The sequence below is a fragment of the Eleutherodactylus coqui genome, chromosome 6 (genome assembly GCF_035609145.1).
Source record: "Eleutherodactylus coqui strain aEleCoq1 chromosome 6, aEleCoq1.hap1, whole genome shotgun sequence".
NCBI lineage: Eukaryota > Metazoa > Chordata > Amphibia > Anura > Eleutherodactylidae > Eleutherodactylus > Eleutherodactylus coqui.
In genome coordinates, this window is record NC_089842.1 from 98,718,874 (window position 1) to 98,790,962 (window position 72,089).

Sequence of the window (72,089 nt, forward strand, 5' to 3'; positions counted from 1 at the left end):
ATATTATACACAGATTGATGAAGCAAAAAGGTCCCCGAACGATGCTTCCATCCGCGGGTGCAGCCTACGTATTGTTTAGGTATCGCTGCTGTCCGCTGGTGGAGAAGAGAAGTCTGGGGAAATCCAGGCTTTGTTCATCTTGATGAGTGTAAGCCTGTCGGCACTGTCGGTTGACAGGTGGGTACGCTTATCCGTGATGATTCCCCCAGCCACACTAAACACACTCTCTGACAAGACGCTAGCCGCAGGACAAGCAAGCACCTCCACGGCATACAGCGCGAGTTCAGGCCACGTGTCCAGCTTCGACACCCAGTAGTTGTAGGGGGCAGAGGCGTCACCGAGGACGGTCGTGCGATCGGCTACGTACTCCCTCACCATCCTTTTACAGTGCTCCCGCCAACTCAACCTTGACTGGGGACCGGTGACACAGTCTTGCTGGGGAGCCAGAAAGCTGGCAAAGGCCTTGGATAATGGTCCCCTGCCTGCGCTGTACATGCTGCCTGATCTCTGCGCCTCCCCTGCTACCTGGGCCGTGGAAATGCGCCTTCGGCAACTAGCGCTGTCGGATGGGAAGTTTACCATCAGTTTGTCCACCAGCGCCCTGTGGTATAGCATCATTCTCGAACCCCTTTCCTCTTCGGGAATGAGAGTGGAAAGGTTCTCCTTATACCGTGGGTCGAGCAGTGTGTACACCCAGTAATCCGTAGTAGCCAGAATGCGTGTAACGCGAGGGTCACGAGAAAGGCATCCTAACATGAAGCCAGCCATGTGTGCCAGGGTACCTGTACGCAACACATGGCTGTCCTCACTCGGAAGATCACTTTCAGGATCCTCCTCCTCCTCCTCTGGCTATACACGCTGAAAGGATGACAGGCAAGCAGCATGTGTACCCTCAGCAGTGGGCCAAGCTGTCTCTTCTCCCTCCTCCTCATGCTCCTCCCCCTCCTCCTCCTCCTCCTCCTCTGGCCATACACGCTGAAAGGATGACAGGCAAGCAGCATGTGTACCCTCAGCAGTGGGCCAAGCTGTCTCTTCCCCCTCCTCCTCATGCTCCTACCCCTCCTCCTCATGCTCCTCCCCCTCCTCCTCCTCCTCAACGCACTGAGATATAGACATGAGGGTGCTCTGACTATCCAGCGACATACTGTCTTCCCCCGCCTCCGTTTCCGAGTGCAAAGCATCTGCCTTTATGCTTTGCAGGGAACTTCTCAAGAGGCATAGCAGAGGAATGGTGACGCTAATGATTGCAGCATCCCCGCTCAGCATCTGGGTAGACTCCTCAAAGTTTCCAAGGACCTGGCAGATGGCTGCCAACCAGGCCCACTCTTCTGTAAATAATTGAGGAGGCTGACTCCCACTACGCCGCCCATGTTGGAGTTGGTATTCCGCAATAGCTCTACGCTGCTCATAGAGCCTGGCCAACATGTGGAGCGTAGAGTTCCACTGTGTGGGCACGTCACACAGCAATCGGTGCACTGGCAGATGAAACTGATGTTGCAGGGTCCGCAGGGTGGCAGCGTCCGTCTTGGAGTTGCGGAAATGTGTGCTGACCCGGCGCACCTTTCCGAGCAGGTTTGACAAGTGTGGGTAGCTTTTCAGAAAGCACTGAACCACCAAATTAAAGACATGGGCCAGGCATGGCACGTTCGTGAGGCTGCCGAGCTGCAGAGCCGCCACCAGGTTACGGCCGTTGTCACACACGACCATGCCCGGTTGGAGGCTCAGCGGCGCAAGCCAGCGGTCGGTCTGCTCTGTCAGACCCTGCAGCAGTTCGTGGGCCGTCTGACTCTTCTCTCCTAAGCTGAGTAGTTTCAGCACGGCCTGCTGACGCTTGCCCACCGCTGTGCTGCCATGCCGCGCGACACCGACTGCTGGCGATGTGCTGCTGACACATCTTGATTGCGAGACAGAGGTTGCGTAGGAGGAGGAGGAGGGTGGTTTAGTGGAGGAAGCATACACCGCCGCAGATACCACCACCGAGCTGGGGCACGCAATTCGGGGGGTGGGTAGGACGTGAGCGGTCCCAGGCTCTGACTCTGTCCCAGCCTGCACTAAATTCACCCAATGTGCCGTCAGGGAGATATAGTGGCCCTGCCCGCCTGTGCTTGTCCACTTGTCTGTTGTTAAGTGGACCTTGGCAGTAACCGCGTTGGTGAGGGCGCGTACAATGTTGCGGGAGACGTGGTCGTGCAGGCCTGGGACGGCACATCGGGAAAAGTAGTGGCGACTGGGAACCGAGTAGCGCGGGGCCGCCGCCGCCATCATGCTTTTGAAAGCCTCCGTTTCCACAAGCCTATACTGCAGCATCTCCAGGCTGATCACTTTGGCAATGTGCACGTTTAACGCTTGAGCGTGCGGGTGCGTGGCGGCGTACTTGCGCTCGCGCTCAAACAGTGGCGCTAGCGACGTCTGGACGCTGCGCTGAGAGACATTGCTGGATGGGGCCGAGGACAGCGGAGGTGAGGGTGTGGGTGCAGGCCAGGAGACGGTAGTGCCTGTGTCCTCAGAGGGGGGTTGGATCTCAGTGGCAGGTTGGGGCACAGGGGGAGAGGCAGTGGTGCAAACCGGAGGCGATGAACGGCCTTCGTCCCACCTTGTGGGGTGCTTGGCCATCATATGCCTGCGCATGCTGGTGGTGGTGCCTCCCCAGCTGATCTTGGCGCGACAAAGGTTGCACACCACTGTTCGTCGGTCGTCAGGCGTCTCTGTGAAAAACTGCCACACCGTAGAGCACCTTGACCTCTGCAGGGTGGCATGGCGCGAGGGGGCGCTTTGGGAAACAGTTGGTGGATTATTTGGTCTGGCCCTGCCTCTACCCCTGGCCACCGCACTGGCTCGGCCTGTGCCCACACCCTGACTTGGGCCTCCGCGTCCTCGTCCTCTAGGCCTACCCCTACCCCTCAGCATGGTGTATTACCAGTACTGCAGAAACAGAACGCTGTAATTAAATGTGCCGCTTATTGGCCTGTGGTTGGAGGCTGACTTCGCTTACGGAACACCAGGAAATAATTTTGCGCAAGCCTGCTGTAACACTTAGCTGGCTGCATATGAATTTGGAGAACTACTACACCCAGCAGAGACCCAGAACACTGAGGACAGTCACAGGCAGCCCAAATAGATTTTTTTCCCCAAATTTTTTTGCAAAGGCCCACTGCCTATATTCAATCAATATGTCTTCTGTCCCTGCCTAAGCGCTTCTGGCCCTGGAGTATGTCAAAGAACTGCAGAGTGTTGCACTGTGAACTGCAATACAGCGGTGATTTCACAGCCCAGACAGAGCCAGGAAATAATTTTGCGCAAGCCTGCTGTAACACTTAGCTGGCTGCGTATGAATTTGGAGAACTACTACACCCAGCAGAGACCCAGAACACTGAGGACAGTCACAGGCAGCCCAAATAGATTTTTTTCCCCAAATTTTTTTGCAAAGGCCCACTGTCTATATTCAATCAATATGTCTTCTGTCCCTGCCTAAGCGCTTCTGGCCCTGGAGTATTACTGCAGGGCGCAATGCTCTGCACGGCCGATATACAAAAAAAAAAAATGTGCAACACTGCAAAAAGCAGCCTCCACAGTACTGCACACGGTTAGATGTGGCCCTAAGAAGGACCGTTGGGGTTCTTGAAGCCTAAAATACTCCTAACACTCTCCCTATAGCAGCTCCACCAAGATACCACTTTCCCTCCTCTATGTCAGAACGCATCTGTGGTGAGCCGCGGGAGGGGCCGATTTTTATACTCGGGTGACACCTGATCTCGCCAGCCACTCACTGCAGGGGGGTGGTATAGGGCTTGAACGTCGCAGGGGGAAGTTGTAATGCCTTCCCTGTCTTTCTATTGGCCAGAAAAGCGCGCTAACGTCTCAGAGATGAAAGTGAAAGTAACCCGAACATCGCGTGGTACTCGTTACGAGTAACGAGCATCTCGAACACGCTAATACTCGAACGAGTATCAAGCTCGGACGAGTACGTTCGCTCATCTCTACTGCCCACCTTTTCTTCATAACAATAGTTTCTGAAAACATTTCCAAATCCCTTGCAAAGATGTAGAATTTAATAGTAGGGAGATTATCAACTTATAGCTCACATGTTATACATTGAAATCAGTTATGAAAATTCCAGTTTCCAATTTTATCCATTCAGTCGTGTCCGACTCTTGGATACTCTGTAGGCCATTCCTCTCCATGCTTCTCTATTCTCTACATCTTCTTTCACTTGCCTGATGTCCATTCCCGTTTCCTTCTTGATGGTGTCCAGCCAACGTGTCTTTTGCCTTCCGTGTTTCCTTTTACCACTGACCATTCCAAGTAGCATCTCTTTTTCCAGCAAATTGGCCTTCCTCACGTAAGCCTTCCAGGGAAACCTCTGGGTTGATACGGTCCTGGACAGCTTTGTTGGTGACCCTAGCTATCCTAGGGATTTGTAGAAGTTTTCTCAAACACCACAGCTCGAAAGCATCAATTATTCTTGTGTCTGCTATCCTCAATTTCCACATCTCACAGTCATAGGTTGCAACCGGAAAGACTATAACTGCAACTAAAACCTTTGTTTGATGGTGACTGAGACATCCTTGCACTTCTATATTGGATCTATGCTCACCATGGCCATACACCCCAGAGCTAATCGACGTTTCATCTCACCAGTTGAGCTGCAACTATGATCAATGAGGGACCCAAGGAATACGAAACTATTAACTAATTTGATTTCCTCGTTGTAGACCTTTATGTGGACTTCCTTGTTAGCATTGGTCATGATCTTTGTCTTTTTGATGTTCAGGTGAAATCCCATCTTCTCACTTTCTTCTTTTAGATTCAGTCTCAGCGTCTTCAGATGCTTTGCTGCCTCAGCTGCCATTGTCATGTCTTAGATTACTGGTTGTTTTTTTTACCTATTTTCAACCCAATATCCTGATCCTTTAATGAAAAAGTTTGAAGTAAGCTCCCTGTAGTGGTGGCTGCAGGCAGCAAGAGGTTTATCACCTACTTCTATGTCTCTCCAGGGGAATTGGAGCTCCGTATCAAAAAAATGAAACTCCCAACTGTAATAAAGGGAAGAGTGGAAGAGTCTAGTGCTGGAGTTTTACTTAACTCTGGCTTATGGACAGGAAGTGACAACTAATACTTTTGCACTAAGTGAAAACTAATTCATAGTCAGGCATCGGCAAGTAATTCATAGGAAAAGTAACAACTGATATATAGGCTGTTAGTGACAACTAGTTCATAGGCAAGTCGTCACAAGTGGCTGCTTGGCATATAGATGATAACTGATGCATCTGCAGATAAGTACAACGGACACATGGGAAGGTAAGTGTCAGGTGGCATCCGTTTCAAGATTCTTATTTTTTACTTCTGGTTCAAACACAAAGGATGTTATTCTAGCATTAAAATGAATAGTTTCAATGCCGATATCCCATAAGCCAAGCGACCATGACTCCAATATCAGAGTAGCTTGATAAAAGACTCCAAGTAAAAGACGCAGAAGTGTCGAGTCTACTGAGAATCTGCAGTGAATGGAGACACATTTCCAATAATCAGCACTGTCGGAGCGATCAGGCCTTTATACCATTGAATAAAGGCTTCCTTTGAGAATGCCAACTTAGTTCAGGTTCCAGGCATATTTCACTGCGGCATTATGAGCCGAACACACAGATTCTGTTCTCTGTATTACATGGTGACATAAAAAAGATTGTGTCCAGAACAATAGAGGATTCAGGACAGTCTGTTAGTCGTCCGGGACACGTCTTATTGCAGAATGCCAGAGCTTTGCAGGATCATTAGAAGTTCGGGCTCAGGCTTGAGAACCCCTCACCCTTGAGTGAGGTTTGGTGACAAGAGGGTTCCCCTGTGATCGTGAACAGGCAGCGGAATGAAGCAGCAGGAGAGAAGACAGCGGGGACAATAAAGGAGACTACAGCAAGGCATAATGAGACTTCTGCCGGGTCAGATGGGAAGAGCAGGTTTTCGTTTCCAATAAAGCTAAGACAGGTTTTGCTGAGCATATTACTAGGCTGAGGTGTGTATTTCGGGAAACAGTGCTGACTCCGGCGTTATAATATCGAGTCAGGTTTATTTGGGAACATTTTATATCTGAAGCAGGTTTTGCCAGAGGATATTTGAAGGCATAGACTAGAAGTGATGGGACACGGGCGCAGTGAGGGGGAGAGATCCAGGAGGCTCCTTAATGAAGCGGATCGTCCCATACTATACGGGTAATAAATTTAATGGAGGGAGAAGGAAAAAATAGAATCCCAAGGCAAATACTAAGCAGCTTCATTGCATTCTTCCCGCTTGTGTCATACAGCAAAGTCATTGGAGCTGAAGGTACAAGACTGATGGAAGTCGCGTGCTTTACGGGTGACTACGAGGGGAGCAGAAAGCAGTGCAGTTCACAGCAGAATGTTCTCTAGTGTACATTTGTGATTTAGGAAGTTCTCCGCCCCTATGTACAGTACATTACTGGAGCGGGAAGCAGATCGTGTCCTGGGACACACAATATAACATCCAGGGTTTCTGTGATAAATAAACGTGGCGGATATTAATGGTGCTCGTCCTACTTCTATATACAGTGCAGACATTTACTAGCTGCAAGAGGCATGGTAACACTAAAGGAGACCGTGTTTCTCATGTCAATTCTCACCAGACAGCATACATTATGAAGCCTGTGTTGCTTCCTTTCTGCATAGTAAGATTTTTGCTGGAAGTAGTCTGTGTTGTTGCATTCTAAGGGCCCGATTTATCGTTTGAACATCATTACCAGTATGTTCACTCGTGCAGTCTGTCTATATAGGCAGATACATCGTTGGCTTGTTTAAACAAGAAATTGTTCAGAATCATTTATTTTTTACATTTGCTGTATGTGGCCTCCTTCAAGCAGGTGTTGCGTTTTAATGCTGCCCGGATCGCTGCTGAAAATCGCGTGAATGAAGAATAGCCGGCTATTATTCATGATTTTTTTGTCCATTCACACGGCTGCAGGGAAAATATGCCGCAGCCCAGAAATCCCTCAATCGGCAGAACTACTAGCAATCACTTTCAACTGGCTCAACTAGAGCACGCTGCTCAACTCCCTCTCCCTCCTTTTTCTGACGGCTCCTGTAGGAGTCTATGGAGCCGCCAGCATATTTTGGTCAAAAGATAGGGCAAAGCCTATATTTTTCAGCAGCATGAAATTTTGGTTGCTGATTTCAGGCGCTTCTGTGCAATTTTTTGGGATATTTTTCCACGCCAAAAAAATTGTTCATCCAAATGAATACATTGGAATCCAGTGCTTCAGATGGTCGTGTTTTTTTGTGCGGCTCAAATGCTTGTGTGAATAAGGCCTCAGTGAATGAGAACGACTGAACAAGTGCTGTTTAAACCGAACGAGGAAGTGAAGGAGCCAACGATGAGTTTTATGCCTGTATGACATGAACGATGAACGAAAAATGAATGATTATCGTTCGTTGTTTGGTCATTTGCTGCGTTTAGACTGAACAATTATAAATTGTTACAATTCTTAGCAATTACAATTATAATTGTTCACTTTTGCTCATTTGAATAATAATCATTCCGTGTAAAAGCTCCGTAAGGGGAGTCCAGATGGGTGGGTGAAAACTGGAGGTCCGACTGCTGGACCCTCCACTGATCCTAAGAATGGGGGATTCATGTCTCCACTATTTCACAATTCAAGATACATTAGCCCATTTCCATAGTGTAGTGAAGAATGGAGCTACACATGCACACAAGCGACTCTATTCCTCTCCATGGCGCAGGCAGATAGCTGAGCGCTGGGCTATCTCTGTCTGCTCCATTCATTTCAATGCCCTCAGAGACCGGGATCATTTCTAAAGCATTATGGCAGCAGGACAATGGATTAGAATAATAAATCAAACAGATTAGGTTTCTTTTAGGAAAGGGAGAGGGGCTGCATTTTGATGTGGAATAAATTAAGGGATGGATGGTAAACTTTAATTGCTCTGCCGAGTTTGTCTCGTTCTATGCAAATAAAGCTTAAAGGGAACCTGTCATCACATTTAAGCCACATGAACTACATAATGGTAAGGTGACCAGATGTCCTGATTTAGGCTTGACAGTCCTGCTTTGTGAACCCGTGTCTCACTTTCTCCAGGGTTCCAGGTGGAATAGGCATTCATCCCACTTTTGGGACGTCTGTCCTGCTTTTGTCCCACTTTCGGGACGCAGGGTCACCATGAAGGTGATTATTAGCCGGGGGGCCGCAGCTCCCCGGCCAGAAATCACTCTGCTGCGCTGCAGCCGAATGCACATACTGACGGCAGTGTGTGCATATAGAATCTTCCTCACCTGACCTCTCCTCCTAAGTTCTGCAAGAGGAGAAGGCGCTGCTGCAGGCACAATCACTTCCACGCAAAGCAGTGGCTCTTGAAGATCAGGAGAAGGGTAAGTATATGGGTTTCAGGGGGGCTCTATTGCTACTGGGGCTACGATGGGGGTCACTGCTACTACTGAGGTCAATATAGGGGACACCATTAGTAATAGTGTCACCTATATCAGCTCCAGTAGTAATAGTATTACTACTGAGATTACTGTGGGGGGTCACTATTACTACTTGGGTTACTGTGGGGGTCACTAATACTACTAAGTCCACTGTGGGGATCACTATTACTTCTGGGGCTACTGAGGAGGTTACTATTACTACTGAGTCCACTGTGGGGGTCACTATTACTACTGAGTCCACTGTGGGGGTCACTATTACTACTGAGGCCACTGTGGGGATCACTATTACTAACAAGTCCATTGTCCACTGTGGGGGTAACTATTACTACTGAGGCCACTGTGGGGGACACCATTACTACTACATCCACTGTGGGGGTCACTATTACTACTGCGGCCACAGTTTTGGTCACTATAACTACTGAGGCTACTGTGGGGGATCACTATTACTACTGGGGCTACTGTGGGGGACCCTATTACTACTGAGGGCACTCTGCATGTGGCAGCATATGTCTAGCTGACTTAGGGTAAGTCTACATGTGGTGAAAATGCTGCAGAATGTCCTCAACTAAGATTTCCACATCCAAAAACAATGGTACAGATTTGGACTGGAAATCAGCCGCATATCTGCAGCTAATTTCATACTATTCGGCACTCCCCCTCACCTCCTCCAAAGGCCTCCTGCTGTCAGCGCTCCTCAGCTTCTGGTCCCCAGTGGCCTGCAGTGGCCTAACCTAACCAGCGGCGCCGCAGCTGACCAGGCCTCTGGGATCCAGAAGCCGTGGAGCGCTGACAGTGGGAAGCCTTACAGAGAAGGTTAGGGAAATGCCACATAGTATGAAAGCAACTACAGATGCGTGGCCAATTTCCAGTCAAAATCTGCACCAATGATACAGATTTTGAGTGTTTTTGGATGTGCAAATGCTGAGTAATTTACTCCCTGCCTTTTTTTAAACGGCCCTGTACATTTTATAACGTTGGAAGTAAACTCATATGTTGTGATAAACCCCACCCCTAATCACCCCCCCACCCCCCACCCGTTCCAGCACTGCATCTCCGTGAACTTGGCACATACAACTTGAGTTTTTCTGATTGCGCATTTGCCATTCATCTGTACAGGAGATGCATGCGCTGAAAGAGTCATGCTGACAACTTTGTGGGTACACAGCGCTGGAACAGGGTGCCTGGTGAGTATGAAACACCGTTCACCAGACTCCCTGTTCCCTCACCTTTGAGCCCCAAATGTGATGACAGGTTCCCTTTAATCATGTAAACTGAAAAGTTCAGCAACTTTCTAATATCATTTAATTTTCTAAATTTCTGCTTGCTGAAAGTAATGGGATCAGTCTTGTTTACATCAGAATATGCTAATATTGCAATCAACAGAGTGAAATTACAGGGTACATTCTGAATCCAGCACCAGCAATTAAAAGACATACAGATGTAGCGCATGATGATAACTCAATTAACAGTATTTTACATTATTGTAATACATCGCAATTGAGTTATATATGTAAAATTTCAAGTTAACATTTGCTGCAAATATCCCAAAATTGCCTGAGAACACTTAAAGGGCACCTTAACGAACGATGACGTATCCTCAGGATAGAAAATTCATAGCAATTATGACAAATAATTGCAATGAAAAATGCTTTTATTTATCCAACGTGTGATTCATTCTACATATGAAAAACTCATATCGAAGGCTTCAATTTATGGATAGACACGCAGATGTTTTAGTCTAATTGACCTTTATCAAAGAGAAATATTAATGTGGACTGACCAAAAACATTGCCTTGACCCAGTGGCAGATTGACCATTAACCTCACCCGAAAAGTTCTCAGTGGGCCATACGGGTCCTAGAGAAGGGCTGCAACCTCCAGTCTGGGATAAGTTTGAATAAAAAGGGGTGTTACCTTTAATTGTAAAAAGTGAGGAGAATAAGAGGGGTGTCAAATTTCATGTTTGTACAACATCAATACATGCAGCCTGAGGAGAATCTAACGCTCCTCTATATGTATGCATATTTTATTCCTCAGTTCGTCTGAAGTAATCGTGACTTCATGAAAATTTTCTGTGCTAACAACAGGTAAACACCTACACCAAATTAACTCAGGCGTACCTAGTATATCAGCTAGTATATATGTGTATCTACCTATATAAAATGTAAAGGTATTATTAGAGACCGGGCTCTAGGAGGGGCATTATCATCGAATGGGGACCTATGAGAGGCATCATAACCACATGGTTGTCTATAAGGGGTATTCTAACAAGATAGGGGGCTATGAGGAGCAGTATTATAAAATGGGAGCCTATAGAGAGAAATATTATAAAATGGAGACCTATGTGTAGTACTATTATAAATGGGGGCCTATTTGGAGCATTATTACTGAGTAGGGATCATGAGGAGTATTATTACCGAGTGAAGGGAATAAAGAAGGCATTGTTATTGAATGAAGGCACTTTCACTATTGGGGGGCACTAAAAGTGGCACTTATTTTGTGGGAGCACAAAAAGGGGAATACTGTTACTATGTGGGTCAGCATGGGTGGCATTATTAGTATCTGGAACACCATGGATGGGGGGGTTATGTTAAGGTTTGGAAAACAAAGCCAGTTGGCTGGAACATTTAGGAGTCAAAGATGTCCGTGTCAAATTCTGCAGAAACAAATTGTGAAGAGGAGAAGTGATCAAAGCTGTATGGAGAAGAAAAGGGAAAGTGAATGACTGCAGTCATAGACAATGTCACCTGTGATGACTGAATATGATGGTACTGTAATTGTTGCGGTAGGTTTTCGTTCACGGATGTCGGGTTTATGCTAGCACCACTTTGGATTTTCCTCTTAGCTTTCTCCAGCACTGGTGGGAGTGTCTATGGGAGTGTTCTGCTACCTGTTGCAACTGCTGAGCAATTAGGGAGGGCTTTTATTGCTGAGGACCTATGCTGATTATTCTCAGTCTTTATCTGATGGTTGTTGGAATCAGAACTGGATCTTGGTCTCCTGTTTTTTCCTACTCATCTCAAGCTAAGTACTGTGGTTACTCGTGGTAGATGTATTCCTACTTAGGTGTTTACTGCTGTCACTGGGTGACTCAAGGATCGTGGGTCGAATGCGTTCTTATCAGGACAGGACATTTATTATAGGCTAATGCTGTCTCTTATTCTGCATCATATTGGGGAAGTTACCCTCTCCATCTGTTATTCCACATATCACCTGTGGAGGTTTATGTTCTTTGCTCCACAGTATAAACATAGTCTAGGAACTGTTCAGGGGACTGGTTTCAGTGCATCCGGGGATCAGATGTGACAGTAATAACTTATCTGCAGAGTGCCTGTGTAGAGTTGTAAATACCGCTATGTGGTCACTGTATGAGAGTGATAATAGTCTTTTTATACAGGCTTTTTTTAGCTACACTATGATGGAATTATATGGTAATGATCTGGGGGTATAATTTGACCCTCACATAGTGTTATTATTGGTAATGCAAATCTTTGTAGTGGTTTATATTCAGTACCAGTATGGTGGTATTATTCAGTCACTATGTGATCATGGTATGGTGATACTATTTGCCCAATTATATAGTGTCATTATTGGTAACATTTATTTTTGTAGTGGTCTTTATTCAGTGTCAGTATGTTATTTTTAATCTCTATGTGGTGGTAATATGTGATCATGGTCTGATGGTATTATTTGGCCCTTATATAATGTTATTTTTGACAATGCTATTGTTAGTGTAGTGGCTTTTGTACGGTGACAGTATTTACATAATTATACAAGTCATAATGGTTGCAGTGATTCGTGTGTAATTTGTTTTTCATTTTTACAAAATAAAAAAAAAGGGGTTTTATTTTTTTTCACCTGTGTAAATTTTTGAATGAACTTTACTACCCTTTGGTCCCCAAAGGGTAATAAAGAGGTGTTATTCAGGCACTGTTTGAAATATCATGGTATGGCAATATTATTTAGTAGAAGTATGGTGCTATTATTTAGTCATGGTATTGTTTTATTATCCAGTCATGGCATGGCAGTAATAGAGCTAATCCATATCTACAGATTTCAGATTCTGGTACTTTTAGAATACTCATTTTTATATGCTATCTTTTCTCCTTAGGGAGAGCACCTAGACGGTGAGTGAGGAGCCTCAAAATGCCATTCATGCTCCTCTGGGTAATATGCAAATAAGGGTGTAGGTATTATTCCATCTCATTTTTAAATAGCACATTCATATTCTACAGTGCTGTACACAGATTGTTAGGATTCACACTAGGCACTGAATCTACTGTATAGTCACTTATCTTTGGATTGTGGAAAGAAACCTACACAAACACTGGAAGAGCATACAGACACCAAGAAGATGTTGCCGTTGGCCAGATTTGAACCCAGAACCCCAGAGCTACAAGGCAACAGTGTTAACCACTGAATCACCATACAGTGTAATGTGCCCTGGCTTTGCCATTGTGATCCTCCTGTTTAACACATCTGGTGTTTCCTCATTGGTGTTGTTCTCAAGTATCCTATATGGAGGTTTTGACAGTTTTGTTAATGCTGACCAAATATCAATACAATTGCTCATAAACAAGTGAATGATGACAGTAATTGACCAGCATAAATGTGGCATACTCAGACTTTATGCCTAAGGTAGTGTGAGCTGTAAGTACGGATAGTCTGAATTCCATGCTGTTTAGCTCACAAAGTATTGCATGGACTGGATTCAACTCTATCCATTTGACAGCTGAAAGCAGGACTGTTAGCCTGCAAATAAAGAGTAAATTAGAGTGTTCCCATGAATGACTGCAAGCAGAGAGTTTGAAAATGGAGAGCAAATGAAGCACCAGGACCTTATTTCTGAATACTGGTCTATGTTGCGCCAATTCATTTTAGAACTTGACAGTCTTAAATTGCACCAAATTTACAAAAGTGGAGCACAGACTTGTAAATTTGGCAATATGGAAAGATACATCAAAATGCGCCAGTTTTTACATAGCAGTGCTGCGTGTGTCAAAAATGGGCCAAAATAAGCATTCAACAAAATTTTGTGCCAAATGTCTCCACTTATACCAACTTTCATTAGGTTTTATTTGCGCCACCTTTTATCGACACATTCTTGTATAAAATAGAAAAATAGACAGAAACTTGCCATGTCTACTTTCGGGGGGAAAAAAGTTGACAAGCTTGTTGGATCCTTTTCTTCTTTTAAGGCGTAAACTATTTGTACATTTCTCTAAAACTCCCTGGGCCTTAATTCTAGTGCAGTTATGGACACAACTGTGTTCTAGACACATTCATATAAAAGGGCCAATTTATAATAGAAAGTTGCAGGACTTTTCCGTCTACAATGATAAAATGTTGTTAAAATAATACCATAAACCCTGAAAGCTTTACAAGGCTGCTTTAAACACAATCTAGCACTATTGTTTTAAGGGCACTACAGAGTCATGGCTGAAAGAAGTCATCATGGCGGACTGAACCAAGCAGAGTTGAAAAAGGATAGTTAAAGGGGTTGCCTGAGTTATTTATTGTACATATTTTTGGGCCCCCTGTGCCTAAAAGCATCTAAAATAATTATACATGCCATAGCATCTGAGCATCTGACAGGTAACATCACTGGCAAGAAGACCCAGTGATATCTTAGAAATCTGGTGTGTGGCCTTCCAATGTAGAAGCCCCCAGCAGATCTTTGGGATGTGATCAGTGCCGTCCCTGTAGGGTCTTCCATTGGCTGCAGTGATCATGTGATAAACAGCCCCTGTGACCGCTGCAGTTCTTGTAAAAAGCAAATCGGAGCTCGAGCAGTGGAGGGAGGGGAGCATCACAGTAGCAGTTTTTTTTTAGATATATACTTCATTCCTTCAGCTGCCATCAATAAATCAGAAAAACCACTTTTTAACTCCCAATCGGATTAGATGTCACCTCTTTAAATTTTTGCCATTAGTGTTTCTAAAAATTGCTTCTACATATAGTAGACAGAATTGTTCTTACGCTATTATTTGAATGTTTAGATATCCTAAGACAACTGGCTTACAATACCTAGACATTGCAGCATCATAACATGCTCAGAAGTGGGGGCCCACTCATGAAACTTTTTACACTGGGCCAACCAATGTGTTAAAACAGCCCTGAACCTCTGCACACATATACGTATACAGCGTCTTTTGCTCCATTTCCTGGGGATCAGGAGTAAATGGTTTATTTATTTCTATAATTTTAGAGAGGAAATTTCTTTTTAATCTTTAATGTGATATTTGCCGAAGTTCTGATCGATGAGATTTTATCCTTTGTTTTCAATTAAAGGAAGATAAAGTATTCGGCGGATTTGATGGAGTGACTGAAATGATTATTCAATGAGCGTCGATGAACCACAGGAAGTCTCTTCAGAGTGTAAAAAAGGAAATCAAAAGTAATTATTTAGTCTATAGCATGATAAGTAAGCAGAAAGCAAACCTGGGACCCCTGCTTCATTCTACCATATCCATAAGAAAGGCTGAGCAGTACTCCAAAACCTATGAAAGGCATGAATGCACACCTCCTCTGCGGGAATAATCCTGATTACCCAACTATGTCGATCAGCGGAAGAATTAGAAGGCAGCTTCCAAAGTACGGTGTTAAAAAGGATCTTCCTATTCCATAAAATCAGGTTGGACATTTCGGCTGAGCATAGCCATTTTTAGGCATGGTTGAAAACATCATCGCACCTGCCTTTATGGAATAAAAAGGTCCTATTTTGACACCGCCTTTTACCTCTTCTGGTCATTCTACCATGTGTAGGTAGGTGGCAGACGGTAGAGGTAGAGGGGGCTACACCATCATCACAGCCCAGTTATAGTCACCTATAGAGCTGTTCATTACATTATGGCAAGAGAGAACGGACTGGGATTTGAGCAGCATCCACTTTTTGTCTTGGGAAGATTTCCATTGCTAACAATTCTGCAGAAATTTGTGAATTAAATTACATTTGGCTCATAGTATCCAGACTTGGAAAGACTCATTGTGTGACTACAGGCGGCCGGCAGCCACACAGAATAACATTCTATTTCAGACATTTCATTTATTCATCTATTTTTTTCATTTTAATCCACAGAACTGAGCGGCTTGTGGGTGGGAAATGTGTAGAAAATGAATGATCATTTTGCCCATTTTTTGCAGCATGCAATAAAAAAATTTGGTTTTAACCCTTTAGAGAAGTATGCTACTTGAACTTAAGTCAGGAAAGGTATCATCTCTCCTTAAGAAGAGCACCTAGAAGGTGTGTGAGGAGACACATAGGAGGCTTATAAGGCCATGCATGCTCCTCTGGGAAATATATGCAAATAAGGAAGATGGAACAATACCTCTGCCACTTATTATCTGCAAATTAATGTCAGACCCCGAAACAGCTGTCTGTGTATGGTTTTCTGGCTTGGTTTTTAATTCCCAATCATTGGTATAAAGACTTGTTTAAAGGGTCTGACGCTGATTTGCAGGAATGCTGCCATCCAATAGCTGGCGCTGCAGAGGTATTGTTCCATCCTCCTTATTTGCATCTCCGATGTTAAGTACACTTTTGCAGCCTTGCTCCAGTGTACCTTTCTAAATACTGTAGTCTTGATTAAAAATCGCCTACCATTTGTTGTGCACAGCATTTATGTATTCCCTTGTGTCTCTATGATTAGAGTCCAAACCCTACCAACTGCCCTTTATTTTACTATCTGTAGGTTATAAAGAAGGAAAAGGTTAAAACATGACTGTAGAATCAATTTATAGCCTGCAGGCACATAGCTTTGCATAGGAGCTGTATAGTAAATGTTTAATCAACACTACTTAATAAGGACTTCTTCACATGGGAGTATCCACAACTACGCTTGCCACTATGGAGCATAGTTGTGCATGAACAAGGTAACCTTTACCTTTCAAACTCTGCACTATTCCACTCAAATTTGAAATATGGAGCACGTAGTATTAATGGCCAAGAATCCCGATAGTAGAAACGAAACCAATGAACTCAATGGTTTCGTTTTGCACCCATCTGTTTAAGCCCTAATAATCTGTAGCAGCAAGCGTATTAGCGCATGCTCCCATGTATTTTTGCCCTTATTTATATGGCACCACCATATAGGCAGCACTTTGCAAGTTAGAGGGTACAGGTATAGACATCAGGCGAGACCTAGTAACAAACCATGGTGTGAAGACCCTTCTTACAAGAGCTTACAATCTATGAAGAAGTTTACAGGACAAAAGGTGAAAAGTGCTTGCTCTGTATAATGTGAGTAGCAAAGATGCAAAAGGAGGTTGGAGCAAAACCAGTGAGAGCGGTGAAACGATTCTGGAGTGAAAAAAGTTTGGAATGATGGAGGTGCTGCCAACCAGATGACGCTCCACCAAGGCAGGCGTGAGTATAGCGAAACAGAATGTGATAAAATACTGAAGCACCTCTTTCCTCCCTGTTACATATAGGACCTCTGGCACATCCAAAAACCTTTGAAGTTGTGTCACCCCCAGAAATCCTGTTGTGTTTAATCCAGCCGAACTGACGAAGGGGCTCGACCCCGAAACGCGTTTATACTTGTTGGTCCTCTATATTGTTAAAAAAAAAGAAGTGCTTTCACTATCGCATCTTGGACCTTAACTCTCAATTAGCTTAGAGTGTTGTGCCTTCACCACCAGTATTTTACCACATACTCTTTCGCTATGTTCTGTATAATGGTCCTTCCAACTTCCATAGAAAATACAATAGTATACATAAAACTGCATGAGCCAATCAGCAGTCAGACTCAGTATCTGTGTATTCACAGATATAAAGTACAATTGAGCACAAATGTGGGGGAAACTGGTTGGTGGCCATTCCAGTCTAAAAGGTGGGCGATCCAGTAGCAAATGTACCCCAGCTTGCTTACAGTACTCTTAGGGCTTATTTACACGGGAGAGGCAATCACACGAGTTTTGTATGTTTTTGCATTGCACAGAACTCGTGCAATGCATTAATTAATGCATTGTTTTCAATGGTTAATTTGCCAGACCTTTTTTCTCTTGGGCTGATAGTGTGAGACAGTATAACTGAAGTATCTTCCATTTTCGGTCAATTCTGTGCAGAGAATCGCCCATTCATCTCTATGGGAGTCAAAAATCACATTGCACTCGCATATAGGTGCGATTTCCATGGAGTGCAATGCGATTTTTTATTTTTTCCTATTGAAACAACATGCAGTTTTCACGTGCCTCGAAAACGTGCACGAAAATCACATGTAGAAGGAGATGCGTAATACACTGTGTAATTCTGATGGAAAAGAAACACATCTATAACTCATTAGACTAAATCAGCCGTTTCAAGCGGTGCGTCTTATTCGCAGTGAAGATGCCCTGCGGGCGGAAAAAGTGCAGCAAAATATGCCAATACAAGTGCAAAAAAGCATAGTTTGTTCCACACATGCCAATGTGCGTATGAAGGAGCCCTAAATCTGACACGCTGCTACTAATTTCCCTCATAGTCTACTTGAAATTAGCAGTATATTTAAATATGTAGCATATATACTGGAGTATTAGCCGACCCGAGTATAAGCCGAGTCAATACGTTTTACCACAAAAAACTGGGAAAACGTATTGACTCGAGTTATAAGCCGAGCTATACTCGAGTATATACTGGGTAGAAAAAACCCTCCATATACACCTCCCAGCTGGCGCCTGTGTCTGTGCGACAAGCTGCTTGAATTCTCCCCACTGTCATTCCCCGCCATCCTCTCTGCTTGGCTCTGTCAGTGCTGTGTAAGTAAGCACTGTGATTGGATCGAGCGCAAGCCAATCACAGCCAGTGCTCGATCCAATCACAGCACTTACTTACAAAGCGCTGACGGCAGGGAATTTGAAAGCTGAGAAGGGAGATGACAGCGGGGAAAATTCTCGCCGCACACAAGCTGCTTTAGAATTCTCCCAGCTGTCATCTCACTGCTCAGCTTTTAAATCCCCCCCATCAGCACTATGTAAGTAAGCACTGTGATTGGATTGAGTGCCAGCCAATCACAGCCAGAGCTCGATCATTCACAGCCAATCACAGCCTGACGGTGGGGGATGACAGAGCCGAGCAGAGAGGACGGCAGGAAGCGACCATGGGGACAATTCAAGCAGCTTGCAGTACCACTGCCAGGGACACAGACGCCGGCTTGGAGGTGAATAAGAAGGTTTTTTTTTTACCCTTCCATGACTCAAGTAAAAGCTGAGGGGGGCTTTTTCAGCACAAAAAAATGTGCTGAGAAAGTCGGCTTATATTCGAGTATATATGGTAATTATTAAAGTGACCCTCCGATCCTGGACAAACATAGTTGGGCACACCTCTTTTCTGACTACCTGATGCCCACTGTGCATAGTATGCATTGGTAGTCTACCCTAAGACACTACATGCAGCTCCTACTAGCCAGTATTGCTCACATGGCCAGCACTGGTCAATCATAGCCGGTGTAGTGTCTTACACTAATGATATATACTAGCACACAGAGTGCATCAGGTAGTCGGAGAAGGTATGTGGTCATTTTCGTTACAGGTATGGGCGGTCGCTTTAAGCCTTATGTGCATAAAGCCTGGAACCCCCTGTAACGCTGATGTAAACCCAGGAGCTGCACTTTGTTCTCCGTCAGTAGATCATTGCAGGGATAAGACTAGACATCCTCGCAGGGCCGCTTCCCGCAATGTTTGCAGGTGAAGTCATCTCTGCTCTGCTTTGCAAAGTAAATGGCAGAAGTGTTTGAAACATGGAATACATTAGATGCTTCTGCGGCACATAAATGCTGCTCTCAGAGCTTTTGTGGGAAGACAAATGATTAACTGCAGAACTGTTACACTCTATATATGGAGGAGCGGGTCACTGGGAGAAGGATTTATGGAATAGAATACCGGTGTCAGTACACAAAACCTGCTAACTGAGCTTTACAGACCAAGCCCATGTGCAGCAATATATCACCCAAGTGTCTCCATTCGTCTCTGTGAGTATATAAAGGGACAGATGGTGTTTGGGAATGGTGTAATATTATTTCAGTATAGGATATAAGTTATATGGTAACATAAGCTCCTGAGCCTTATAGTGTCACATCGCCATTTTCCGTAATGCTGTTGAGAGGCTCTCGGTATTAAGGAAGACAGATTTTCTTGCTGACAGATGACTCCGAGATATCCAGTGTTGGTCTCGACATTCGCAGTTCCTATGGTTCTAGTAATGGAGTCTAGACCACCATCTACTTATTCTGCGTTACTCTCAGCTGGTGTAGCGGTAATAGCACTAGAATAAAGAGTTCTCTGGAGTTTTTTTAAAATAAGCTGTTACATAAACCAATCATTTGTGGCATCCACATGGCAGTATATGTGGCAGAAGAGGGACAAAGACCCCCAGCACTATGAAGCGTGCAATAAGGGAGGCGCATAAAACCTCCTCAGCTTCAGGGCTCAGTCAGACAGCGCTGTCACAGTGTTCAGTGATGAGGGGACTCCCTGCGGGAGTTAAAGAATCCCCTGTCACAGCTGTCACCAGCTGTGGCAGAGGACCGCAATGCTACCGCATTGCTTTCAATGGGACCAGCGCTGCAACTGGCCCCTTAAAAGCAATGAGCTGCGGGCAACCCCCACAATGATTTTCAGGGAAGGGCTTGAAATATAAGCCCTTCCCTGAAAATAAGCCCAAGCTGATAGAAAAGAATAATAATAGTATATCACCCAGCGCTCCGGTGCAGCTTCTTTCTGCAGCTTCTCACCAGTTCTTCTTCTGTATTCTGGTGGCCAGGGGTTTAAAAACCCCCGCCTCCAGAAAGCACTGCTTGTAATTGGCTGAGCACTGAGGCCAGTCAGAGGCAGCACTCAACTATTGACTTTGGATGTGTAAATGCACAAAAAATAGAGCATGATATTTTTGTTTAGCGCAACCGAAATGCGCACAGAAAATACGTTCATGGGAACAAACCCATTGCAATGAGTTCTATTCTTTATACATTGCGTGCACAAATATGCCAGTGTGACGCTGGCCTAAATCATGATTCCGGAATACAGCCATACTGCGTTTATCTGCGCGCAAACAGAGGGTAGGAGAACAATTAAATAATCTCTATATGAATTGATGTTAACACATTCAGCTGAGATTTAATGAATTTCCAAACAAAAGGCAGGATAAGAATAAATGTAAAAAGTAATATTTCCCAATAAAAGTGAATATTTTCGATGTTCGAGCCCAAATACCAGGCTGGTTGTTTCTATGTTCCGCTATGGAGCAGCTGACCCCAGATTCTCCTGCCTCCAAGGATGGAAATCATCTGCACATTATCAGCAGGCTGTAGATTAAATCCAAAGTCACATGACAGTTCATATATAGAATTAATCTCCTTAATTAGCGGAGTACATACTGCTTACATGTGGGAAGCCACTAAATATGAAATTTTTTGTAACAATCTCAATTTCCAAAAATGTAATGTTTGTCATTATAATTTTGTAAAACAATATTAGTATTTCTTCACATTTTTTTACATCTTCCCAGGCCCTCTGTTTCTGAGCCCTAGGCACATGCCTAGTAGCAGGGGTGGCAGTAGCACTGCGAATTCAAGGTTTAAGCCCCAAATCTTTGGCCTGTGCCCTGGACCATCAGGGTGGCCATCACTTTCAACTGCATTTTCTATTCTCAGGCTGCAGGTGTGGTTGAATATTATGGCAAAACAGGGAGCTATTAGCCCCCTGCTCCACCATTTTTTCTCATAGTATGCTTCCATAATGCCATAATAAACTAGAAAAATATTAGTTATCTAGCCCCATCCTCATGCCTAATACAGCTCTGCCTCTTCAGGACTGCAGCCTATTGGACACTGGAAGGAGACTCCTGCATGGGCTCGCGCAATGACATCATTACATCATGCCGGCCCACACAGAGATCTCCTTCCAGCATTTAATAGGCTGCAGTACCGAAGAGGCTAAGCTCCTTTCAGTGAGGGAGAGGGACTAGTTGAACATCATATGTATTTTTTTTTTATTATGGCACTACGGTCGTGGGCTCCATTACTTGGTGAGGGATGGGGTTGGGAGGGAGCACTAATACTGAGTCAGAACACTAAGACACTAACAGGGGGCACTACCACTGAGTATTGGGACACTAAAAGAGTACCAATATTGAGTGGAGGACACAATTCCTGAATGTGGGGCACTAAGGAGTGATATAACCAACTGGAGCATTAATGGGCACTATTAGTGAGTTGGGGGTACTAATGAGTGGTGGTATTGTACTGCGTGTAGGGACACTAAAATTGCATTATAATTAACTGGAGACACTAAGGAGACACAATTACTGAGTGTGAGGGTATTCAGAAGCACTGCTACTAAGTCGGGGTACTAAGGAGGCACTATAACTGGAGAAACCAAGGAGCACTAATCCTGAGTGGGAGCACAAGAAATTATTACCTTCAAAGGGGCATAATAACTGTCAAGGGGCACATGTGTAGCATTATTAATTTCTAGAGGGTATTATATTGTAAGGGGCACTACAGTGGGTATTAGAGGATGAGGAAATACTGTTACAGTTGGGTACAATAGATGGCAGTTTTACTGTGTGGTCCACTACTAACAACTAGGACACAATATGGGGCATTATCTAGCTGGCACTGTTATTTTCAGGATATGCTGTCTGTGTGGCACTATTTTTGGGGAAACTATAGTTATCGTGTCATCCAGCAGTAATAGAGAAAGATGGAGCAGAAAAAAGCACAAAATTTTGGGGTAGCACAAGGATGTGAAGTTTATGTAGCTTGGAAAACCGTAAGGAGGGTTATGGAAAAGCAAGGGGCCCAAGATGTCTTTGTTGTAAAGTTTGCAAGCAAAAGCCATTTCTCGAAGAAGTCATCATGGCAGTCTGGGTCACAAGGTAAAGACAAAAAAAGTGAACAACTTCAGTCACAGAAGACGTTAATTCTGATCAGTAGAGGTAACTGCATTGTAACGGCTTATACGATATCCAGGGCGCCTGTGTAAAACTGGTATCTACTGCTACACGGTCACTGCATGGTGGTATTTTTGGTAAAATTAGTCATTGCATAGTGTGTTTTTATTCTGTATCAGTATGGCAATATTATTCAGTCAGTATTTAGTGGTAATGTTATTGGGCATGGTGTTGCGGTATTATTTGTGCCTTGTATAGTGGTAGTATTGGTAATATTGTCCTTTGTATAGTGTGTTTTGTTCAAGTCCCAGTAAAGTGGCAGCAAAGTTACAGTATGTGGTAAGTATGTAATTATATAAATCTTTTTTGGAGGTAGGTGGATGACATATGCCTTGGGGCTCATGTCCCTGACTAGTGGTTAAAATGACCCTGAAACAGGGAGCAGTTATATTAATGATTAGGCCTGGATGCTTTTCATGAATACCTTATAAACTGGGTATCTTACTGACATTTCTCTTCTATCAGTTTGCTTAGCTCAGTATGATGGACATCTTGTCAATGGGACTCAGAATCTTCATTGCCTAAAGGGAAATCTCTTGCTGTACAGCTGGTCACTTGGTAACAGTCCAGAGTTCGTTCTCATACAGCACAATGGGGCAACTTTATCAAGACAGGCGTTTCCTAAATCTGTCTTTATATAATCTGCAATGGAGTAAAATGCACCTAACTAATTAATTAGGTGCACATCTGGCTGCCAATCATACAAATCAATGCCAGCTAGAAGCTGGTGTAGATTTGCACTATAATTTGCATTAGTTTCTGGCATAGATTATAGTAAATCTGTCAGGGCTTCACTGAAGGTCCTGCCCCCTTCTGCTAAGCCCCGCCCATTTCCCCCTGGAAATCAATTAAGGTGGCATAAGCCTTCAAAAAGTTCCAGTTAAAAAAAATGCAACTTGTAACAAATTTAAGACTTTTTGATACAACAATTCTGGCATAAGCAGGTCACCCCCAATAGGTCTCACTACCACTGACATCTCTTCTGCACTTTCAGGTATTACCAGCTGTTAGTCACTCTTCAATAAATTTCTCAGTGCCCTCAAAAACTATGAAAAGATCTAATGGAATATTAGAATAATGTTAAACCTTTTTTAGGAAATTTATAAAATTTTATATTTACTTTTTAACCCCTTAATGCTACAGGATGCAGGTTTACATCCTGCTTGGGGGCACTTAACGCAACAGGATGAAAACTTACATTCTGTGGATTGCGTGGGCTCAGAAATGAGCCAGTGCAATCCTGCAGCAGAGCCCGTCACGGCCGTGGGAAGCTGGCCTTATTTATGATTTTTACACACTTTTGGCTCCACTCACCTCCTGTCTCTTTTCATAGGGTTGCGTAGTTTCGTCCCCCTGCATGTTTATTTAGAAAGTCAACATATAATGTTTCTTTTCCACAGACTGTTTATAGCAGAATTTCACCTACATAAGCTCCACTGCTGTAGTAGTCTCTGTAATGAAATTTATGAAAACTGTCTAAAACTAAAAGTGACCTTGTTGCTCATAGTAAGCAACCGATGTGCAATGTTCTTTTTTAAGAGCATTATAGGAAATAAAAGCTGTGCTGTGATTGGTTGCTATACGCAACAAAAACAGTTTTTCTTTCGGACAGCACCATAAATTTCAGTCATTACCCCCATTGTTCTTCCTGCTGTAGTCTGGCATTTTCACAGTGGGGGTTACATATATTACATTATATAACTTGTACTGATCAAGAGCTGAACTCAGAGCTGAAATGTGCCAGCATTCCCCAATTCTTTACTGATGATTTCCAGTCTGGGAAGTCAATGGACCGGGCTCTGTAAGTCTACTACTATATGTGTAAGAATGTGGAAGGAGCTCTTGTTCCTTTCAATGAAGTTAGAGTATCCGGTACACTGGCTGAAAGTCCTGTTACTGACACAGCCAGAGGAGAGGAAGCACTGTGTCAGTAAGGGTAAAAATTACTCCAAGTGGCAGAAGATGGAGGCATTGCCTTCTCAATGATGCAGGCAGTGATGTGTCACCACCTTGAAGATTTGCCCCTGTATCAAGGGACAGTGAAGGGACTAAGCCTTGTCCACCTCATTATGCAATGAGAATAAGAAGGAATATAAAAGCAATGCTAAATGGAATCAAATTTGGACAAGAATGATGCATTAAGACAGACTCTTAAAGTGGCGGAGGCTGTATTGAAGAAAAGCAGCATAGGTGACATGTGCAGCAAAGACATGTGGCCCAGCAACCAAGAGTAAGTACAGTGAAGATGCCATTTAACCCCTTGAGTGGCAAGCACCGGAAATTTTCCGGGACGAGCTCCACTGCCCATAGCGATATAGCCCGGAAGATTTCCGGGCTATGTATCACTATGGGAGCTGCAGAGCACAATACCACAAGCTGTGACAGGGTGCTCTGCCTGCACAGACCCACAGAGAACAAATCAAGGGCTTTGAAAAACCAGCAGAAGATATTGCCGATCTGCCGGCAATCTCCTGCTTTGTTTACAGGTTGCTATAGAGACCATCGGCTTGTCAGAAGCGAGCCAATGGTTTCTGCGGCAGGGAGAGCTTGGTGCTTGGCTGCCAGAGGACAGCTAGGTACCAGCTCTTACAGCAGAGATCAGAGAAAACCTCCGATCTCTGCTGTGTTAACCCTTTACATGCTGCAGTCTATGTGACTGCAGCATGTAAAGGGCTGTCACTGCAGCATGTAAAGGGCTGTCACCATCGGACCCCCAGAATGTGATCAGGGGGTCCTGATGGGTCCCTGTGGAAGTCCCCAAAAGGGACAAAAAAAAAGTTTAAAAAAAAAAGGTAAAAAATTATAAAAAAAATAATAAAAACACTTGTCTCCATTTACTTGGTAAAAAAGCAAAAATACAATCACACATGTGGTATCCATGCGTCATAATGACCCAGAGAAGGAAGTTAAAGGGGTTGTTATTCAATAGGCCCCCCGTTCGGCGCGAGACAAACCCAATGCATGTGTTAAAAAAAAAAACGTGTAGTACTTACCCGAATCCCCGCGCTGTGGCGACTTCTCCCTTACCTTACTAAGATGGCCGCCGGGATCTTCACCCACGATGCACCGCGGGTCTTCTTCCATGGTGCACCGTGGGCTCTGTGCGGTCCATTGCCGATTCCAGCCTCCTGATTGGCTGGAATCGGCACACGTGACGGGGCGGAGCTACGAGGACCAGCTCTCCGGCACGAGCGGCCCCATTCACCAGGGAGAAGACCGGACTGCGCAAGCGCGTCTAATCGGGCGATTAGACGCTGAAATTAGACGGCACCATGGAGACGAGGACGCTAGCAACGGAACAGGTAAGTGAATAACTTCTGTATGGCTCATATTTAATGCACGATGTACATTACAAAGTGCATTAATATGGCCATACAGAAGTGTATAACCCCACTTGCTTTCGCGGGACAACCCCTTTAATGCATTATTTAACCCCTTAATGACATGGCCCCTTTTTTTCCTTTTTCCGCATTTCTTTTTTTCGTCCCCCCTGTTTAAAAAATCACAACTTGTCCCGCAAAAAACAAGCCCTTATATGGCCATGTCAATGGAAAAATGAAAAAGGTATGGCTCTTGAGACGCAACTGCAAAATTAGTTGAAATTCAATGATTAGACCATTTAAAAAAACCTGCCCTGGTGGGCACGACAGGGTGGTAGGAAACCCGCCACTCAAGGGGTTAAAGGACTGGTACAATGCTGCAAGCTGGCAGTGCAGTTGTGTCCCCATGCTAGGAAGTAGCCACACCAATGGGGGGCGAAATGATGGAGACAGCAGCAGAGATGAGGACGAGATCTGAGGTTCATGTGTGCAGGGCATGGAAGGAGAGGGAGTCTAGCTCTACTTGCCTTACCTGGACATGGAGAAACAGTAGGTGTTCTCAAGATCTGCACAACAGATGCTGCAAAGGCAAATAAAAGTGATGTGGCAAGTGAGTGAATCACGAGAAGTCAAAAAAGAAAGAAAATGCTGCTGTGCATTACAGAGCGAGTCAAGCGGAAAGGAAACACAGATCTCTCACAATTTGAGAGATAATCTGGGGGCCAGCGTTTACAAGTTGGTGAATACTCTAGCAGAGAGTTACTACAGCTGGTGTTTGGTGTGTGCATGCCGAACAAGACATTGGGGAGAGAAGGAGATAACGAAAGAACCAACAAGAAAGAGAATGCTAAGAAATGAGAAGTCACGTTGCTGTGAGGTGAAGCAAACCAGAAGACAGATGCAAAGAGTCAGTACCTGAATGATAAGTGCTCTCACAAGACTGAAAGCAAGTCAAGGTCTGTGTATGCAATGGAAGGAGAGCTAGCAGGCCTGAAAAAGAAAGCAGCAGAATAGAAGGTCGTTGAGGTGAATCTAGAGAAAGAGTAGGCTGACATGGAGAAAGTCATGGGACTGAAGATAAGGGAGCTTTTGTTGTTGATCCATGCACTATGAATAGAGAGGAGGACTGACTACAGAGACCAAGTACTATTCTATGTACTGCTTATGACTACATATTGTTACTGTCTATGTACTGTGATTTTAAAGCTATACCAGGCAGCCTTGTTAGCAGAGATTGTGAGGTGGTCTTGCATGGGCCAGTAGGCTGTTCCCACTACAGACTGTATTCACATTCCAGAATTGGTAGTGGTTTAAGAAGCAATGAAAGATGTATCATTTCAGGCAATAAGCCCAGGTGTAAAAGACTCTTTTCAGTATGAGATTCAAACCTACCATACCCAGGGTACTGGTAGTTATAGGGCATATGGATTATTGCAAAAGTATAGATTCACAGACATAGGAGACAACCAATGTGGCTCAATCCAGATGTAAAGGGGACAATAAACAAATATAAAGCATTTAAACTACTAATACAATAAGGCAGAGATGAAGCACTAAAAACCTACAGGGAAGAAAAATTAATTATATAAAAATCAGATAAAAGCAGCAAAGGTAGACACAGAGAGACTTATTGTCAAAGAGTATAGCTAACCCTAAACTAGGAAAAATTGTAGGAGGCGATGAGGAGAAAAGAAATCTATTAAATTGTTTTTTCGCCAGTGTATTCACTTAGGAAAATGAAAAGTCAGGTGAAATGCAGAGTTAAAAAACTAATCTCTCTGTTTAATGTCACCAGTCTAACCCAGGAGGAAGTGCAGAGCTGCCTTAAGGTCCATTTAGATGGGACGAATGTCGGAAAATTGATGCCCGACACATGTCCCCGCACATACTCACTTCTGTGCTGCTGCACAGGAGCTAGTATTTCTAGCTCACAGAGAGGCGGCTGGATGAGATTTCACTCCTCGTTCTCCCCTGCCCCTCTTCATTGATTTAATATAGCGGCTGTTCTCCCCTGCGCTGCACCTCTGCCGCCTGGGTGACAGGACCAGCGGTGCGAGCACGGAGGCCCTGGGAGCCGTCGGTCCTGACACATAGAAGGGGGTTCTTTACTGTAAGAGCAGTGAGACTATGGAACTCTCTGCCTGAGAACATGGTGATGGCAAACTCCCTAAAAGAGTTTAAGAGGGGGCCTGGACATTTTTCTTGAGCATTATAACATTACATGATATAGTCCCTAACTACTTCAGAAGTGTCGGTGATTCAGGGATTATTCCGATTGCCAGATTAGAGTCAGGAAGGAATTTTCTTTTTCTCTAAAATTAGGAAAATTTGGCTTCTAACTCATTGATGCTTTTTGCCTTCCTCTGGGCCAACATTGGGGAGAAGGGGAGGGGAGGAATAAGCGGAACTGTATGGACACAAGTCTTTTTTCATCCTTTAACACCATATTACTATGTTACCTGCAATATGGTGATGTGCAAAATTAATCATTTAATGAATAATCGCTATGAGACGTGTTCACTGCTCAAGAAGCTTCTAGAAATAGTGTAAAAACCTTCTGCCTCCTGCCATCATGTCTTCACTGTGAGGCAGTGAATTGCCCTATGTGACCGGTTTCCTCTGTGTATTATAAAGTATAATGATATTCTGAATTATGTGACTATTTGCTATGTCTCTATGTCTGATTGGCACTATTGTGGAGCAGAATTAGGTCAAGGCAAAATTCTGACCTAATAATGTAAATTTTCCCATTCATTCATAGCAAGCAAAGATCTCGAAAACAGTGAAGAATTGAAACAGTTAATGTATTGGAAAGTTGCAGAACTTCTCATCATGCAATTATAAAGCTTTATTAACATAAGACTTGCCAAATCCCTTTAGTTAAATTCTGGAGGTAGTGCAAACTGAATATTTGCCCGGGTGAAGGAAAACCTAAGCACGACTCTGAGCAGTCTTATAGAGAAATAGAGGTAGCAAACGCAGTGCACCACAACGCTACCAGTGCTACGTGACTCCAGTCCTACTGAGGGGAAGGAGTACTTAATTTTGGGAGCTCTGCATATTAAGTTTTAGGTTTCAAGCACAAATCACCAAGCCATCATCTCACAAGTGTCTGTAATTTCATTCTTAATTTACAAAGGACAAACATTATTTACACAAAGGAGCCTTAATTGGAATCTTGGAAGCTGTATTAGTGGGCTCCTCATTATCACTGGCGAAATTAATTGGATATTCATATGGCTCCTTCACCGCTTTCACCTGTCCCTGCCCAACTCAGCATCTACCACGACAAGGAATCACAGTTTTAACCCTTTGTAGTAGATGCTGTTTCCAGCACCTCTTCTCATTTCTGAAATGTAACTGCAGGACAAGCGCTTTCATCTCAAAGAAGAAAATTACAGCTTTTAATTAAAATGGATATCAAAGCTGTTGGATTCAGGAATTGTGTCCATAGTTGATCACCAGCTGCAGTTCAGAGTAAAGATGACCATATACATTAGATTAAGGTCAGCCCCACCCACCAATTTTGAAGAGACCGACTAAGCATCGAATAGGTGTCCCAATTCACCTCTGTCAGCAGATGTCAGGAAAAGAACGGTCTTGCATGTTTAACTGCAACATGCAGATCCTTTGATCTCAAGGGGGATAAGCCGCTGCCAGAGGTGCCCAACAGCAGCTTATTCCCCTCTAGCTATGGCCAGCTGCACATGATTGTAATTTGCTGCATGCCGCCCACATTTGACAGTTGCGTGGCACGGAGCAAGTATGCAATGACATTGTGAAATTGCTGCTGGCCTCCGTATGCCATGCACTATCTTGGCGTGTATGCGGGCGTAATAAGCGCCAAGATAGAACATGCTGCGATCTTTATTGTTCATACGTATGTGTGATCAGCAGGATGGGAGTCTATGGCTAGCTTTACTCCATGACTGTATAGTTCTGTGGCATACAGGAAAGGATTAGTGGCAGTCACATAATGACGCTACTCCAGAGACCTTGCATAAAATGGGACACAGAAGGTTGTGTAGTTCATGACAACTTTCTAGACTATATACTCGTCTCTTGCAAAATAACAGGGGACATAATAGGGGTCGTACTAGGGCAAATGTACATCATCTTGAGTGGTCTACCTCTCAGATCCCCTCTATTACAGTTGGAAAGAGTGGCTTCCACTCTGGAAGACTCAGCATCACTATATCTTACATGGTTGTCCATTTATTTGAGTAGGCACTATATAATGATACATGTTCAGCCATCCACAGCTTCCCCTGGTGATATCAGCTATTCAATAGGTGGCATTATTTTTAGCCCTAATGAAGTGTTGAAGTGTATATCCAGAGGTCAGTGCTAAGCTGCAGTTATTGCAGAATGGATGCGGATTGCTCCCAAGATGATGGTAGGATTAGTGAACGTACTTTAAAATGTTGCTGAATGCCAATACTGCAGACAGACGTGGCTCCACAAAGTTCTATGGAAGGATTGGATTCAAATATTTCCAGCTAAGCAATTAGGGCAGATACTGTACTCAGGGTCTATTTTGTTTTTCCCCATTATAGTGAAGCTGAATTGGTCAAATGTTTGTGGTTTTACCTACAGCATCTTCCTAGGCCCTTGACAACGTATGAAGCAATTGTACATTGTAGGTCACACGGCGAGCATTTGGGAAGTTCTTACAGATTCCTGCAACAGTCATGATCGGTGCTAGCTCTGATCGTGGCCGATTAACTCCTTAAAAGATGCTGTCAATACTGATCACAGAGACTAAGCAGCTGGCAAGTAGTAAGGCCCCCTTTCGTGTCAAATCAGCACCCCCATGACAAGATCACGGGCTGCCAATTTACATGGCAGCCTGATGAGAAGTCTATCAGGGCTGCCATTTATGTACAAATATTACAGGGGTTGTCTGGCCCCCTGTTGTAAAACAAAAAAACAACAACTGAGCAGTATTTAACTCTCTATTACTGTTGGGATCCAATGATGCAGCCCCACTCTGGTCCCGGCATTTGCAGCTGATATCACAGGAAATCTGGTGACTAATGCAGCCAATCAGAAGCTGCAGTGTCACGTTCCCAAACTCCTGGCATTGTGGCACTTAGGAAGTGTGCACCAGTGCCAGGAGAATAAGATGATAGATATCTTGTGTAAAACTGCCCTTACCTTCAGTGATCATAGGTGACATCTCTGACTGGTGACATCTAGAGATGAGCGAGCATACTCGATAAGGCAAACTTATCGAGCGAGTAGTGCCTTATTCGAGTACCTGCCCGCTCGTCTCTAAAGATTCGGCTGCCGCTGCGAGTGACAGGTGAGTTGCGGCGGTGAGCGCGCGGGGGGGGGGGGGGGGAGTGAGATTTCCCCTCCGTTCCTCCCCGCTCTCCCCCACCGTTCCCCACCCCCTGCCGTCACCCAAATCTTTAGAGACGAGCGGGCAGGTACTCGAATAAGGCACTACTCGCTCAAGTAGTTTGCCTTAACGAGTATGCTTGCTCATCTCTAGTGACATCTGTTATAGTTTATTATTATTTTCCTGATTAGTATCCAGCTCAAAGTTATTCCTCAAGACCCAAAATATACACACCGCAGTCATCTGCACCTCTACCCATACAGCCTGCAGTCATCTGTACCTGTATGCATACCTAAACCATACCGCCTGCAGTCATCTGTACCTGGACCCATACCTAACCCATGCTGTATGGGTACATGTGCAAAACAAAAATCCATACTTGATCTAGTCCCTCCCATGGCGTAGGTTTTCCAAACATGACTCCTTTTCTGAACTACGTGAAAATTTGCTTGTAGCCCCTTGGCCATCGTACATTTCACAATATACAGGGAGATGTATAACTTATACCAGCTGTACATATATAACTATATACAGGAGATACCCAGGTTATACCAGCATGGTCTATATCACAATATACAGGAGATGTATAACGTATATCATCTGTACATATATAACTATATAAAGGAGATACCCAGGTTATACCAGCATGGTCCATATCACTATATACAAGAGATATCTAGGTTATAGAAGCATGGTCTATATCACTATATAGAGGATATATAACTTATACCAGCTTTACATATATAACTATATACAGGAGATACCCAGGTTATACCAGCATGGTCTATATCACTATGTAAAGGAGATGTATAACTTATACCAGCTGAAAATATATAATTATATACAGGAGATACCTAAGTCATAACAGCATGGTCTATATCACTATAAGAAGGAAGATGTATAACTTATATCAGCTGCACATTTATAACTATATACAGGAGATACCCAGCTTATACTAGCATGGTCCATAACACTATTTACAGGATGCATAACTTATACTAGCTGTATGTGTATATAACACACACACACACACACACACACACACACACACACACACACATATATATATATATATATATATATATATAAATGAGGGGATAGCCAGGTTATAGTTCATATCACTATATACAGAATGTGTAACTTGTACCAGCTGTACATATATAATTATATACAGAAGATACCCAGGTTATACCTTTATGGTCCATATTACCATACACAGTGAGAAAACCAGGTTGCACTAGTAACATAGTATGCTAGGCTGAAAAAAGACAGATGTCCATCTAGTTCAGCCTGTTTCCCGACCCCCTCCTCCCACCTTGTTGATTCAAAGGAAGGTAAAAAAAAATGTGGGCAGAAGCCAATTTGTCCTCATCCTGGAGGAAAAAAAATCCTTCCCGGCAGCATAATGGCAGTCAGAGTAATTGCTGGATCAATATTTGAGATCAACAACCCAAGTCCAGAGTAGCCCTCCCTCTAGTTGGCTCCTGCACGAGTTGGGTAAGGTAGTTATCTTTAATTGTTCTCAAGAACTTATCACCCTTGTGAGATTTTTGCAGGTTCTGTCTTCCCATGTTATATTCAGATAATTAAAGTCCCCCATAATAATTATTTCATTTCAGTTTGACACCTCTTCTATTTGTCTTTTCAGTTTTCAATTTCTTCTGTTGTTTTGGTGGCCTATAGAAAACCCCTATCAGGTTTTTGGTTTTTTTCCCTTCCTGTATTTCTACCCATAAAGATTTCACATGTTCATCTCCTACACCTATATCTTCTCGTAGTCTCTGCATTAAGTAGGATTTGACATAAAGACATACACCTTCCCCTTCCCGGTTTCCATGGTCTCTTTTGAAGAGATTGTAACCTTGTAAATTCACTGCTCAGTCACATTCTTCATCAAGCCATGTTTCCGTTATGCCTACTATTTCATAGTTTTCTTCAGACATTCTTGCTTCAAGCTCACCCACTTTACCGATTAGACTTATTGCATTCGTAACCATACAGTTTGTTTTGGTTGTGGTTATTTGTATTCATTATGCTACTTATGGTCCTATTAGCTGCCCTGTCAGTTCTATTTTTACTAACTCCCCCCCCTTCCTGCTCGACCCCCATTTCCCTTCCTAATCCTAAAACTCTGTCTACACTGTCTTCCCCTCTGGCGCTGGTTGCCCTCCCCCCAGCTCCCTAGCTTAAACACTCCTCCAACCTTCTAGCCATTTGCTCCCCCAGCACAGCTGCACCCTCCCCTTTGAGTTGCAACCTGTCCCTATGGTAGAGCCAGTAGCTGACAGCATGGTCCATATTGCCTGTTTTCACTAGCTCATGTTTCTCCTATGCAGTTCAGAGATACTGAGCTGATCAACTGAGAGTCTTCCTCTTAGGTACTCACAGGTACTCACAAAGTCCAGCTGCAGGTCTCTCTCTGCTGCAGCTCCATTAGCTGAGTCTCTCTCATGTTTGCACTCTCTAAAACTACAGTCACACCAGATCCTAGGAACAGGACCTACATTTTATACCTAGCCATTCAGCCAATCAGTGTGCAGATAAGGCCCTATCAGTCCATAGCAACAAAATCAGATTGAAAAAACTAATGTGACCTCACTTTTGAAAGTCCTGGCAAGAACATGTACAAGGTATAAGCGTAATATATACATAGTGGAATTTAAGGAGTTTCTGAGAATTTACTATTGATGGCCTATCCTCAGCATAGATGATAAGTAGTTGATCTGCGGGGATTTGCTGTTTGGGAGCCCTGCCTATCAACTGATCTTCTGGCCCACTTTCAATGCAGCTGAGCCAGGCTTCTGCATTGGGGTTGGGACCGGAAGTATAATAGCTGGCATTGTTTCCACTAAAAATCAATGAGAGCAATGCCTTCTATTACACTTCTGGCTCCAACCCCAATGTGGATGTCCAGCTTGGCTGCACTGATAGTGGTCCAGAGGTCATCAATAGTAAATTCCCTAAAATTTCTTTTAACACCTTACAGTTTTACATTCCCCTCCAGCAGCCATTACATCCCAACTTTTATAACACTGCTAATATATGGAGACAGGTTGTCATTGTGAGACAACCCCTTTAAGGGCTTTCACACGGTGCCCATGTATGCGCCAGTGTGACTGAACCATTACTGCACGAAGAAGACAGCATCAAGCCGTGTTCGACCCCACCCCAATTTTTGGCCCCTCCTCACCGCGACGCAGCGTGGGTCATTGGCAAATTTTTTGTCTGACAGGCAGGCGGGGGGGGGGGGGGGGGGGAGAGAGAGAGAGAGAGAGAACCAAAAAACAAAAAGCTTGGGACCCGGCATCCCACATACAAAAATGCTTCAGTTTCCTATTGTAGTCAATGGGGTTCGTTACTTGAGCATTTGGGTGCTCGCTCATCTCTATTAAACATATATGTCTCTAAACATGGGCTATCCCCCGAACTGCACACATAAAAACCTCCAATATTTGCCTCCCACTCCAAGATTTCTCCAGGAGAATACAGGTTGACTCTGGCATGCTCTTAGTCTCTCTGAAAGAGCTTGATTATCAAAATTGCTGCAATCACTCCTAATTAAACATCAACAGCTAATCAATGTAACTTCTACAGTATGTGTGTGTGTGTATACATATATATTAGTTTGGCATGGCAGTACAAAAAAAGGACAGAGAGCTGTAGAGCACACAGGCTGCATCTAATTAGTCAGGGAGCAAATGTGTGGGTGAGGCTGAGATAAAACCTCCAGCCCTGCAGAAAACCCTACTGCTGAAAGCCAGAGAGTTGGAGTCTCTGAGAGAGACTACTTCCTGGGACAGGTCCCTGTGAGACTGTCAGAACCGGCAACTCTCGGGGCCGCCGTGCCCGCACCACCGGTCCGGCCACCCGGGGTACTGGAGCACGGCGCAGAGGTACCCCGGTTCTTGTGATCTCCCCGGGCCGCTGTAAGACTGGTCGCCGCCGGGTTGCTAGGGAGGCAGCTGGTGCTTCTAGTCGCTTGACTACCAGGCTGGCCTCCCTGGTAACTGTCTGTGCAGTGAGACTGGGGGCGTGCCCCCAGCACCGCCCTGATTAGCCCTGCTGCTGTCAGGCTCCCCGCCCCAATCAGCTTCTGGGGCGGGAGCGCTGACAGCATTTAAATAGGTGTGTTTTCCTCTCAGGCCTTGCCAGTGTTAGTTTGGTCTTCCAGCTGCACCCGCGTATTCTTTTGACTCCTGTTTGTGACCCCGGCTTTCTTGACCTCTGCTTTTGGACCTTGACTACGTTTTTGCCTGACCCCCCTGTACTGCGTACCCTCCTGTTGCCGACCCGGATTGTCTGACCGTTCTACCGTTGTTTGTCTTCAGTGTCTGTTTGTCTTCCCGTGTCCCGCTTCCCTAGTGAGGGTAGGGACCGCCGCCCAGTTGTCGCCCTGGGGGTTAGCCCAGGGGGGCAAGTAGGCAGGGACAGGGGTTGCGGGATATATCAGGGACCCCCATATCCCGGACACTGTCCTGACAGTAACACTGGCCGAAGGTAGGTCAGACTCGTGCATCCGCCCGGCTACTTTGAATCCCTCGATGGAGGCCGTGGCTGCGTTAGCGAACCAGGTCCAGGTCCTTACTAACCTTGTCCAGGACCTAACCGCCCGCATGCAGCTACAGGAACAAGTGGCGGCTGCAGGTCCCATGCAGCCCCCTTCCGCTCCCGGGACTATGTCAGAACCCCGAGCCACGCTGCCGGACTGCTTCTCTGGAGAGAGAGGTCAGTTCGTTGCATTTAGAGAGAGCTGCAAGCTCTACTTTGATCTCCGACCCCACTCCTCTGGTACTGAATATCAGAAAGTGGGAATTGTAATTACCCGCCTGAGGGGGGACCCCCAAAATTGGGCTTTCTCGCTACCAGCAGGCTCTCCAGCCCGACTATCCCTTGACGCCTTTTTTTCCGCCCTGGGTCAAATTTATGACGAACCCGACCGGGCGGGCTACGCAGTCTCCAAACTTCTGGCCCTGCGCCAGGGTTGTAAAATGGCGGAGGACTACTGTTCCCAATTCCGTCAACATTGTACGGAATCCGGGTGGAACGATGCCGCCCTAAAAGACTTATTTTTGACCGGTCTGTCTGAGGGTCTCAAGGACCTACTTGTGGCCCACCCAGAGCCTAGAACCCTGGAGCAAGCCATGACGCTTGCTATTCGGGCCGACCGACGTTTGAGGGGCCGACACGCCGCTCGGGCCACTCCACTCCCCACGCCCACTTCTTCTACTGACCTGACTCTCTCACTTCCCACCACCGAGCCCATGGAACTGGGAGCCATGAACCCCAAGCAGCGACGGGAATATCGCCTGAAGAAGAATCTTTGCTTCTACTGTGGGGAGCCGGGTCACCGCATTGCCACCTGCACTAAGAAGCCACGGCAGGAAAACTCCCGCTCCTAGGCAGTTGTCGGGAGGACTGTCTAGGAGCTAAGGTACTCCCTGTGTTATCCAAAATGTTATTGCCTTGCACCCTAGAATTTCATGCTTTCCACCGTACTGGGCAAGCCTTTGTTGATTCTGGGGCTGCGGCGAATTTCGTTAACTTTAATTTCGTTGCTCAACTGTCCGGGGTTTTTTTACGTTTAGAGACCCCGATTCTGGTTTCAGGAGTGGACTCCACCCCATTGCAAGCAGGGGTGGTTCATCTGGTTACCCCTGAAGTAAGGTTTACGATAGGAGCCTTACACGTGGAAACCTGCACCTTTCTAGTGATGAGAGATTTGTCTGTGGACGTCGTCCTAGGCCTCCCCTGGCTCCGGGAGCACAACCCGGTAGTAAATTGGGACACGTTGGAACTGGTAAAGTGGGGTCCCCGCTGTGCCAACCACCTTTGTGCGGTGAAGGTGGGAATCTCCACCTGCGAGGGGACCCCCCTACCAGATTACCTCTCCGAGTTTTCTGACGTGTTCTCCAAACAATTATCTGAAGCTCTGCCCCCTCATAGGGAATGGGACTGTAAAATAGACTTGATTCCTGGGGCCAAACTTCCTAAGGGCCGCATTTATAACGTTACGGTTCCTGAGAGAGAATCCATGAGGGACTATATCCAGGACAGCCTGGCCAAGGGGCACATCCGGCCCTCAGAATCCCCGGTGGGTGCCGGGTTTTTCTTCGTTGAGAAGAAGGATGGGGGTCTCCGGCCCTGTATTGACTATAGAGAGCTAAACAAAATCACAGTCCGAAACCAGTATGCCCTTCCACTCATTCCTGACCTCCTCAACCAGGTCGCTGGTGCCCGATGGTTTTCTAAACTTGATCTCAGGGGAGCATACAACCTCATCCGCATTCGGGAGGGGGATGAGTGGAAAACCGCCTTCAATACGCCCCTAGGGCATTTTGAATACCTAGTTATGCCTTTTGGATTGTGTAACGCCCCCGCCATTTTTCAGGGGTACATGAACTCAGTGTTTCAGGATATCATGGGGGTGTTCGTGGTTGTATATCTAGACGACATTTTGATTTTTTCCTCCGACTTGCCAAGTCACCATACTCACGTTCAGACTGTACTAGCTCGACTCAGACATAACAAGCTGTTTGCTAAACTCGAGAAATGTGTGTTCGGGGTACAAAAGATATCATTTTTGGGGTATATCATCACGCCATGCGACTTCCAGATGGATCCTGAAAAGGTGAAAGCCATCACGGAGTGGGCCCAGCCAGGGTCGTTGAAAGCCCTTCAACGCTTCCTCGGCTTCGCCAACTACTATCGCAAATTCATCAAAGACTTCTCCGTGGTGGCTAAACCTCTAACGGACCTCACCAGAAAGGGGGCAGATGTGAGGACCTGGTCTTCTGAGGCTCTGAGGGCCTTCGATACCCTAAAGGCGGCGTTCTCTTCTGCACCTGTCCTAGTACAACCAGATCTGTCCAGCCCTTTTTTGGTGGAAGTAGATGCCTCTGAGTTTGGTGTGGGAGCGGTACTGTCCCAAGGTCCCTCCACTCTCACCAACCTTAGACCGTGTGCCTATTTTTCTAGGAAGTTTTCTTCCACCGAACGGAACTATGATATAGGCAACCGGGAATTGCTGGCGATTAAGTGGGCTTTCGAAGAGTGGAGGCATTTTTTGGAAGGAGCCCATCACCAGATCACGGTACTCACAGACCATAAAAACCTCACCTATCTAGATTCCGCTAAGAGGTTAAATGCTCGGCAAGCCCGCTGGGCCTTGTTCTTCTCTCGGTTCAATTTTGTTGTTACCTATAGACCCGGTTCTAAGAATGTCAAGGCTGATGCCCTGTCTAGGAGCTTTGGTTCTCCGGAACCTGCCGAGCCGGAGCCTGAGAGCATTCTCTCCCCTGGGGTGGTCCTCGCTGCTGTCTCCTCCGACCTTTCACCTCTCATTCACGCCGCTCAACTATCTGCTCCTGAAGCCCTTCCGGAAGGCAAATTATTTGTCCCATTGTCACTGAGATTGAAAGTGTTAGAGGAGACACACGCTTCTGTCCTAGCTGGACACCCCGGCATCAGGGGTACGCTGGAGTTAGTATCCAGACTCTATTGGTGGCCGCACATGGCCAAGGAGGTACGGGTATTTGTGTCCGCGTGCCCGGTTTGCGCAAGGGGGAAGAATCTCAGGAGACGTCCTGAGGGTCCTCTTCTTCCCTTGCCCATTCCGTCCAGGCCATGGTCCCATTTGTCCATGGATTTTATTACTGATCTGCCATCCTCGCTGGGGAATACGGTCATCTGGGTAATAGTAGACCGTTTCTCTAAAATGTCACATTTTGTTCCGCTTTGCAAGTTGCCTAACGCCAAACTTCTGTCTGAAATGTTCATCAAGGAGATTGTTCGGTTACATGGGATCCCCGAGGACATTGTGTCAGATAGAGGGGTTCAGTTCGTCGCTCGCTTCTGGCGAGCCTTCTGTAAAAATCTAAACGTAAATTTGTCCTTCTCCTCCGCTTTCCATCCCGAGAGTAACGGACAAACGGAACGAATGAACCAAGAACTTATCCAGTATCTGCGACTGTTTGTTTCTGATAACCAGTATCAGTGGGCCAACTACTTACCTCTCGCCGAATTTGCTATCAACAACCATGTTAACTCGTCGACCCAATTGTCACCTTTTTTTTGTAACTATGGGTTTCATCCCCGGTTCTCGCTTTCCACTCCTGTGGTCTCGAACAATCCGGCCGCCGACATATCCTCTGAGGAACTGTGCACAGTTTGGGCCCAGGTTCGTAAGAACCTTCAGGGTTCCCAAGAGAAACTGCGTAAATACGCAAATAAAAGATGTACCATCTCTGCACCTTTTGTAGTCGGGGAGCAAGTTTTGTTGTCTTCCAAGAATCTGAGACTCAAGGTTCCCTCCCTGAAACTTGCTCCTCGGTTCATTGGCCCATTTACTGTTTCTCAGGTCATCAACCCGGTGTCATATAAGTTGGCACTTCCTGACCCCTGGAAGGTCCACAAGGTTTTTCACAAAAGCTTACTTAAGAAGTATGTGACTCCAGTTCTACCCACCCAGAACCCGCCTCCTCCTTCTCTGGTACAGGGGGAACTGGAGTATGAAGTAGAAAGGCTGGTGGATGCCCGACGGGTTAGAGGTGTGCTGCAGTACCTGGTCCACTGGAGAGGATTTGGCCCTGAGGATAGGACGTGGGTCCCTGCCAGGGACGTTCATGCGCCACGCCTAGTCCAGGCATTCCACAGGGCTTTCCCGCTTAAGCCCGCACCTGGCCATGGGGGTCCGGTGTCCCCCCGTAGAAGGGGGGGTACTGTCAGAACCGGCAACTCTCGGGGCCGCCGTGCCCGCACCACCGGTCCGGCCACCCGGGGTACTGGAGCACGGCGCAGAGGTACCCCGGTTCTTGTGATCTCCCCGGGCCGCTGTAAGACTGGTCGCCGCCGGGTTGCTAGGGAGGCAGCTGGTGCTTCTAGTCGCTTGACTACCAGGCTGGCCTCCCTGGTAACTGTCTGTGCAGTGAGACTGGGGGCGTGCCCCCAGCACCGCCCTGATTAGCCCTGCTGCTGTCAGGCTCCCCGCCCCAATCAGCTTCTGGGGCGGGAGCGCTGACAGCATTTAAATAGGTGTGTTTTCCTCTCAGGCCTTGCCAGTGTTAGTTTGGTCTTCCAGCTGCACCCGCGTATTCTTTTGACTCCTGTTTGTGACCCCGGCTTTCTTGACCTCTGCTTTTGGACCTTGACTACGTTTTTGCCTGACCCCCCTGTACTGCGTACCCTCCTGTTGCCGACCCGGATTGTCTGACCGTTCTACCGTTGTTTGTCTTCAGTGTCTGTTTGTCTTCCCGTGTCCCGCTTCCCTAGTGAGGGTAGGGACCGCCGCCCAGTTGTCGCCCTGGGGGTTAGCCCAGGGGGGCAAGTAGGCAGGGACAGGGGTTGCGGGATATATCAGGGACCCCCATATCCCGGACACTGTCCTGACAGAGACAAGCTAATGACGGCTGGAAGCCATGATCCTGACAGGAGTTGACGGCCCCTAGAATGACACCTTGCTTTGGTAACAAATGTGTTGGACTAGGCCTGATATAGTTGACCAATATATCTGGTGTTATTTAGCGGCCAGATGGCCAGGGATGTATATCATTAATGTGTGTGCTGTAACTATTAATAATAGTACAAAGTTTCTGTTATATCGTCTGTAATGTTACCGAAATAAGTGGACTTCCTGAGTTTTGCCACGAATTCTAGAATAGACGAGGCTTACTAAGGTGCGACCACCCTTCTAGGTAGATGACAAATGATGTTCCCGTGGGCTTACTGCCACCAAGTTGCCACTATATATATATACATATATGTATACACATACATACTTATACACACAGTGATTCCCACTTAAGATGTTTTTCAGTGGACCGAGCAAATTGAACATCTTAAGAGAGAAAACTTGTTAAGCAGAGTCCCTATTAGGCTTCTTTCACACAAGCACATATTGGCCGGCATTTTCACGGCCAGCCAATATACGCTTCCATCTGGGGCGTAGAAGCTTGTGAACGGGCGCACAAATCTGACGTTGGTGCGCCCATTCACACGGCATGGGTCTCAGTGCATATGCGCTGAGCTCACTATGCTGTCGCCCATTTCCCCTCCCTCCCGATCGCAGGTTCATCTCTCGTCTCCTCACCGCTCGTTCTTTGCAATGGGAGGGGGCAGGATGGGGGCAGGGCTAACCAGCGCCCCCCCCACCTCCTCCCATTGATGGCTATGGACAAGGGGCGGGGAGAGGGTGGTAGCTTAGCTCCACCCGCATCCCGCCCCTTGTCCATAGCCATCAATGGGAGGAGGCGAGGTGGGACGGCGCATAGCTCCGCCCCCTTCCATTGTACAGAACGAGTGGGGAGGAGATGAGAAGTGAGCTCGGATGGGGGGGAGGAGAGCAGAGGGAGGGAGTTTAGCAGCCACAATGCTAAATTCCCTCCCACCTACGGCTGCTGCTATGGGCTTCCATAGGAGCCCATGCAGCGGCAGACGTATTCTGGCCCAAAAGATAGTTCCAGGACTATCTTTTGTACCCGGCGTTTTTATTGGCCTTGCCTGGGCGCTTTTACGTTGGAATTCAATGCATCAGATCACAGCACAAACTGGCCGGCCGTGAAAAAGGCAGCGCGGTATGCACTCGTGTGAAAGAAGCCTTAAGACGCAGGACCAAGACAAATCGACCTCTTATGTGTGAACTTCCTAAATCAGAATAACTATATATATATATATATATATATATATATATATATATATATATACACACACATGCATATACATATATACACACACACACGTCTATGCCTTGTACAGCTAGGGGTAGGAGATAAATCTGAACACGAAGCATAAAAAAGAGTAAATGCAATCTAAGTTGCCTCTACTGAGTTTGTAATGTTCCAAGTAGGATCTGTGTTGATGCAGCTCTTACACAAGGCTGGGAATTCTGGGACATGACAAAGATTGTAAAACGAGTCTGGAAGGTGTTGTCAGTGATTCTTATGAGGCGAGGTTACCTGGAGGTCAGTGCTAAGCTGCCGTTATTGCAGAATGGATGCGGATTGCTCCCAAGATGATGGTAGGATTACTGAACGTACTTCAAAATGTTGCTGAATGCCAATACTGCAGACAGACGTGGGTCCACAAAATTCTACGGGAGGATCTGATTCAGATATTTCCAGCTAGACAATTAGGACAGATACTGTACTCATGGCCTACTTTTTTCCCAGATGTACTGAAGCTGAGTTCATCAAATGTTTGTGGTTTTACCTACAGCATTTTCCTAACCCCTTGACAACTCATGAAGCAATTGTATATTGTAGGTCACATGGGGAGCATTTGAGGGGTTCTCACAGCCATGATCGGAGCTAGCTCTGATCTAAGCTGGTTAACTCCTTAGAAGATGCTGTCAATGCTGGCCACAGTGTCTAAGCAACTGGCAGAAATTATCGGCTTCCCCCAGTGTGGCATCAGAGTGATCACAGGGTGCCAATTGGTCTACATGGCAGCCTGGAACCCCGTTAAGGCTCTCAGGGCTCCTATGTGTGAAGAAATATTTAAGAGGTTGTTCGGTTACCGGACAACATCCCTTTAATAGAACCCCCTGTAGTAAAATAATAAACTAAACAGTACTTACCTCTCCGCCACCCCGGCTGGGATCCAGTGCTGCAGCCCTGCTGTGACCCCAGAGGTTGTTGTAACAGCTGATGCCACAGGAAGTCAAATGACCACTGCATCCACTCAGAGGCATCATGGCATTCAGAATGTGAAAATGAATGCCAAGAGAATGAGCGCTAATGTTGCAGCCTATGATTGGCTGCAGCGGTCTCTTGCACTCCTGTGATGTCAGCTGTCACATCAAGCGTCGGGAGCACAGTAGGGCTGCAGCACTGGATACCGGCATCAGCAGACAGATAAGTGCTTCTCAGTTTATTATTTTACTACAGAGAGCTCTATTAAAGTCTGTGCAGTGGGCAGAGGTCTATATTAGAGATGAGCGAGCACCCAAATGCTCGGGTCTGCATTATTGGAGTCGACCTTTTCATAAAATTCGAGAGCTCTACTCGAGTAACGAACCCGATTGACTACAATGGGAGACTCGAGTATTTTTGTACGTGGGACGCCGGGTCACGAGCTTTTTTTTTTCCTTCTTGGTTCGTGTGTTCTCTCTCTTTCTCTCTCTCTCTCTCCCTGCCTGCCAAAAAATTTGCCATTGAAACGCGTGCAGCGGCAGGGAGGGGTCAAAACAGGCATGTCACAATGGGGAGGAGCCAAAAAACTGGGGCGGGGTAGGAATATAAAGCCCTCCCTACCTGCTGATGGGTAGAGCAGAGAAGAAACCACAACTCATAAAACCTTTCTCAGAGGTGGGGGACTCTGAGGGAAATTGTTATGGTATACTACCCTTAATATTGCCTAGATCTCACCCACACCCCCCCCCCCCTGCCTACTTGCCTCTACTCCTGACTAACCCCAGGCGGGCAACTGGGCGGTGGTCCCTACTCTCACTAGGGACCGAAAAAGGGACACTGGCATACCAGGATGGATAGGGTAGAGCACTGACAGAAAAGGCAGATGTAAATTACCAACACGAACAATACTAAGCAGAACTAAGACAGATGGAAAAACCTGGCGGATAATAACAAAGTATAGCAGACAAGCTGACAGAATCAGGAAACCAACAGAGGCAGGCTAGCTAGCACACTGAGGGAAACCAATAACTGGCAGTGATTGCCAGTCTCTGCCCGACCTTTAAACAAAAGCCTCCGCCCAGGGGCGGAGAGAAGGAGACAGCCCACTCTCAACAGAACACAACCCAAAGGGAGCTCATGCACGGCAGTTGCACTCTCAGGTGCGTGTGTGCACGACGCTGCGTGTCACCAGCACCATGCCGCTCACACCGGCTAGGCACCTGTACCCCCGGCAGCCGGACAACAAGGCAGGGGGATGTGTCCCGATCGCGGGACCCCGCACACTGCTGCCTCGGGAGGACCAGCAACCGCCGCATTGTAACAGAAATAGCAACATGCAGTTGTATGGATACAGATAGTAGCTGGCAACCCCCTACAAAAAATGTATCAACCAGCAACCTGTATAGAACGAGCGACCAGTCTGTGGTTAGCGTACCATGACACCATCGCGACCAACAAGGAGCAACACATGCCTTTAAAAATATTGTTTGGGGTGTGGCATAGAGCATGATATGAGCAGTGTAGATGCACCAGGAGAGCTCCCACCTGTTATGCGAGCTTGCTCCTTTGGTTTTCTTCTTGAGGCGGTGTTTTTTAACTCTACTGTGCTGGCTGGTCCCTTGACCTTTGGTTGTGCTGCACCGCGTTTCCTATTTTGGAGCAGTGGAAAAGTGGAGGAGCAGTGACACCTCTGGCTGGACTGTTGTTTGGCCTGTCTATTGCTTAACCAAGTTGCGATGACGAGAAAGCAAGAAACGGTGCACATGCGCTGCATGATGGTGCTCAGGCACAGGCATCTGCCAATGTTACTTTGAATACTTTGAGGCTGTTTGCGCAACATTGGAGGTAATATCAAATATTGGTCATGCGGAATGCGCAGAACGTTTTAACCATTCTAATCGCTTTAATGAGAAACGTTGTCATTTGGTGAACAGGTTGGCGGAAATTGCTTGCTCAACTCCTCCTGCAACCCCAGTAAGAAATGTTCCTATGCAGGGCACAATTAAAAAATGCAAACAGTTAATCATTACTTTGCAATATAAAGCAGATGATATGGAAAATGGACTTCGGACAAATAATTTGAAACTGGTAGGGGGTTCCAGAAAAGGATATTTTGAGGGATGGCTGAAATAAACTATCAGGGAAGATACTTTGTCATCATTCTTTGCTGCGAAAAGGGCTAATAGAGTTCCTGGTAACCCACCTCCACCTGCTGCAACGCCAAGAGCTATTGTGATAAAACTCCAGCATTATAAAGATCAGGACATGTTAAAGAGAGTAAGAGAAAAGAAAGAGTTAACTATGGAAGGTTATTATATAGTATTCTTTCCAGATTATTCAGTGGATATGCAAAAAAAAAACAAAATCACGTATGCAGTTATGGTATGTGTGCATTGAATAGCTTGTGTTTTTTTTTTTCTTCGTCCCCTCCTTTACCATGCAATGCAGCTGGCATCTTAAATTGTATGTGTAAAACATAAATCATGAATATCATTTACAATGGTTCAAGAAGTTAATATAATTTCATGAAATATGCGGGTTACAGGGGACAAAACTAAAAGATACTCTGTTTTTCTATCTATTCAACAATTTCAACCAGCTATTATTTGTCTAATAGAAACACATTTAACAAAAGATACTGTACACTCGCTTCACCCTTCTGTATGGACACATTCTTTTCACGCTCTGTACTCCAGTTATTCATGTGGCGTTAAGTGTGCCAATTCATAAAAATATCTCTTAAATGTGAGTCATATTTTATATATTTTATAGGCAGATTATTTTGTCTTAACTGTATTATTGCACAAAAGAAATACTCTGGGTGGCAATATATATCCGCCCTCTGTATTCCAGCGAATGTATTAAGAAGGTGATTGAATTTGCAGCTATATACCCTGCTGGCCCTATATTAATTGTGGTTGATTTTAATAATTGTTTGGATCCCTGTTTGGCTATATTTAATAAAGGCACTATAGTGGCTTCTCCTTCCCCAACTACTATCGTACATTTATTAATGGAATTAGGGTTATGTGATCTGTGGAGGTTGAGCAATCTAGAAGTTCAGCAATACTATTGTTATTCCAGTTGACATAATACACTTTCTAGAATAGATCTCCTGATAGGTACCCCATCATGTTCATAGAGTGGAATATCTACCACAAACTTTGTCTGATCACTCTCCACTCTATTTGTCATCAACTATGATTGGTGGGGGAATTGGTTTGGATTGTGTTCGGAGGCTAAATCCCTTTTGGTTGAACCTGCTTGCTGATAATGCTAGAACGTATTAACATTAGCTTTTGCTCCTTGTATACGGGGTGGGATGATATGAAGGCATTTATACCTGGCCATTAGAGATGAGCGAGCATACTCGCTAAGGGCAATTACTCGATCGAGCATTGCCCTTAGCGAGTACCTGCCCGCTTGGAAGAAAAGATTCGTCTGCCAGCGGCGGGCAGGGAGCGGCCGGGGAGAGCGGGGAGGAACGGAGGGGAGATCTCTCTCTCCCTCTCTTCCCCCCGCTCCCTGCCGCAACTCACCTCTCACCCGTGTCAAGAGCCGAATCTTTTCTTCTGAGCAGGCAGGTACTTGCTAAGGACAATGCTCGATCAAGCAATTGTCCATAGCGAGTATGCTCGCTTATCTCTAATGGCCATACGTGGTCATTGTATACAGAATATTAGTTTACTTAATTCTAAATCTTGGGATATCATTAGGGCCCTTGAGCCATGAGCTTTGAATGCAGAGCAAGTGTATTTATATTCTCCCACTAATCAGGCAGAAATTAATTGGAAAGAGGCACAGTCTCAACTTGCTGATCTTCTGAGAAGTGTTGCAAAAATTGGCATCAATTTATGAAGTGGAAGATCTTTGGGGAAGGGGAAGCAGGGGGTTGTTTTCTGGCTTCAATAATTGGAGCACCAGAATCCTCATCTTATGTGGCAGCATTGAGAAGGCCTGATAATTTTTTAGTTATAAAGGTGGACGAAACTTTAGAGACATTTTCTCCTCTATTTTAAAAACCTATATGCTTCCAAGTTAAGTAAAGATTGTAAAGATCTTTATGAATATTTGTTTCGGGTGCCATTGCCAACTTTAATGATCAGAGAGTGATATTTGAGGCTTCTTTGACACTGGTTGAGTTAAGGGGTGCAGTAGCAGAACTTCCAGATGAAAAGTCACCTGTGTTGGATGGTTTTCAAAAATAATTTATGTAAGCGCTACCAGGATAGGCTTCTGTCTTTCGACAGGGTATTCTTACCATCTTTTGTCAGCCACTCTGCTGTCAGAGCCTCTCTGGTGCACACACACTGCCTTTAGCCAGCAGATCGCATCGTGTATAACAGCAAAAAGAGAAAGCCTTTAAGGAAACCCTGAATCCAAAATTGGATTGGAAAGAGTTAATACATGAGGATCATTTGGGCTTCATCCCAAGCAAATCAACTGCTATTAATTTAAGAGGGTTATACCTGAATCTTCAGGTGGATCATCGAGTTTGGTTTTTCACTCAATGCTGCCAAAGCTTTTGACAGTGTCGAGTGGAATTATTTGTATGCTCTTCTTCATAGAATTATGAAGACACCACTGTATATACTTCAAAATTCTCTGGTTTGGATTCCATCACAATATTTTTTTAGACTCCATATGATATTTGAGTTTATTATGCAATAAGAAATCTGCTAGAATTGAAATGGAGACCCTTCAAAGGGATAAACAGCCACCAAAGGGACAAAAGGCTTCAATAATGACTTATGAAAAACCCTATGAACCCTCCATGGAGCTAGCAAATCAAGTTCATAAGCAAGCGGGTTTACCACACGCGTGATGACAAAGGGACTCACGTAACGCTGAGCCAGTTTCAAAGACGGAACCTTCAATTTGAGATTTCTAGAAGACAAATATACCTTCTGTCCCATCCTGTAAGGTTCAGATACTGACAGACTCCTCCCACTACCAATTGCAAAACCAATAACTGGCAGTGATTGCAAGTCTCTGCCAGACTTGTAAACAAAAGCCTCCGCCCAGGGGCGGAGAGAGGGAGACAGCCAACTCCTAACAGAAGATAATAAAAGGGAGCTCGTGCACGGCAGTTGCACTCACAGGTGCGCACGTGCCCGGTGCCACGCACCACCAACACCACATCGGCCAGGCACCCGCGCCCCCGGCAGCCGAACAGCAAGCCGGGGAGACGCGCCCCGACTGCGGGACCCCGCACACCGCCGCCCCAGGAGGACCAGCAACTGCCGCATGGTAACAGATACATTCTGGGTGTCTTTTTTATAGTTTTGAACAATCTAGAGAGCTTTATGATGTCCCCTGTGTTATTGTTTCCCAGTTCCTTCTCTTAGGACACATTTGCTGCTCTGGCCCAGGACCAGTCAGTATCTGTGCTCACTGTTCAACACCCTTTGTTGGTTTTTCTTGTCTGAGCTACTAACGGTGTAATATTTTTATATAGACAGATGCTTTCTTACTATTTACAGAAATTCCCAATAAAAGCTAATAAAACAATAGGAATGTAGGCCATATTAGCGAAGATAAATTGTCTATAGTGTTGTGTATTATTCCAATGATTTCTCTATCTAAAAGTCAGCGAGTATCATAATTGTTAAAGTGCATAGAGTTTATCGTACTCCGTCAAAGTAGTTTAACATGGGTATTGGATTAAATTTGGATTGTCCAAAATGTTACATGGATAGTGCAAAATTAATGGACTGGTCTAGGATTGTGTAACATTACATGAATTTTGTAATGGGGTACTAGAGATAATTACAAATATATCTTGTCAATATTGGTTTTAATCTCAGAATGTGTGTATTGTGTTTTGTTGATGGGTGTGATGGATACACTCTTTTGGGAATTCAGAGGGCATTGTATCCGGCACAGAAGCTGATTACTGCCCGTTGGATGCAGCCTGACCCCAACAGTAGGAGATTTTGTCATAAGGATAGGAGAGGTCATAACTAGAGATGAGCGAGCACCAAATTGCTCGGGTGCTCGGTACTCGAGTCGAACTTTTCGTAATGCTCGAGAGCTCGTTTCGAGTAACGAACCCCATTGAAGTCAATGGGGGACTCGAGCATTTTTGTATGGGACTGATGCTCCGCATAGGGGATGATTTGTGAAACCCCTGAAAACATCAGAAAGTCATGGAAACACCACTGAAATGGATAGGGAATTGCAGGGCAGCATGCATAGCTGCATCTGAGGCTCCAAGGTTCCACTATTAAGCCAAAATGGGGGCAAGAGCCTGGCGGTCACCCCCCTAACAATTTATTTGGGACAGACCATAAGCAGCAAGGCACATGCGCTGGCACATCTTAGCTAAGCACCACACTAGCTGCAACCAAGGACAATCACTGCCTGCGGGTGACACCGCTGCCTCTTCTCCGGGGTTACATGCTGGCATTGCTGTCCAACCCTCCGCACAACCCTGCGTCCACAGCACACACAAAATTTTCCCTGCGTAGCATTTAGCCGCCCTAATGCCACACACAAGCTTCATAGCCAAAAAACCTTCATGTTGATTTATAAGTGCGTCTGCGATGAGGTGGAACCGGAGACACACACTGCAGAGAGTTGGCAGGGCTAGGCAGCGACCCTCCTTGAAAGTGTGGGCGATAGCCCACAATGCTGTTGAGAATTGATGATAAACTGACGTATCCTCATTGTATCATCATTCCAATCCTGTGCCACCTCCGTCACAAAATTGTCAAAAGCCGCAAATGTGGGCATAAAGGGGACTCAGGTGCCAGCACTTCTATACATCTCCACAATGCAGCAGTGCATACTAACACCAAAGATTGGTTTGAAGTTGGAGGTGATGCAAAAGTAGCCACCACAAGTATACAGTGACCCTGTGAAAGTCTCATGAAGTCCGTTTCGCTTCCTGTGAACACTCCAATCTAGTATCTCGGATAACTGTGATAATTTGTAACACAAGAGATAATACATGTCGCCCAGCATTGATCCGCAGACCCCAAGCAGGAGGAGAAGGTGGCATAATAAGCCCGAGAAACCAGGACCGAGGTCGGACCCGCAATATTCTGTGTGGGAAGCACGTCAGCGGGCCCAGAGTCAGGCTCAGTCCCAGCCTCCACCTTGTGTGACCCGAGGTGCTGTGAGTTACATAGCTATGGGAAATCCATGTGTCCCCACACTCTTCATTCTGTGTAGGTGTCAGATAGTAAAACACCGCAATGGGGGAAGCCCTCTGCACCCAACCCAAGTCATTCATTGTATCTGTGCCAGATAGCTAAAACACCGCAATGGGAAATCTTTTTGCACCCACAGCATAGGCGAGCCCCTGCAACCCAGGTACAGTATTAAACAGGAAGAAATCAGAGTGCCCAAACATGGCAGAGTTTCAACCCACCCAGGACCTCGGCCCACACTTCTGCCCTAGTCATTCAGTGTATTTGTGCCAGATAGGTAAAACACCGCAATGGGAAAGCCATCTGCACCCTACCCAAGTCAGTCAGTGTATTTGTGCCAGATAGGTAAAACACCACAATGGGAAGTCTTTGTGCACCTACAGCATAGGCGAGCCCATGAAACTCAAAGACAGTATTACACATAAAGAAATCAGAGTGCCCAAACATGGCAGAGTTTCAGCCCGCCAAGGACCTCGGCCCACACTTCTGCCCTAGTAATTCAGTGTATTTGTGCCAGATAGGTAAAACACCGCAATGGGAAAGCCATCTGCACCCTACCCAAGTCAGTCAGTGTATTTATGCCAGATAGGTAAAACACCACAATGGGAAGTCTTTGTGCTTCCACAGCACAGGCGAGCCCATGAAACTCAAAGACAGTATTACACATAAAGAAATCAGAGTGCCTAAACATGGCAGAGTTTCAGCCCGCCAAGGACCACAACCCACACTTCTTCCCTAGTCATTCAGTGTATTTGTGCCAGATAGGTAAAATACCACAATGGGAAGTCTTTGTGCACCCACAGCATAGGCGAGCCCATGAAACTCAAAGACAGTATTACACATAAAGAAATCCCAGTAACATTTCTGTAGCAAGTGTATAGGCAGACCCCTGTAACATATCAGTAGCAAGAGTATAGGCGAACCCCTCAAACCTTTCAGTAGCAAGTGTATAGGTGGACCCCTGTAACATAAATGTAGCAAGAGTATAGGCGGACCCCAGTAACATTTCTGTAGCAAGAGTATAGGCAAACCCCTCAAACCTTTCAGTAGCAAGTGTATAGGTGGACCCTTGTAACATTTATGTAGCAGGAGTATAGGAGGACCCCTGTAACATTTCTGTAGCAAGAGTGTAGGCGAACCCCTGAAACATTGGTGTACCAAGAGTATAGTCAAACACCTGAAAAAATTTGGTTACCAAGAGTGTAGGCGAAGGCCAGAAAAATTAGTTTGATAACAGTATAGACAAGAGCCTGAAAAATTGGCGTACAAAGAGTACAAGTGTACCCCTGAAAAATTGCTGAACCATGAGGGCAGGTGAAACCCATAAACATGTTTTAAAGCTATAGCTCATTGTTGCTTAATTTGTAACAGAGCCTGGAGGCTGCCCTCTGAAAAAATTGGTTTCAGTTAAAGTATAAAAGCTTTTGAAACTTTTAAAAATTGTAAAACTTTTAAACAGAGCCTTTTGGGCCGCAGAAAAATTGGCAGTTCAGTGTGATGACATGCTTTTTTAAGAGTAGTAGGAGGAGGAGGAGTAATAATATCCGAGAGGGATTGACAAAGCTAATTCCCCCTTTTTTTGTGGTGTTAAAGGATGCATTTTTCTCCTGTTGCAGCGAAAAAAAATCATTAGGTTCCGCTGCTTTCCACTGGTGGAGAAGAGAAGTCTGGGGAAATCCAGCCTTTGTTCATCTTTATAAATGTAAGCATGTCAGCGCTGGCAGTTGACAGGCATGTACACTTATCCGTGATGATCCCCCCCAGCTGCACTAAACACCCTCTCTGACAAGACGCTAGCGGCAGGGCAGGCCAGCACTTCCAGGGCGTACAGCGCACGTTTATGCCACGTGTCCAGCTTTGACACCAAATAGTTGTATGGAATAGAGGCATCACGGAGGACGGTGGTACGATCGGCTATGTACTCCCTTACTATCTTTTTACAGTGCTCCCTCCGACTCAGCCTTGACTGGGGAGTGATGACACAGTCTTGCTGGCGAGCCATAAAACTGGCAAAGGCCTTGGAGAGTGTTCCCCTACCTGAGCTGGACATTCTGCCTGTCAGATGGGAACTTTAGCATCACTTTTTCCACCAGGGCCCTGTGGTATTGCATCACTCTCCTACCCCTTTCCTCTTCGGGAATTAGAGTGGAAAGGTCCTCCTTATACCGTGGGACATGGGAATCCGTGTTGGCCAGAATGCGTCTAACGCGAGGGTCATGGGAAAGGCAGCCTAACGTGAAGTCAGCCATGTGTGCCAGAGTCCCGGTATGCAACACATCGCTGTCCTCACTAGGAGGATGACTTTCAGGATCCTCCTCCTCGTCAGCCCGTACATGCTGAACAGATAAGAGGCAAGCAGCATGGGTACCCTCTGCAGTGTGGTCAGCAGTCTCTTACCCCTCCTCTTCCTCCTCCCCCTCCCCCTTCTCCTCCTCCTCCAAAACGCGCTGAGATATAGACATGAGGGTGGTCTGGCTATCAAGTGACATACTGTCATCCCCCGTCTCCTGTTCCAACTGCAAAGCATCAGCCTTTATGCTTAGCCGCGAACTTCTCAGCAGGCAAAGCAGCGGGATGGTAACGCTAATGATGGCTGCATCGCCGATCACCATTTGGGTAGACTCCTCAAAATTTCCGAGGACCTGGCAGATGTCTGCCATCCATGCCCACTCCTCTGTAAAGAATTGCGGAGGTTGACTATCACTTCACCGCCCATGTTGCAGCTGGTATTCCACTATAGCTCTACGCTGCTTGTACAGCCTGGCCAATATGTGCAGCGTAGAATTCCAGCGTGTGGGCACGTCGCACAGCAGTCAGTGCTCTGGCAGCTAAAACTGACGTTGCAGGGTCCTCAGGGTGCTAGTATCCGTGGTGGACTTGCGGAAATGTGCGCACGCGGCGCACCTTGCGAGGCAGGTGAGACAAGTGGGGGTAGTTTTTCAGAAACCGCTGAACCACCAAATTGAAGACGTGGGCCAGACATGCAGAGCCGCCACCAGGTTACGGCCATTGTCACACATGACCATGCCTGGTTGGAGGCTCAGCGGCAAAAGCCAGAGGTCGGTCTGCTCTGTCAGACCCTGCAACAGCTCGGGGACCGTGTGCCTCTTGTCACCTAAGCTGATTAGTTTCAGCATGGCTTGCTGACGCTTGCCCACCACTGTGCTGTCGCGCCGCGTACTACTGACTGCTGGCGACTTGCTCACACTTCTTAATTGAGAGGTGGAGGTGGTGGAGGGGGGGGGGTGGGCTTTGGAGGAGGGGGCATAATATGCCGCAGATACCAGCACTGAGGTAGGACCTGCTATTCTGGGTTTGAGTAGGTCGTGAGCGGTCTCAGGCTCTGACTCACTCCCAGCCTCCACCAAGTTCACCCAATGTGCCATCAGGGAGATATAGTGGCCCTGCCCACCAGTACTTGTCCACGTGTCCATTGTTAAGTGGATCTTCCCATTAACCGCGTTGGTGAGGGCATGGTTAATGTTGCAGGAGACGTGCTGGTGTAGGGTGGGGACGGCACACTGGAAAAAATAGCGGTGACTGGGGACCGAGTAGCACGGGCCCGAGTAGCACAGGACCGCCGCCGAAATCATGTTTTTGAAAGCCACCGTTTCCACAAGCCTGTACGGCAGTATCTCCAGGCGGATTAATTTGGCAATGTGCACGTTTAAAGCTTATGCATGCTGGTGGGTGGCGGCTCCGACGCTTGTGTTAGCGACAGCTGAATGCTGCGCTGGGAGACATTGCTGGATGGAGTGGAGGACCTTGGAGGAGAGGGCGTGGGTGCAGGCCGGTAGGCACTCATGCCTGCGTCCTGGAAAAGGGTTTTGATCTGTGTGGCAGGTTGTGGCACAGGGGGAGAGGCAGTGGTGTGACCTGGAGATGGTGAATGGCCTTCGTCCCACCTTGTGGGGTGCTTGACCATCATGCTGGTAGTGGTGAGGCTGGTAGTGATGGCTCATCGGCTGATCTTGGTGCAGCACAGGTTGCACATCACAGTTCGTCGGTCATCCGCGCTCTCACTAAAAAACATCCACACCTTTGAACATCTAGCCCTCTGCACAGAGGCTTGCAGCGAGGGGGTGCTTTGGGAAACAGTTGGCAGATTCTTCGCTCTGGCCCTGCCTCTACCCCTGGCCACTCCACTGCCTCTTCCAACCTGTCCTGCTACTGCAATTGCCTCCCCCTCTGAAGCCCTGTCCTCAGTAGGCTTAGCAAACCAGGTGGGGTCAGTTACCTCATCGTCCAGCAGCTCTTCCTCCGAATCCTCTGTGCGCTCCTCCCTCGGACTTACTGCCCTTACTACTATCTCACTGACAGACAACTGTGTCTCATCATCCTCACCCACAAAAAGCTCTTGAGACAGTTGCCGGAAGTCCCCAGCCTCATCACCCAGACTCCGGGAACTTTCCAAAGGTTGGGCATTGGTCACGACAAACTCCTCAGGTGAGAGAGGAACCATTTTTTTCCACTCAGGGCAGGGACCCGAGAGCAGTTCCTGGGAGTCTGCCTGCTCAGAATATGTCATTTTCATGGAGGAGGCTGGGAAGAAGGAGGAGCAGCCAGAGGATTCAGAGGTGCAGTCCCTAGGCCGGGAGTAGTGGACTGCATAGAAAACTGGGTGGTCGATACATTGCTGGACGCGTTTTCTGCCATCCACGACAGGACCTGCTCACACTGCTCTGTTTGCAATAAAGGTCTACCACGCGGACCAGCACATTGTGATATGAGTCTGGGGAGCCCAGAAACGTGGCTGTCTCCTAATCCTTCAGCAGCCAGCTGTGATTCACCCTGCCCAGGAACTCGGCCAGTGCCCACACTTTCACTTGGACGCCCGCGTCCGCATCCACGTCCTCAACCCTTACCCCTACTCCTCATCATGGCGGATTAAGGATAGAGCAGGATCCTACTCTAACACTTTCCCTATATAAGCATCAGCACTTTCCCTAGCCACTAATAGCATGCGTCTGAGGCGAGCCGCGGGCAGGACCAGTCACCTGATCCCGCCAGCCACTCACTGCTGCTGGTAGGCAGAGGGCTGGCACGTCACAGCAGGAAGTGGTAATGCCTTCCCCGCATGTTTATTGGCTAGAAAGTGGCACTAAACTTGCGGGGAAGGGAAATGCAATTGACTCAAGTACCGCGTAGTCTTTGTCTCCAGTAACGAGCATCTCGAGTACCCTAATACTCGAACAAGCATCAAGCTCGGACGAGTGTGCTTGCTCATCTCTAGTTATAACCTTGAAAATGAGGATAATTAAAAGAGTGGCTGTTTGACTAAGTTTTATGAAATGTGGGAAAAATGGTCTGATATATATAATGGATAGTTCATATATGGTTGCATTGAGGTCAGGACTTGGTTGGGGGGGCTACAGGTGAGAAGGTGGAGATGAGTTATTTTGTTTTTGTATGTGCTTAAATATATGTATACATTTTTTTGGGGTGGAGATGATTATGATTTGCTTTAATATAGTTATGACTGATTGTATTGTATGGGGTAATGATATGTTCTATGTATATTATACTTATACAGTACATGTATAAATGTCTTGACATTAAGGGATAATTGTACTTTTGAAAATGAACCGATTAAAAAAAAAAAAGGTTTTAATGTTTCCCACACCGTATGTAAATGCCAGCCAAGTGGCCCGGAGGGCAGTCCAGACAGTCTCCTGTGGGCTGACTGGACAATCTCTAGTGCACGGTGTGCTGCCCCTAGTGCCCGCCCTCTCTCTCTCTCTCTGCGGCGATGCATGTGCTGGAACCTCCGGGACTGGCAAATGAATCTCTAACACAGTAACATTCTAAATGTGCATTACTTTCTTGTTTTATGGGTGTAGGTGGCTTCATTGCCACAAAATTATTGACAGGTTTCCTTAAAATGTATTGTATAACTTTTTTAAAGTTTTTAAAGGTACATTAAATGGTAACATTGAAAAATGCAACTTGTCCCACAGAAAAAAAAACAACCCTCATATTGCTGTGTAGATGAGAAAAAAAGTAATGGGTCCTGAAATTCCAGGTATGGAAAAAAAACTATAACACAAAAAATGTCAGATATTCTAGGGGTTAAATATTAGGAAGTTGTCACCACCCACAAGCATAGCTCCAGGGAGTTAAAAAATCTGATCTGCTGCATATCTTCTTAGAAATGTTCTTGATGTATGGATGAAACCAGTATGACATTTAACACTGGCTGCATACAGCAACACCCCTTCAATAAGTGTTGGCCAAACTCCACAAACTTTCTTGATTCTTAAACTTGTGCGCGCACAGTCTCAGATGGACAGGCTTGACCAGTCAGATTTTTCCTTAGAGTAATTTCACGCAAAGCATACTGTTGCCTGAAAAGGCTAAGAGCTATAATTAAGGGCAAAGGAGAAACACAAGGTTCAAGAAGACGCTGGGTGCCAAAATTAAAGCAATTAACCTTTTAGTAAAAGTCCAAAAAGGTGGCACGATTACACGCGGCTGGTTATTCCACACTGACTTACGGTGGATAGAATGTAGGGCGTGCTCAAAATGCATTAACCCTTTCTATTGGCCAAGTCTCCATTCATCTTGATCCTCACAGAGCCTCAGTTTTCAGACTGTTAATCCTGAAACGGCACTATGGTTATCGTGAATAGTTGTAGTAAATAGCTGAGAGCAAAGAGTGCGGTGCGAAACTGTGAAGTGTTGTGATTATTATGGGTATTTGTGGAGCAGAATCATCACAGTAAACAGATGATTACACTGTTCATGAATTAATGCTCATTGACGTTACATATGTGATACAAGAATCCCATTTGTTACCCTTTTGGATGAGTAGAAGGGGCTGCCGCTTCCTGATACGAGGCTACAGAGGCATCCTGCAGAAACCTTCTATCAGACCTCCACGGCATCCTGGTGGGAATCAAGGGGTTATGTGCTCTTTCTTCACGTTGCCAGTTCTGCATCTCTTCTAAACAAGGGTAATTAGCTGTTGGCGGGTGGTGTGCAGTAATTAACATTCTCTCAATTTTGTTTCTCGGCTTCAGCTTTTTGTGGGTATAATTGGGCTCAGCTTTCTCTTTCTTTGGATAATTGGGTTCTCCCGGCGTGGAAATTGCATTGCCTATTCTAAATTTAACCGGCCAGCTTTTGTACTTTTGGTGCCTGTTCCTGCCTCTGCCATTCATTGTTTTTTTTTTAAGTTGAGCATATTTATGCACAGTGATTTATTTGGGTATGTGTTAATGATGTAATTCTGAAGGGTGAAAAAGGTAAAACAAGGAAATGAAATACAATGAAATGTATTTAGGATGTGACGTATCAGCAATGTCGGGGGTCAACAAATAAAACCACCAACAAATCAGTTAGACCAGACAAAGCTTGCTGGACTCACTAGTTGCATAAACGAGGGAGCTCTTGATTTGGGCTTGTTGCCTTTAAGGATGGAAGGGGGAGCACCAATGGCCCGTTGCCTAATTAGCTGCAGGTCACATGTTAGGATTGTTCTCTTATCCCCTTATGCTCTCTTCCACTTTGAAGCTCTCCTCAGTTTTTCCTGCTCCCCCCAACCTCAGTACTGATATAGCTACCTAACATTGTGGCTCCTGCTTGAGCCTTTCATCACAAGCTTCTCCTTCCACTGCTGCCAGTAAAGCAGCATACTCTAACGGTTTGCACACACGGGCACACCACTGCCTCTGCTGATGCCGTGGTAGCTAGAAGAAGCACCTACTCCTGACTTGGCTACAAGTACAGATAAGTACTGCAGTGCTTTCTACTTCCATATTAAGAGTTCATGCTAAGTCCTAGGCACTTTTAGGGTATGTTCACATGAGTCGAAAATTATGCCGATTTTCTATAGCTACTAGAGATGAGCGAACGTACTCGTCCGAGCTTGATACTCGTTCGAGTATTAGCGTGTTCGAGATGCTCGTTACTCGTAACGAGTACCACGCAATGTTCGGGTTACTTTCACTTTCATCTCTGAGACGTTAGCGCGCTTTTCTGGCCAATAGAAAGACAGGGAAGGCATTACAACTGCCCCCTGCGACGTTCAGGTGTCACCCGAGTATAAAAATCGGCCCCTCCCGCGGCTCGCCACAGATGCGTTCTGACATAGAGGAGGGAAAGTGGAATCTTGGTGGAGCTGCTACAGGGAGAGTGTTAGGAGTATTTTAGGCTTCAAGAACCCCAACGGTCCTTCTTAGGGCCACATCTAACCGCGTGCAGCACTGTGGAGGCTGCTTTTTGCAGTGTTGCACATTTTTTTTTTTGGTATATCGGCCGTGCAGAGCATTGCGCCCTTCAGTAATACTCCAGGGCCAGAAGCGCTTAGGCAGGGACAGAAGACATATTGAGTGAATATAGGCAGTGGGCCTTTGCAAAAAAATTTGGGGAAAAAAATCTATTTGGGCTGCCTGTCACTGTCCTCAGTGTTCTGGGTCTCTGCTGGGTGTAGTAGTTCTCCAAATTCATACGCAGCCAGCTAAGTGTTACAGCAGGCTTGCGCAAAATTATTTCCTGGCTCTGTCTGGGCTGTGAAATCACCGCTGTATTGCAGTTCACAGTGCAACACTCTGCAGTTCTTTGACATACTCCAGGGCCAGAAGCGCTTAGGCAGGGACAGAAGACATATTGATTGAATATAGGCAGTGGGCCTTTGCAAAAAAATTCGGGGGAAAAAATCTATTTGGGCTGCCTGTGACTGTCCTCAGTGTTCTGGGTCTCTGCTGGGTGTAGTAGTTCTCCAAATTCATACGCAGCCAGCTAAGTGTTACAGCAGGCTTGCGCAAAATTATTTCCTAGCTCTGTCTGGGCTGTGAAATCACCGCTGTATTGCAGTTCACAGTGCAACACTCTACAGTTCTTTGACATACTCCAGGGCCAGAAGCGCTTCGGCAGGGACAGAAGACATATTGATTGAATATAGGCAGTGGGCCTTTGCAAAAAAATTTTGGGAAAAAAAACTATTTGGGCTGCCTGTCACTGTCCTCAGTGTTCTGGGTCTCTGCTGGGTGTATTAGTTCTCCAAATTCATACGCGCCAGCTAAGTGTTACAGCAGGCTTGCGCAAAATTATTTCCTGGCGTTCCGTAAGCGAAGTCAGCCTCCAACCACAGGCCAATAAGCGGCACATTTAATTACAGCGTTCTGTTTCTGCATTACTGGTAATACAGCATGCTGAGGGGTAGGGGTAGGCCTATAGGACGTGGACGCGGCCGAGGACGCGGAGGCCCAAGTCAGGGTGTGGGCACAGGCCGAGCTCCTGATCCAGGTGTATCGCAGCCGACTGCTGCGGGATTAGGAGAGAGGCACGTTTCTGGCGTCCCCACATTGATCGCACAATTAATGGGTCCACGCGGTAGACCTTTATTAGAAAATAAGCAGTGTGAGCAGGTCCTGTCATGGATGGCAGAAAGTGCATCCAGCAATCTATCGTCCACCCAGAGTTCTGCGCCGTCCACTGCTGCAACTCTGAATCCTCTGGCTGCTGCTCCTCCTTCCTCCCAGCCTCCTCACTCCATTACAATGACACATTCTGAGGAGCGGGCAGACTCCCAGGAACTGTTCTCGGGCCCCTGCTCAGATTGGGCAGCAGTGGTTCCTCTCCCACCAGAGGAGTTTATCATGACTAATGCCCAACCATTGGAAAGTTCCCGGGGTCCGGGGGATGAGGCTGGGGACTTCCGGCAACTGTCTCAAGACCTTTCAGTGGGTGAGGAGGACGATGACGTTGAGACACAGTTGTCTATCAGTGAGGTAGTAGTAAGGGCAGTAAGTCCGAGGGAGGAGCGCACAGAGGATTCGGAGGAAGAGCAGCAGGACAATGAGGTGACTGACCCCCACCTGGTTTGCTACGCCTACTGAGGACAGGTCTTCAGAGGGCCAATTCACAGACGTGACTTGTACTAAAACTATAATTTTATTGAGATACGATTAAAATACGAAAAAGGGCACAACACTGACAAACATACAAAAACCAGGTAAAGTAAACCACAAAAAGTAGTAGTACCCGTGACAGCCTGGATTATGACACTCAATGAGTATTGACAAACACTCCACCAAAACGAGGATCAAGGAGACCCTAAAAATACAGGGGAGGGAATTGTACGGGCTCGTTTGATTATAATTATATAAGAGCCTAATAAAGTCCTTTGGAATCTCTGAACTCCACTCCGTCCCTGTAGAAACGTGTTGGGTGAATATCAATTTTATGATTTACATCGGGCATATATGGTTCGATGCAAATACATAAATTAAGATTTGTGGGTCCTATATGGATGATCTTTGGTAAGGTGCCACAGTGAAATCACCAGGCGCCAATACTCATAGAACACCCAAAAAACACGGTTTGTGATAAAATCACTTAGGGTCAGTTAGAGCTCGATAAGGAGATGAAGTTTAAGTACAAGTTATAGTTTTAGTACAAGTCACGTTTGTGAATTGGGCCTTAATCTACCTAGTTTGACTTTAACTGCCTACCCTCTGAGAGGTCTTCAGAGGGGGAGGCAAGGGCAGCAGCAGGGCAGGTTGCAAGAGGCAGTGCGGTGTCCAGGGGTAGAGGCAGGGCCAGACCGAATAATCCACCAACTGTTTCCCAAAGCGCCCCCTAGCGCCATGCCACCCTGCAGAGGCCGAGGTGCTCAAAGGTCTGGCAGTTTTTCACTGAGAGTGCAGACGACCGACGAACAGTGGTGTGCAACCTTTGTCGCGCCAAGATCAGCCGGGGAGCCACCACCACCAGCCTCACCACAACCAGCATGCGCAGACATATGATGGCCAAGCACCCCACAAGGTGGGACGAAGGCCGTTCACCGCCTCCGGTTTGCACCGCTGCCTCTCCCCCTGTGCCCCAACCTGCCACTGAGATCCAACCCCCCTCTCAGGGCACAGGCACTACCGTCCCCTGGCCTGCACCCACACCCTCACCTCCGCTGTCCTCGGCCCCATCCACCAATGTCTGTCAGCGCACCGTCCAGCCGTCGCTAGCGCAAGTGTTTGAGCGCAAGCGCAAGTACGCCGCCACGCACCCGCACGCTCAAGCGTTAAACGTGCACATAGCCAAATTTATCAGCCTGGAGATGCTGCCGTATAGGGTTGTGGAAACGGAGTCCTTCAAAAGTATGATGGCGGCGGCGGCCCCGCGCTACTCAGTTCCCAGTCGCCACTACTTTTCCCGATGTACTGTCCCAGCCCTGCACGACCACGTCTCCCGCAACATTGTACGCGCCCTCACCAACGCGGTTACTGGCAAGGTCCACTTAACAACGGACACGTGGACAAGCGCAGGCGGGCAGGGCCACTATATCTCCCTGACGGCACATTGGGTGAATTTAGTGGAGGCTGGGACCTAGTCAGAGCCTGGGACTGCTCACGTCCTACCCACCGCCAGAATTGCGGGCCCCAGCTCGGTGGTGGTATCTGCGGCGGTGTATGCTTCCTCCACTAAAGCACCCTCCTCCTCCTCCAACGCAACCTCTGTCTCGCAATCAAGATGTGTCAGCAGCAGCAGCACGTCGCCAGCAGTCGGTGTCAGGCGGCGTGGCAGCACAGCGGTGGGCAAGTGTCAGCAGGCCGTGCTGAAACTACTCAGCTTAGGAGATAAGAGGCACACGGCCCACGAACTGCTGCAGGGTCTGACAGAGCAGACCGACCACTGGCTTGCGCCGCTGAGCCTCCAACCGGGCATGGTCGTGTGTGACAACGGCCGTAACCTGGTGGCGGCTCTGCAGCTCGGCAGCCTCACGCACGTGCCATGCCTGGCCCACGTCTTTAATTTGGTGGTTCAGCGCTTTCTGAAAAGCTACCCACGCTTGTCAGACCTGCTCGGAAAGGTGCGCCGGCTCTGCGCACATTTCCGCAAGTCCCACACGGACGCTGCCACCCTGCGCACCCTGCAACATCGGTTTAATCTGCCAGCGCACCGACTGCTGTGCGACGTGCCCACACGGTGGAACTCTACGCTCCACATGTTGGCCAGGCTCTATGAGCAGCGTAGAGCTATAGTGGAATACCAACTCCAACATGGGCGGCGCAGTGGGAGTAAACCTCCTCAATTCTTTTCAGAAGAGTGGGCCTGGTTGGCAGACATCTGCCAGGTCCTTGGAAAGTTTGAGGAGTCTACCCAGGTGGTGAGATGCTGCAATCATTAGCATCAGCATTCCTCTGCTATGCCTCTTGAGACGTTCCCTGCAAAGCATGAAGGCAGATGCTTTGCACTCGGAAACAGAGCCGGGGGAAGACAGTATGTCGCTGGATAGTCAGAGCACCCTCCTGTCTATATCTCAGCGCGGTGAGTAGGAGGAGGAGGAGGAGGAGGAGGGGGAAGAGACAGCTTGGCCCACTGCTGAGGGTACACATGCTGCTTGCCTGTCATCCTTTCAGCGTGTATGGCCGGAGGAGGAGGAGGATCCTGAAAGTGATCTTCCTAGTGAGGACAGCCATGTGTTGCGTACAGGTACCCTGGCACACATGGCTGACTTCATGTTAGGATGCCTTTCTCGTGACCCTTGCGTTACACGCATTCTGGCCACTACGGATTACTGGGTGTACACACTGCTTGACCCATGGTATAAGGAGAACCTTTCCACTCTCATACCCGAAGAGGAAGGGGGTTCGAGAGTGATGCTATACCACAGGACCCTGGCGGACAAACTGATGGTAAAATTCCCATCCGACAGTGCTAGTGGCCGAAGGCGCAGTTCCGAGGGCCAGGTAGCAGGGGAGGCGCGGACATCAGGCAGCATGTACAGCACAGGCAGGGGAACACTCTCTAAGGCCCTTGACAGCTTTATGGCTCCCCAGCAAGACTGTGTCACCGCTCCCCAGTCAAGGCTGAGTCGGCGGGAGCACTGTAAAAGGATGGTGAGGGAGTACGTAGCCGATCGCACAACCATCCTCCGTGACGCCTCTGCCCCCTACAACTACTGGGTGTCGAAGCTGGACACGTGGCCTGAACTCGCGCTGTATGCCCTGGAGGTGCTTGCTTGTCCTGCAGCTAGCATCTTGTCAGAGAGGGTGTTTAGTGCGGCTGGGGGAATCATCACAGATAAGCGTACCCGCCTGTCAACCGACAGTGCCGACAGGCTAACACTCATCAAGATGAACAAAGCCTGGATTTCCCCAGACTTCTCTTCTTCACCAGCGGACAGCAGCGATACCTAAGCAATACGTAGGCTGCACCCGCGGATGGAAGCATCGTTCTCTATCCCCATCAAAAACGGGGACCTTTTTGCTTCATCAATCTGTGTATAATATTCCTCATCCTCCTCCTGCTCCTCCTCCTGAAACCTCACATAATCATGCCGAACGGGCAATTTTTCTTAGGCCCACAAGGCTCAGTCATATAAGTTTTGAAAACACTTTTTATACGTTTCAATGCTTATTAAAGCGTTGAAACTTTCACCTCAACCAATTTTTATTTTAACTGGGCTGCCTCCAGGCCTAGTTACCAATTAAGCCACATTAACCAAAGCGATTAATGGGTTTCACCTGCCCTCTTAGTTGGGCATGGGCAATTTTTCTGACGTACATTAGTACTGTTGGTACACCAATTTTTGGGGGCCCTCGCCTACAGTGTAATCCAATTAATTTTTAGCCCACCTGCATTACAGCTGACGTTACATCAGCTGTGTTGGGCACTGCAATGGAATATATTTATGTACCGCCGGTGGGTTCCGGGGAGCCACCCATGCTGTGGGTCCACAGGGAGTTGTAACTGCATGTGTCCACTTCTAAAGAACCCTAGTCTGACTGGGGCATGCAGTGTGGGCCGAAGCCCACCTGCATTAAACATGTCATTACCTCAGCTGTGATGGGCAATGCAATGGGATATATTTCTGTACTGCCGGTGGCTTCCTGGCACCCACCCATGCTGTGGGTCCACAGGGAGTTGTAACTGCATGTGTCCACTTCTAAAGAACCCCAGTCTGACTGGGGCATGCAGTGTGGGCCGAAGCCCACCTGCATTAAACATGACATTACCTCAGCTGTGATGGGCAATGCAATGGGATGTATTTCTGTACCGCCGGTGGGTTCCAGGGAGCCACCCATGCTGTGGGTCCACAAGGAGTTGTAACTGCATGTGTCCACTTCTAAAGAACCCCAGTCTGACTGGGGCATGCAGTGTTGGCCGAAGCCCACCTGCATTAAACATGACATTACCTCAGCTGTGATGGGCAATGCAATGGGATGTATTTCTGTACCGCCGGTGGGTTCCAGGGAGCCACCCATGCTGTGGGTCCACAAGGAGTTGTAACTGCATGTGTCCACTTCTAAAGAACCCCAGTCTGACTGGGGCATGCAGTGTGGGCCGAAGCCCACCTGCATTAAACATGACATTACCTCAGCTGTGATGGGCAATGCAATGGGATATATTTATGTACCGCTGGTGGGTTCCAGGCACCCACCCATGCTGTCGGTCCATAGGGACTTCACAACAGGGAGTTGTACCTGCCTGTGTCTATGAATTAAAAAGCCCGGTCAGGTTGGGGCATGCAGTGTGGGCCGAAGCCCACCTGCATTTAATCTGACGTTAGCTTTGCTGTCCAGGGCACTGCAATGGGATACATTTATGTACAGCCGGTGGGTTCCAGGGAGCCAACCAATGTGTGGGTGCACACGGAATTCCCATTGCGGAGTTGTACCTGCCTGTGACTATTTATAAAAAACCGCGGTCTGACTGGGGCATGCAGACACCTTGACAGAATGAATAGTGTGTGGCACATAGGTTCCCCATTGCTATGCCCACGTGTGCAGCTCCAGATGGAGGTGGCACAGGATTGGATTTCTCATTGCTTCTGTACAGCATTGTGGACTATCGCCCCGCCCCTTTTAAAGAGGGTCGCTGCCTAGCCGTGCCAACCCTCTGCAGTGTGTGCCTGCTTTTTCTGTGGCAGACGCACTTATAAATAGACATGAGGGTGGCATGGCATGAGGGCAGCTGAAGGCTGGGCAGGGACAGTTTGGTGTGCGCTGTGGACACTGGGTCGTGGGGGGGGGGGTTTGGGCAGCATGTAACCCAGGAGAAGTGGCAGCGGAGTGTCATGCAGGCAGTGATTGTGCTTTGTTGGAGGTAGTGTGGTGCTTAGCTAAGGTATGCATTGCTAATGAGGGCTTTTCAGAAGTAAAAGTTGTTGGGAGGGGGGGCCACTCTTGCCGCTATTGTGGCTTAATAGTGGCACCTGGGAACTTGAGATGCAGCCCAACATGTAGCCCCTCGCCTGCCCTATCTGTTGCTGTGTCGTTCCCATCACTTTCTTGAATCGCCCAGATTTTCACAAACGAAAACCTTAGCGAGCATCGGCGATATACAAAAATGCTCGGGTCGCCCATTGACTTCAATGGGGTTTGTTACTCGAAACGAACCCTCGAGCATCGCGAAAAGTTCGTCTCGAGTAACGAGCACCCGAGCATTTTGGTGCTCGCTCATCTCTAATAGCTATAGATATTCTATCCACAAACACTGTGGATAGGATAGAAATCCTATCCACACACTGAGGAGAAAAAACGCAGTGCAAATTGGCTTGCAAGTTTAAAATCTGCAGAATGTTGATTTTTGGTGATATTCTTTTTAACTTTCAGTCACAATCTACATTTAAAAAAAGAAAAATCCTAAAATCCTGAATTTTTCACATTAACTCAAGAGCCTAATACTAGCCTGTCACTTCTTGATGTGTAGAGAAAGCTTTGCAGCCATCATCTCACTAACATCACAGACAGGATTATACTAAAAGGTAACACCTACATGTAGATAACACAGGATCCACCATTCACAATAGGTATAAGCTGTGACTAATTATTACTGTTCCCTGCAAAATGATCCATACACAGGTCACAGAACATGACTAGAACATCTGCCATACAAGTCAATGGGTCCCCTCCTGTCCATTGTGTGATGGCCCATGAAGCTGCTGTAAAGCATCTCTCTAAATTTCTTTAATGCTGTTAAATGTAGTTCAGGCAGCATGCCAACCCCCATAGTCCTATATAGACAACAGAATAAAAAATCTACAATCAGAAAATGAAAACAGGTTTAACAAATGGAAATTTTTTCACTATTTGGTTTTAACGAAAGCAAAATAATTTCGGTGATATAGTCTCTTTATCCTTTACACTGACGTAATGGGTATTATATCAACTGCAGAAAAGCACTGCAAGGGTTAACTCTCCTAACTTGCCCTAATTAACACTAGGTTGTGATAAAGAGACATCAGAGCAGCAGCCTGAGCATATATCCAGCTCCCTGATTAGAACAATTGCAGCTTTCACCAGTCTGTTGCACTACAATATGTGAGGAGCGAAATCAGATCACATCCAATGCTACAATACACAGCTCTCTTTGTGGGGGCTATGTTCATCCATGGGGCAGCAGATAGAAACCCTGCCCCCTGAAGCTCCACCAATCATGGCTCACTTCACTTTGCAAATGGAAAGGAGGAGTATTACTTCTCCTTTTCCTCTCTACCATGTTGCCAAACTTAACACCAACCCCCCTCGCCCTCAGAAAGATGCCAGTTTCACTGGTAAGCCTGATGGAAGGCAAGACGTGGGGTAGTAAGAAAAAAGTAAACACATTTCAATGTTCTACTGACTGGTGCTGGCCCTCCCACAAATAGCCACTCTCTGCATTGGACCTCCAGTGCCTTGTGGTAAATATGGCTTTGTCCACCACCACCAATGTTGCTAGAAGGGTTTCTAGTGCATCTATATAGCCCCCTGCCTTAACCTAAGGAACCCGGCAGGATTGTTTGGTGGTATGATATGAAAGTTACTACACCTGCGTCATCCGTTCCCTTGCAGGCTATTAAATAATAATACAACAGTTGAACAAAATTTTGAAAACACTTCATAGCCCTTCTTCAAGATCTGCTAATTGTGAGGAATTCCGAAGTGCTGAGCAGTTCTTTGAAATGAATTATATTGGAAATCCTCATTTCTCTTTGAGATTCCCACAGAGGTTGAGTCAAGGGTTAGGCAGCCATAGTAGATCTAGGTAGCGAAGAATATCACAGTCTTCCAGAAGATAAGTATCAGATTCTGGGTCAAATGACCTAATGTCAATAAATGCAGTCATAATGGTCACTCATAGGCGTTTGGCCTCTAGAGGTCAACATAATTCCATAGGTGGTTTCATAGTAGGAAACACAATAGAAGATGGTCCTGAAGCCCTCAAAGGGCGATTGATGTACCCGTCCTATACGGGATGTTTCAGTGGTTCTTCCCATAGTGGCCCCCTGCTCTGCAACCTTCACTCCCAGTTAATTGCTTGGTCGGTTCTTCCTCCAAGTGGCGAGTTCTGTCCTCAAGCATGGAATCTATCTTCTGTTGATAGTGGAGAAGATGTTTTAGATGTGCTAAAAGCTATGCTAACTAAATTGGAAACAAGTGGGGAAACCATTTATTCCCAGGGGTGCCTGCATCATTGCTTGAGTCGGTTGTGGACACCTCTAGTATATTGTTTAGGGATACATATTTTTGCAGACTAGCTCTACTAGATACACATATGTAAAAGAGAATATAGTGCAAGTCGAATTTATTGACATTTAGTAGCTTGCCACTGCTGAGCAATTAACTATAGATAAAGTAGATAAAGAAATAGATTTTTTTAAGCTGTTGAAATAAATCAAAGGCTTTTGGCAATTAGCTTCTGTTCTGTTTATTATTAATCAGAAAAACCTGAAAAACCTTTGAGCTTTAATTTACTTAGAAACTATATATTATGCATATATGTTGCATGGGATACTGCTTGGTAGAGGTATGATGAGTTCAAGTGTCACTCCGACCTCAAGACAGAAGTAAGCCGGCTTCTAAGGCAACAGATGTGTTGATTCAACTAATGTTTGCTCTGAAACCTCATGCTCACTCTCTTCTAGCTGCCTTGGTTTTTCTCGGTCTGCAGTGGCAAGTTGACATCTAGTTGTTCAATGAAGGGCATAGTAAGATACTTCTAATTATGCAAATTTAAGCATGAATTCTCAGCCTGTGGAAGATCTCCCTCTACTCTTCGTTGCTGTAATAAGGAAAATTACCCACAAAACTAGCTGTGGGAACGTCCTAGGACACCAGTAACTGTAAAAATGAAACTCCTGTGGCTCTTCAGGTCTGCTAGTAGACAGAAAGCTGAAGTAATAAGTGAAGGTTTTTTTGTCCGTTTTGTTTTATATCTCATGTTTCTTAGTCTGCCGTTTCATATATTGGGAATTTTACAATTATTTTTTCACAATATACATGTAATTCAGGAAAAGTTACACTATGAAGTTAGTTTAGGTCACATGATAGTGTTGTTTCAAGAGCCACCATTACCTAATCTTGGGATTTCTCCCATAGGTAGTGTTCGAAAAAAGGGAAAAGGAAATTCACACCTTCTGGACTTTCCCCCTGGTGTATCAGTAAATGACAGAATTTCCCAAGAGAAGATGGCTTTTTCTTATGTTTCCTTCAATAGGGTGACATCAATAGTAAGGTTTTAAGTTAAAGTGAAGATTAAAGGGATATTCCATCACTAATATACACAGCAGAGTGAAAATTAACTGTTTTATGACAACTCATTGACGGACAATTTTGAGACTTGTGAACTGCTAAAAGGCATTTCCAGCTTAACATTAGCCATATCTAGAAAACTAGTAATTATTAGCAAATCATAGTACCAGTGTTACTGGTAGTGCAATGCGCCACACTGCTGTGCTACATGGTACATCCATTATGATCCCCACACATCACACACAGCTCTATTTCATGCATCCTGATTTGCACACATCACACACACACAGCTGTGGTACATCCATGCTGATTTCCAGACATCACCAGCTCAGGAGACTCCTGGATACAGTGATCAGACCCTGGTCATGTGATCCCTGATTCCACCCACACAGGTGATCACATAACGGTGTCATAACAGGTCCTCATGGCTGATGTCGGCTTATACAGTATACAATACTTTCTATCCAACTGCACAATGGCTCCTCCCACAGCAGTGATGTCACCGCAGGTCCTTCAGCCCACCGGATCTCTGTGGTGGCAGTAGGTCGTTATCTTCTGTCTGGACCACTGAGTTGTGTCTAAGATAATAACAGCTTAGTTGCATTTTCATTTTGTTACTTTTGTCCTCCCCTTCCAAGAGCCCTAACTTTGTTGTTCTTCTGTCTATCAGGCTCTGTGTTTTATATATATATTGTAGGACCTGCAATGATATCACCAGCATGAGCAGCACCCACACACAAGCATACATACTCACGGTCAAGTGGCCGTTAGTAGTTTGATGGAACAACAACTATGGAATATATGGCACAAATTACTGAGGTGGAAGGTGAAGTGCACACAAACTCAGTCACATTTGGTAAAAACCGACAGCCACACAAACAATGATGATGGAACCTTCGAAAATATGCACGTAAAAACCACAAGAAATTGATTTCATGTGCAAATACACAGTGAATATGCATGTCTATTGCGTATTCGCTGCATATTTGTGCATGTCCATTGATTTCAATAGGCTATTTTGGAGCGTAATAGGCACCAAAATAGGACATTCTGCAGTTTTTTTTCACACATAAAACATGCACATGAAAAATGCAGGTCTGAATGGCCCAATGTAAATCAGTGGGGTTTTAGAACTGTGTCTTACAGGTGTAAAAATATGTGCATAATACACAGTACATATACGCTCATGTGAGTGAGCCCTTACTACTAAGAGGCATGGCTTCTGTCATGGGACCCATTTTCACAGAGTTTAGTAATCATAATAGATGTTATAAATGGGAGAAAGGGAGCTAAAAACTGAAGACTAGAGTAATCATCAGCTTTATATGTCCAGAGTTCATCAACTGCTGAATGTGATGTGTATGTCCCATTCCAAATATTCCTATAGGGCTCATACCTACTTGTTGTGCCTTGGTGCCCCAGCATTAGTATGTACTGTGGTGGATATATACTTCTATGTAAATAAGGTCTGTGTCTGCTCTTCTGTTCCTTTTACTGAAGAAACTATGGCAAACCTGAATCTCCTGTAGTCCAATATTTACCAGGAGGATCCTCATAGTGTTGATACTGCTACATGGGGAGTTCTGTATGTCTTTATGTAGCTGTCCTAGGTGCTGAATACAGAAATCCCCAATTGGGAGGAATTACTGAAGCAAAAAATAAAGCAATCTGAATAGAAATAAGATCTGTATCTGCACAGGAAAACTGTTATGATAATTAACACTAATTGAATACAATGTGCTTGACTGACTTGAAAACGGTTACTATTTTTATAAGTATACAAAGGAACAATTATTACTTTCCGCCCAAAGCAATGTTAGATGTGAACTGTCAAACAATGGTAAAGTATCTGATGATATATGAAGAGATGTAAACAAGGAGGAATGCAAGTCATGACGAAGAATATAAAGGATTTGCTGGAGAGACTCCATTACTCTCTCTTAGGGAATAAGGTATCATGTTTGCACATAAGACAATGGTTCAGCAGTAGGGGCTACAAAGGCTGCATTTACATCAGTGTTCCCATGTCTATAGGGCTCACAGTCAGTAATCATACTACATGGAGCTATTGTACTGTAGATTTCAATACGTATAGAGTATACTTATCTTCTCCTGGCTGATGACATCACATATGTCTGAACAATACACATCATGTATGGTTAGGTGCTGGACCCAGGAGCTTCATAACTCTTATTCACATCAATGGAGAACAACCATGTGTTCTCTGGTAAGCAGGACTAAACCTGTTCATTTCTAAGATCAGTCTGGGCCCCTGCAGTTCGACGTCGTTCTGTCATAAACCAATACTGTAGGCAATGTAGTATTCACTACTGCAGACCAAGTTTGTCTGAGACTGCTGACGAAAATTAGAGCAAGAAGGATACTAGTGCAGTCTGGATAGGTATATATATGGGAGAACAATATTAGTTAGATACAGGACAAACAAGGGTACAGATCTGAATAGAACACCCTGAACCTACCATGAAGCAGAGCACCTTTCCTGAAAAGAATGACCACACTGCTTGTGCAAGGCAAGGTCCAAAGTCAGAGAGGAACTGGGGAACCAAATTGGGGACGATAGAAACTGACAACCGACAGGTATATTGAGAGACCTGACACATCCAGAATACTACAAACTCAATTCCAAAAAAGTTGGGATGCTGTGTATAATGTAAATAAATGTAAAAAAGAATGCACTGATTTGGAAATCTTATATAACAATATTTTGTTCACCATATAACACATATCAGAAGGTGAAAGAGATATTTTCCACTTCATTTAAAAATAGTTACTCATTTAGAAACTGATGGCTGCAACACATCTGACAAAAGTTGGGACAGGGCCATGCCTACTATTGTGTAGCATCCCCTCTTCTTTTTACAACAGTCTGTAAATATCTGACAAGTAAGAAGACTAATTGCTGGAGTTTTGGGAGAGGAATGTTTTCCCATTCTTGTCTGATGTAGGATTCCAGTTACTCAACAGTCCTGAGTCATCTTTATCAGATTTTCATTTTATAATGGCCAAATGTTTTCTATTGGTAAAAGGTCTGGACTGCAGGCAGCCAATTCAGCACCTAGACTCTTCCTCTACAAAGTCATGCTGTTGTGATGGATGCAGTAGGGGGAAATGGTTGAAGAAGTAAGGGTGGCTGGGACTGTCACATCTGTCTCCTGAGACCTATGGTTCTACAGATGATCTGCAGCTTTCCTGCTCCGGTGTGGGGATTGTGCTGGCTGGGTGTGTATGTGTCTCCAGTCAGCCAATCACTCTGTGTCAGTACACATATATGCTGTCTTCCCGGGTGTGGATGTGGTCAGCTTTCTTTGTTCTCATTCTCTCTCTGTGTGGTGTAAGCAGGTTCTGTGTGTGATAGCCACAAGAAAGGTTTGTGTTTTGTGTTTTGTTTGGTTATGTTGCTGGACTCCGGGTTAGTGTAGGGAATAGCGGTATTGCTGATAGCCATGACGTGGCCCGCTAGCTTCCAAATTTTGACAAAAATGTCAACAAATACCTGTCATTTATATCATTAACACTTGCTACTAGTGTTTGCATATTGGCTGCTGTATAGTGTGATTATGGCTCTGTGTGTCTCCTTATCCTGCCCAGTTGTCCTTGTCAGTGGTGGAATGTGTATTCATCCTTCCTTGGGTGCGTGGGTTCCTAGGGGCAACAAGAGTCCTGATCCGAAGACTGCTGAGCCGCCCCCGCTCAGGTAGGTCCTTGGTCATCTTCCTTTGCAGAAGATATGGAGAGGTGAATTGGTGGTAGTTTCAACTGGTGCTCCCTATCTTTGTTAATGTTTGTGTGGGCCCGGTGTT